Source organism: Helianthus annuus, chromosome 11 (genome assembly GCF_002127325.2).
Source record: "Helianthus annuus cultivar XRQ/B chromosome 11, HanXRQr2.0-SUNRISE, whole genome shotgun sequence".
In the NCBI taxonomy this organism is placed as follows: domain Eukaryota; kingdom Viridiplantae; phylum Streptophyta; class Magnoliopsida; order Asterales; family Asteraceae; genus Helianthus; species Helianthus annuus.
Genome location: NC_035443.2, coordinates 27,596,725 through 27,668,813, shown reverse-complemented (window position 1 = coordinate 27,668,813; position 72,089 = coordinate 27,596,725). Strand labels below are relative to the sequence as shown.

The 72,089-nt window shown below is 38.3% G+C and overlaps 1 protein-coding gene and 1 pseudogene across 1 annotated transcript; both read right to left on the bottom strand.

Moving 5' to 3' along the window:
• Positions 1 to 33,011: 33,011 nt before the first annotated feature.
• On the bottom strand, positions 33,012 to 33,836 carry LOC110887998 (annotated as a pseudogene).
• Positions 33,837 to 57,006: 23,170 nt separating this feature from the next.
• On the bottom strand, positions 57,007 to 59,459 carry LOC110889941 (bromodomain and WD repeat-containing protein 3-like). Its single transcript, XM_035979676.1, has 8 exons — positions 59,385 to 59,459; positions 59,091 to 59,157; positions 58,892 to 59,004; positions 58,553 to 58,792; positions 58,369 to 58,474; positions 58,239 to 58,279; positions 57,543 to 57,626; positions 57,007 to 57,174 (listed from the first exon to the last, which is right to left on the bottom strand). The coding sequence occupies exons 1-6, from the start codon at positions 59,392 to 59,394 to the stop codon at positions 58,255 to 58,257; spliced, it is 561 nt and encodes a 186-aa protein (XP_035835569.1). The 5' UTR covers positions 59,395 to 59,459; the 3' UTR covers positions 57,007 to 57,174; positions 57,543 to 57,626; positions 58,239 to 58,254.
• Positions 59,460 to 72,089: the final 12,630 nt, after the last annotated feature.

Below are 72,089 nucleotides of genomic sequence, written 5' to 3'. Positions count from 1 at the left end.
TAACATTACTAATAAATGAATTTTGAAAAAAAACATGGAACCGGTGTAATGTTGATTTCAAAAGGGTCTTCTTTTATTAGTGAAGTTTGATCGTTAGTTAACTTAACGCTTACCGTTTCGTCAATTTTGGTGTTAGTGTTTAACTCTTTTAAAAACTTAGCATGAGTGGGTACTAAACAATGATTTTCAAAAGAAGGTGACAAGAGATTACTTTTTTCAAAATTAGACTCTTCTTGAATTTTAACGTTATCGGCCTCACCTCTTTCGTTGTTTAACTCATGTGTCGGTTTTCACTTATTTGTTCTTCCATTTTTAACTCTTCAACTATCGTTTATTTATTTAATTCTTCTCTTGCACGGGACTCCTCTTCCCTTGCGCGAGATTCCTTTATGTATCGCTCGATAGTTTTCAACAAGCGGTGAAAGAGGATATCATGGTTCTTTTGCAACATAATGGAACATCATATTCGATTTGGAAAGCATTGCGTTCAAAGTTTCGAGGAAGTGAAGAAATGGTTAAAAGCAAAAAGTCACTTCTAAAGAAAGAGTTTGATCTTTTCCGTGGTTTAAAGAATGAGAGTACACGAGAGATTATTGAACGTTATTGTAATCTGCTTGCCAACATGAAAAGGTTGAGTATTGAGAAGAGCACTGATGAGTTGATAGAGAAACTTGCTGATGTGTTGCCCTATGAGACTTGGGGCACATACCTTATGATGCTTAGAAACAAGAAGGGCTTTAGCAATCTGACGCGCAGTAAGTTCATTGAAAAAATTGAAGCTCAGGAGATGGAACAACGGAAAGTTATCAGAATGAAAGATTTCGATGGTGAACAGGACATAGGGTTATATTATAAGGCTAGGGTAAATGAGAAGAAATCTTCAAATCTATCTCCGAAGGTTGAGACTGCCTATAGTGCCAAAAATTCATCTGGAAGTCCATCATCTGGGTCCAACAGCAAAACCAGTTTCACGTCATTTTCATCTTTTGATCCAAACATTTCTGCAGCTAAAAACGGAAGAAAATTACAGTGTAACATTGTGTTAAATCTTGAAAATAATCAAGATTATTCTGAGGAAGTTGCCAAAAACCAAATGACTTTGTTAGGAATGGTTTTGGAATCTTACACTTGTTTTGTTGCAGGTCGTATCGGGAATCCAATGTTAACCAAAGAAGATTACGACCAGATAGATGCTGAAGAGATGGAGCTGATGGACATAAAGTGGTGTCTGGCTAGTGTTTTACGGAGAGCTGAGAAATTCAAACAAATCACGGGGAGAGATGATCTTCGTGATGCGAATGTTTCTACTTTAGGTTTTGACAAATCTAAAGTCACTTGTTTTCGATGCAGGGAAAAAGGACACTTCAAGAGAGAGTGCACTAACCGAGAAGCAAGTGGAGCTCAAAATCCGTTCAACAACAACAATGATTACTATCGGAAAGCCATATATCAGCAAGTTGGTCAACAATCATCTCAACAACAAAAACATCAAGCTCAAACTGCACATGGAAGAGATGTAATTGAAGACACTGGAAAGAGGGCTTGTGTGAGTAGTTATGATTGTGGAAAAAGAAGGGATGGTAGTGCTTTGATAATTGATCAAGATGATGAGAGATTACCAGAGGGTTTTAGTTGGGCAAATTTCACTTTGGATGATTATATTCCTGATCAAACTACAGCTTACACTGCTTTTACGGCAAAGATTGTAGATGATAGTGATGATGATACGGAATATTGGGCAAGAAAATATAAAGAAGATATGAAGTTGCTTGCTGAAAGTGATAGTGAAGATGAAAAAGCCAAGAAGAAAAAGAAAAAGATCAAGACACCGGTGAGCAGTGATGATGAAGAGGTGCCGGTGGTGAGAAGACAAAAGGTGAAAGAAGTTCCAAAATTCAAAGTTGATGAAGAAGTTGATGCGAAAAAGATTCCGGTGAAGTGTGAAAACTGTGAAGCTGTAAAGAAGCAGAACAGCACTTTGATTTACAATTTGAACAGTTTGAAGGAGTCTTATGATGTGCTGAACAAAACGATATATCAATACAACCAAACGAGTGAAGAACAAGCCACAGCGATGAAGACACTTCAGGGAGCATTCATGACAAAGCAAAAAGTTGTAAACAATTACATTGAGAAATGTGCTGCTTTGGAACAAAAGCTTGAGCTTCAAAGAATAGAAACTGAAAGAGTTAATTGGTTGTTAAAAAGTTACTCATGTACTTCCTATATCATTGACAGGATTTATCCGACAGTTGAAAGTATGAAGGTATGGGAAGATGATGAGGTAACAGAAGAGAAAGCATCTGGAGTAGGTGCTGATGAAAAGATTGCTGATAAGAAGAAAAATGACAAGAAAAAAAACATTGAAAAGACATCATCTGGTAAGAAGAAAGGTGTCAGTTATAACAAGTGTCCACCTCCGCTGGAAAATGGATATTTGTCTAGATATCCTAATGATGAAAGAGTCAAAAAAGCCACAAATTTACAGTGGGAGTCAGAGTCATCAGTCAATCTACCAGAAAGTATTGATGTTGTGTTTACATCATCTGACACTGATCAACCGTCTCAATTGATGAAGAAAGTCGTGGATCATGTGTTAGAAAGTGATGATTTTGAAGAGTCTAAGTCTGAGTCCAGCATTCCATGTCAAACAGAAAAACAAGACAAACTAGTTTATGATAGAAAGTTTTTGTTGTCAAAATCTAATTTGAATGATGGATTGTTTAAAGTGGCTTACACTTTGAATGATTCTGCCAAATTATATTCTGATGATGAATTTCCAATAAGAGGTGTCAAAACTGAATTGATAAATACTCACAGAAATTAATATTTCTGAAATAAAAGGCTTGTGTCTTAATGAAAAACCAAGATATTACACCTCAAGAGTTCAACAGAGATTAAACAAGAAAAAGAATTACAGTTCTGGTTCAGATTTCCAAAAGAGATCAAACCATAACGGTAATTTCAAAAAGAAAGGTTTAGGGTTTATTCTTACAGAAAAACAGAAAAATGAAAAATATGTTCGTGATTTTAAATCCAAAATGTCATTTGTTTCATGTACATCAACTGATGAAGAAGAAAAGACAAACTTCTGTAAAGAATCAAACCGTGAGTTTCTGATGAAGAAGCAAGTTGAGTTGAAGAAGATAGCTGAGCAGAAGAGAGACTCGAGAACCTGTTTCAAGTGCAACAATGTTGGACATATTGCCAAAGATTGTTCTAAGGCGATACAATCAAAACAGGGAGTATCTCGTAAACTCAAAGAACAAGTGGTTGAGTTTGAACCACCAATTGATCAAACCAAACTGTTTAAAAATTCTATTTTTGAAATTGGTGAGAGTTCAAACAAGTTTTACAAGAAAAGAGCAAAATCTGACAACCAGAAATGGATTGTTAAGAAGGTTGGAGAAAGCTCTAGCGATGATTCTGATGGGTCAAAATCAGAGGAGCTATCTTCAGACGATGAAACTGATTCCACAAAGTCAGTTGAGCCAAAAGTTGTATCAAAATGTGAAGCTGATGTAAAAGATGAAAAATCAGTTCCGATTGTGAATGATGAGGAGTTTCCATTACTTCGGGCTGAGAATTATAAAAAGAAAATTGGTAAAGTTGAAATTTCTAACCAATTTTATCATGATGAACAGGAATTTGATGCTGAAAAGGTCTTTAACCCCAAGGTAAACACATCTTTGGCAAGATGATTGACCGAAAAGTCAAAGGGGTTAAGGAATTTTATGAGAAGAAAACAACGAAAGAAAAGGTTGAACCATCCCTGGTTTGTGACTGGGATGGTACATATTATGAACAATAAGTCTCAGGACTTGCCGGAGCTCCCAGGTTGGTAAGCGTGGAGCATGAATCGGCATCTTTCTCGAATTCATATTCGGTAATGTCAATCATACAAACGGTAAAAAGGTTTGTTTGTGCATTTCTTACAAGTGGTATTTGACGAGTTTATGTTTTACAAGTGATATAGAGGTTTCTGAACTGCAAATGGTAAATCAAGGACATTAATTTGTACTTTTATTTTCCTACATATGGTTGGAAGACAAGATGATGAACCATAACCCCGAACATTTGTTTGATAAACCTACAAGTGGTAATCTACAAGTGGTAAAATCAATCAAACTTATTTTCCGGAAAAACCATTTTGATTAAAACAAACTTAAGTGTTTTGAAATCTAAATGGGAAAATAGTTTGTTGATAGGGGGAGTTCTGATTGTTTATGCCTAGTGAATGGCGATTTGAGGTGATTTAATATCGGTTTTCATGTTTCTATACAGTTTGTTTTCATATTTTCGTTAATGTGTTTGCATTTTAGGGGGAGTAAGAAAAATTTCAGAAAATCCAAAAACATTAGAAAATTTGAAAAAGCCAAAAACATGATAAAATCAAAAATGAGTTTTGTTGTGAAAAAGAGGAAATGATAGTACATCAGTGGACTATCACAACATGCTAAAGAATTGGAAAGTTTAAAAATGATAAACAATCTTACTGCGGATGTGTCAGTAGATTTTCGCACATTTAGTAAATTGAAACGAGATATAAACCTAAATCAAACTTGCTTGATTCGTGGGTAACTATTCTTGAGTATATGGGTAACCCCCGAAATCTTGTTTGAAAGCTCCCGTATTCTGAGATACTAGGTCTTTATACTCAGTGATATCTGGGGTATTATCCCAGGACTTCTGCTGAATGGAAGTTCTGACCTAGTCCCCGGATAATGCTTTCTGCAAAATGCTTGAAACATAGCATCGCCCTCAGCAAGCTGATGAAACAATAAAATTGATAGTCGCTGCTGTTGTAATCAAAAGATCCTCTAAAGGGGACCCACCTAAAGTCGAAGCCGTCATCTCTCTGCGTATACGGAAGTATCGACCTGAGCTCTCACGGCCCTCGCACATTACCCCTTTACAGATATCATCTGTGGTATACTCACCTGTAAGACTGAATATTTGGGATCTGGATACAGGAGTATATTCAAGGGGAGTGATACACATTTAAGTTTACGTCTCTAAAACATTAATATCATATCTCGAATCGATTGAAATTTGTGTGAAAATTTAAGTGGACAAACATACTGACAATCTAGGTAAATTGTTTAGAACTGAGAATGTTTAAAGCTTAACGGTGATGGTGATATGTCTCATATACTGATATGATCCTCTTACACAAACTCACAAAAATATTGTCTGTAAATATTTCATTTCTGCACTTTATTTCTTTCAGAAAAATCCAAAAAGATTTTTGGTGTGTTTTAGTATAAATTTTTGAAAATACAAAAAGATTTTCGACAACTGATGTTGAAAAGCTGATTTTCAAAATTCGAAGTGCTAAACATGATGAACAATTGGTTTGGGTGATTGTGTTTTGGTTTGATAAGAAAAACGTCATAATTCCAAGTGGTTCATCAGTATCTGATTAACTTTTTTGGTTTGTGATAAGTGATGATCTTATACTTAAACGTTTATCATAAAACTTACGTTTGTGGTAGAGTTTTATGCAGGAAAAGTCAACATTTGAGGGGGAGCACATGTTGGACTCGATAAACTTAAAAGATGTCAAACTTCAAAGTGAGGGAGTCTGTTGATGATAAAAGAGAAAGAGATGAAGATAGAAGAGAGAGAAGCCCAAAGACTGATCAAGACTGAAGATGTGAAGACACAACAGAGTGGAGACTCGATGGACGACTCCGTCAACATCTGAGGGGGAGTCTGTTGGTGCATCTCATCTGTTGACTCCGTCTTGGATCGAGTCATTGTCATAGAGTGTTAGATCAGGGCATGAATTACGAGAAAATAGGATATTGTATGAGAGTTTAGAGGGAGATTCGCTCATATGTCATGTCAGGTTCACTTATAGTGCATGTTGATAGGTTCGCTTATGATGTTATGCTAGGTTCACTTATGTGACCAATTTAGGTTCGCTCATACGAACCTTAACCATTGGAGCGAACCTACATCACCTATAAATAGCCCTAAGAGCGAATCATTTGTAACGTTTGGTTGAAACTCATACCGAAGTGCTGCCGGATCGAGATTGGACTGTAAACTGTTAAATATCAATAGAAACAGGTGTATAAAGTGATTTGATAGTTGTTCCTACGTTGATTATTTGTTTTCCGCACCTATAATTGACGAAAACTCCTCTGAACGACTCAATCGGGTCAGAACACGGTCCTACATTAAGTGTTAACAAAACCAAGTATTTAATAGCAAACCACCTGTTAGCGCGAGCTATATTTTAGTTCACATCAAACATCCTAAGGTAATGAGGCCTCAAGTGAGGTCTCGAGTTACGTCTCGACTGAGTTTTGAGATCTCGAGTTAGTTATGAGGTCTCGAGTCGAAACCATGGTCTTGACTACTGTATTTTATGAGATCTCGAGTCGTAATGAGGACTCGAGTCGCAACCATGGTCTCGAGTTATGAAGATTGTGGTCTTGAGTCGCAACCTTATGGTCTCGAGACCTTTGTCTCGAGTTATAAAGATTTTAAGCCCCTATGATTTCGAGTCGAGACCTTATGGTCTCGAGTCGACATCTGTTGGTCTCGAGTTGTGAAGATTTAAGGACCTGATGATTTCGAGTCGAGACCTTATGGTCTCGAGTCGAGACCTTATGGTCTCGAGTCGAGACTGATGGTCTCGAGTCGAGACTGATGGTCTCGAGTCGTAATCTAATGGTCTCGAGCCCACTGTTAATAGCTGTTTATTGTGATAATAAATGAAAACTCGAAATTTTTGGGATTGTGGGATAATGTTTCCTGTTTTAATGCTGATCTAAACTTATCAAAGATTTCGAAAATAATAACTGATTATCTCTTTAACAGTTTTCGAAAATTTAGTAGATAAAATTTAGATCAAAACAGTAAAAACACCCACTAATCCAAATTATATGCCAAAACTTAAGGAATTTTCGAGTTTTACTTAGAACGAAAGATGAACCCTAAAAATAAAAAAAAACATAATTCTGGGTTCCGAAATCTAAATTTTAAGACTTTCATTAACAGATTTCGGATATTAAGGTTTGCCCATTATGGTCTCGAGTCAATTTATCAAATAATTCTTTTCCGAAAACAGGGATTTCGGCAACAAGGACTCGAAACAGCCGTGACATTTAAAAGCTTTAAAATTTATGTTTTCCAGATTTTTGATCCCAGAATAATGGATACGAAAACAGAACTGATTTATCAACATATGCTCTAATACCACATGTTGGATCAGTTCTGTTAAACATAAGGGAAAACATGTAAATAATACCTGTTACAGCAGACAGGCCAGCAGAGAATCCAGTCAGAGATGCAGCCATTGAGTTCGACATACTTATCAGGATGATCCGGTTCCTCCTTAGGGTGTAAAGTTATGATGGTGATGAAACCGAGACTAGGGAAGAATCGGTTGGGAGAGAGAGCCGAAATAGATGTTATGAGGGTTGTGTGAATTGTGTAATTGTCTAACCCTTAAACTCTCTAATGATCTCCTTATATATACACCCAAGAGGAAACCTAGTTAGTTAATAAGGGTAATACGGTCCATCAACAATTACCAACTAATTATTAATAGGTTATTATTATATTTTGATCTATATAATATAAATGATTATAAAGGCTACAAGATTAAATAATATAATGTTAATATATTTAATCTCACATCCATGACTGCCATGTAGCATAAGTTAAGAATACTTGGTGATACTCTGATACACAATTGTTGCCTTAGAACAAGTCGCAGGATGATCCAACACTGTCCCTACATTGTGGTCGTGGACTAAATCAATTACACTGGTTGAGGAATCACATAAATGCGTTGTTTCTTGTTCGGTTTATATATTCATTGATCCTGTTCCTATGATTTTGTGTGATTGATGATAAAACTGGGTTTTGGATTTTCAAAGAAATATAAAAAAAATGGTGAAATGATTGAACATATGTGTAGGTCCCTCTAGGAGGATGACGAACCTCAAACCTTGTTATACTAACCCACTAGCGAGTGCGGAATCCAAGCTAGCAAGCAAACCGGGATGAGACAAGTATCAACACAAACACACAAAGGTTCACCGATTAACACAACTTGTATTAATGCAAATGAAGGTTTCGATTACAAGCACAATGTTTACAAATCTAACTTGCAAACTCTCAAAGTGTGTGTGTGTTTCGGACAGAATGCTCTCAACTATCTCTCGGTATCTTTCTGTCTGTGCATCTGTCTAAACTCAAACATTGCATGGGTATTTATACCCAGCCTATGATGTCTGGTCCGAAGGATTCCGAAGGATCCGATAGATGGTCCGAAGGATCATCTATCGAAGACAAAGTATTCGAATGACCAGCATGGACCTCGAAAGATCACCTTTCGAGGTCTATCATTCGAACCATATCTTTCGATGAGGTCGAAGGATCCACAACATCCTTCGACCTCTTATCCTTCGACAGAACATCTTTCAACATTAATCAAAATGTTGTCCAAGTCAAACCGGGGGATGGTTGACTTGGTCAACTTACAACACTAATCAGGACATCGTTTACATACAGACCGAATACAGACAAAGTACAGACACAAGTGCATCAACAAACTCCCCCTTGGTTGTAGCTTTGTCTTTATCTTCTATAGCTGTAGACTCGTCTCGATGTCCTTTCAAGTCTTCAAAGTCGGAGGATCTTCAAAGTCTTCACGTCTTGAAATCAGAGAGTGTATCAACAAACTACCCGTATCATGTAGGAGGTGTGTTGACAAACTCCCCCTTAACATAAGCTCCCCCTTGAGTTATGCTCGTGAAAAGACTCTATCTTTATGAAGTGAGATCCTTGTGGTGTTGATGATGGCCAGCGGCAACTCGATCATCTTCATCTTTTGAGCGCCTTCTCGTCGTGTCTTCATTCCAAGGCTTGTCATCGACCATGTTCTCCAAGCCTTTAGAATCTGCACATGCAAGAAATCTAAACGCGTAATGAGAACAACTGCTTGGAATAGTATAAACAAATGACACACGAATGACCATGTCATAATCAAACACCGTCCGACAGTTTGAAAGTTTAATAAATTTGTCAATTTTAGTCTTTAACTTTCAGACATGCAAATTTTGACCGTTTATGAAGATTTAGTCATTTCGGTTTTCAGTCAGGTTTCAGGTAACGAAGATTCGAGCTCCAACATCGTACGATCGAAAATAAAGTAGAAAGAAAATATTTTTGGCTTTTATAAAGTTTATATTAAAACACGCCTAAAATCTTTTTGGTATTTTTGAAATTAAAAGACAACAATTTAAAATCCTTTGAGTGTTATCAAACGACATCACCGCTAATGTCGTGCTGATATGCACCAAACGACGAAACTGTTTAAAAGAAAACAATAAACGTTAAACAGTAAATAAATATATACAGACCATCTTTTTGCGAGTTTCGAGGGTAAGAGAATCATATCAGTGTACGGTCATGCCAAAACGCTCTTGTTGTTCAGTTAGTTAACATTAAGATAAGCATCCTATAACAATTATCGGTATTGTTGTCCACTTAAGCTCAACTTATCAGATGTAATCATGGTTAGAGGATACGTTAATGTATAATTTATACTTACCGACCGGTGTTCATCCACATCACGACATATTCCCGTATCAAGGTATGCACGAGGGTTGATCTTACCAGTGAGTATACCGATTATCATCTGTTTGACCGTATATGATGTGAGATTCTCACTTATTTTTGATTTGAAAACAAGCCCTATGTGATATAATCACTTATTGATGAGGAACTTGATTTTCGTATGCATGAGGGCACAGGAGCAAGTCCGTGAACAGGTCAGTACTTCCGTACAGCAGAGAGACGAACTTGACACCCGGATAAATGTGATATTTTTACCACTTATTTGTTTTGGACATGTGATTGTTTATCACTTATTGAGGTCGAATGCAATATGTATTATGTACACGTATGTATAGTATCATGGAAGAACTTAGACTTAGTCTATTTATAGAAGCAACCATGATACCCAGATGATAAGCAGCATAAAGACCGAATATCTCAGAACCTCGGCAATCTATCAAACGAAATTTCGGTACTAAGACCATATGCCAATGAATGGTTCCCACCTGGTCTTTAGTCGGTTTAAGATTTATATCACCCTGCACACTTTAAAATGATTGTGAGCCTACCGATACATCTTATATAGAGCTGCTTATCGTTTTTCATTTAAGGTTTAAAGAAGTTTGGATAGACCACTGATGTACTATCATTTTCTCTTTTGCTCGCCAGGAAACTCATTTTTGCTTTTCTATTGTTTTTGTGTTTTTGAAATTTTTCGATGTTTTTGGATTTTCCGATTTTTGGATTTACTCCCCCTAAAATCAACAAACTAAGATAAATTTAAAACACAAAGATATTTACAAAAATGATTTTCCGATGTTGGTTTACTCTTGCTTGACCTTAATGCCGTTTACCAATAATAAAAAGTCAAATCTTGATTTGTCAAAAGCTTTGGTAAATAAGTCGGCATGTTGGTCATCGGTGTGGACCTTAACAACATCGATTAGCCTTTTCTCAAAGCAATCACGTATGAAGTGATATTTGATTTCGATGTGTTTGGTCTTTGAATGCTGCACAGGATTTCTAGTGATATCTAAAGCAGCAGAATTATCAACGTAAATAGGAGTAGTTAGGAATTCAAAACCGTAGTCCCGCATTTGTTGTTGGATCCAAAGAACTTGGGAGCAACAACTTGAGGCAGCAATGTATTCAGCTTCACATGTTGATGTAGCGACACACGTCTGCTTCTTGCACTGCCATGTGACTAGGCGATTTCCTAAAAACTGACATCCAGCTGTTGTGGATTTACCGTCGATTTTGCATCCGCCAAAATCAGAATCACTGAAAGCTACCAATTCAAAGTTATTATCCCTAGGGTACCACAGACCGGTGTCAGGGTACGCCTTCAAATAACGAAAAATCCTTTTTACAGCTGCAAGATGTGAGGCCTTCGGGTTAACTTGATATCTGGCAAGCAGGCACGTTGGGTACATTATGTCTGGCCTTGATGCTGTGAGGTACATAAGAGATCCGATCATTGCGCGATAGTTTGAAGGGCTAACAGCTTCTCCCTTCAAGTCAGGAGTAATTCCGTGATTTGTTGGCAATGGGGTACCAATGGGCGTTGCATCTGACATCTGGAACCGGCTCAAGATGTCACCAACATATTTAGTCTGATGGATGAATATCCCAAACTCTGTTTGTTGTACTTGTAGGCCCAAGAAGAAAGTCATTTCCCCCATAGCACTCATCTCGAATTTATCCTGCATAATGCGCTCGAATTCCCTACACAAGACATCATTAGTAGAACCAAAAATAATATCATCAACGTATACCTGTACCAGAAGAAGATCTCCATCTTGTTCTTTGATGAAAAGAGTACAGTCGATAAGACCTCTACGAAATCCGTTCTCCAGCAGATAGTGTGATAAGGTTGCATACCAAGCTCGTGGTGCTTGATGAAGACCATAGAGAGCTTTGTTGAGTAACCAAACCCGATCGGGATGGATAGGATCTTCAAAACCTGGAGGCTGTTCGACGTACACCTCTTCTTCAACCACACCATGTAAGAATGCACTTTTCACGTCCATCTGATAAACCTTGAATCCTTTGAAGGATGCATAGGCTAGAAAGATTCGAATTGCTTCGAGACGTGCCACTGGTGCATAGACTTCGTTGTAGTCGATCCCTTCAATCTGACGAAAACCTTGAACGACTAAACGAGCTTTGTTTCGGATAACAACTCCGTGGTCATCCTTTTTGCATTTGAAAACCCAACGGGTACCAATCTTCTTGTATCCAGCAGGTTTCTCTACGAGTTTCCAGACACCCAGCTTCTGGAATTGTTGCAGTTCTTCCTGCATTGCTTCAACCCAAGCATTATCTTTCAAGGCTTCTTTCCACGTTCTTGGTTCTTCTTGTGAGACATAACACGCGAAGGACCAATCGTTTTGTTGCCCAGATTCTCGAATAGCTGCATACAAGCCTGCATTGTTGTTGTTTCGCAACATGTTTCTTGTTTGAACGCCACTTTGCACATTTCCAATGATGTTTTGTTGAGGATGGGTATTATGAATCCTTGCTTCTGGATTATCTGGAACTGGAACATTTATACCCAGGTTGTTCAGATTAAGATCAACAACCAAATCAAGACCCGGAATTGACGAAGAGGATGATGCAGTAGCCTCAGCTGTTCTATGGGCATCCACTGGAGGAGTACCCTCTGAAGTACCATGAACTGCTGTTGTAGGAGCTTCCTGATCTGCATCTAGAAATTCATCATCCTCTGAAGATTCGTTCAATTCGTTTGCATCATGAAAATCCTCATTGTTGAGAGTATTATTGTTCACCGAAGAAGATGGTTCTTGATTAACAAGAATTGGACGAACCACCGGTGAAACTGTTGCATTGTCACTCTCGAAAAACATCCTAGCCGCAGCATTTTCTTCAACGGCTTCAACATTGATCGAATTGAAGAAATCATCGTACTCAAACATCCAAGGTTGACCCGGATTTTTGACTGGCAAGGTGTGCCTTTGTACTCTGACCTCAGACCATTCCTCGACCCTTTTAGTCTCTAGATTCCAGACTCGTAAGTTAGGGGTGGCATACCCAAGAAAGTATCCATCAATTGCTTTTGCCCCAAACTTTCCATTAGGATCGATGATTGTGCATGGAGCTCCAAACGGTTCTAGATAAGACAGATCCGGTTTCCGTTTTTGAAGAAGCTCAAAGCAGGTCTTGTTGTGCCTTTTGACTGTAAGAACTCTGTTCAATGTGTAACATGCAGAGGCCACAGCTTCAGTCCAGAATGGAATGGGTAGCTGCGACTCTACCAACATTGTCCTAGCAGTCTCGATCAATGTGCGGTTCTTACGTTCAGCGACACCATTCTGTTGAGGAGTATAAGCTGCACTAAACTCATGAAGAATACCCTTTGAAGTGCAAAACTCCGTCATGGAATGATTTTTAAATTCAGTACCATTGTCGCTACGTATCCGCCTAACCTTCAACTTATACAAATTCTCAATCTGAATGTTCAAGTTTTTGATAATACCAAAGGTCTCACTCTGGTGTGCCATGAACGCTACCCAAGAAAATCTAGAATAATCATCTGTAATCACGAGGCAGTATTGATCACCCCGAATACTCTTGTGCTTGACAGGACCGAACAAATCCATGTGCAAACGTTCAAGAGGAACTGCCACCGTGTTGATCTTCTTTGTAGGGTGCTTCTTCTTCGTTTGCTTTCCTTTCTGGCACGAAACACAGACGTCTTGAAGATGGAAATTTTTAAGGGGAACACCATTCACCAATTCATTTGAAACCAAATGATTCATTTTGCGTAAGTGAATGTGACCCATTCGTCTGTGCCAAGAGATAGTGTCTTTTTCTGTGGCTTTTGAAACGAAACAAGTTGCTTGTGCAGACGTAGTAATAGCTTGGCTCATGTCAAGAACGTACAAATCATTTATCCTTGGAGCCGACAAGAGAATCCATTCTTTTGGGATTTTGAAGCCGGGTTTCAGCACATAACATCCATTAGCATCAAAGTGTACTGAGAATTGCTTGTCACAAATTTGAGAAACACTAAGAAGATTGTGATCAAGCTGCTGCACAAAGTTGATCTTGTCAAAACTGACAATCCCGTTGGATATCATTCCTTCACCCGTTATATATCCACCCTTATCTCCAGCAAAAGCAACATAACCTCCTCTAATAGATTTAACGTCGTAGAGAAGCTTCATGTCGCCTGTCATGTGCCTGGATGCCCCACTATCAACAATCCAATGACTACTGATAGTTCCTCCTGAAGCACCCTGCACATGAACTCAATCAATTAGTTGGAGATGGGGACCCAAGCCATTGTGGTCTTGGGTCTTCCATTTTCATCAATGACAATAACTTCTTGTCTTTGATGGTTGGTGAATTGTGATGATCCCCCGGATTGAGTAACCGATTTAGGTTTCCATGTCTGTTTTGTTTTACCAGTGTCTTTCTTTAAAATTTTAACTTCTTGATTGTTTGATGTTTTGAAATTTTCTGGTTTTACAGCAACAGATTGTTTTTGAACCACATCAGTTTTAATTGCTTTTTCAATCTTCTTGACCTGTTGACGTTTCTGTTTCTTTTCCTTTTCTTTTACAAGTCGGGGATCTTGTTTTGTGGAAACAGATGGCTTACGGTCAGTTTTGCCACGGGGATCATCAACCTTTTCTTTTAGCTTATGAAGATATGGACAATTACGAATAATATGTCCAATGGTTCCACATTCAAAACATGATCTTCGTTCAACAAACCTCGAAGAATCATGTGATCGTCTAGCCGATGATGTTGAACTTTGTGAACCCGAGGTACTAGGCTTTGAACTGCTTGGTTCATTTCTTTTCTCAATAATAGCCTTTTTGACAAAATCTAAGTTGGATTTATTTTCAAACGTTTCAATTTTGTCCGTTCCCGTCGATTTCACAAAGTTAACGTTTTTCTTCTTCTTTTGATTCGGCTTCTTTTCAGCTTGAGCCGATGTTTTACCTTTGGGTTTGGTGTGATTTTGCTGTTTTGGCATTGTTGGTGATTTCTTGTTTCCAAATTGCTTTCGGATTTCAGCTTTTGGGATAGGAGGACACTGTGTAACTGTAACTTTAGGTCCTGCCTTTCCCAAGAACTTACTCGTCGAATTCTCAAAGACTTTACTGATTAAGGATTGATTAACATTCTTAATAGGAAAATCTTTGTCAGAGTAAATTTTGTCATCACCAACAAGAGTGTACAGCAAATTCACACTCTCCGACTCTTTTGCAGACGAGGACTCGATGGCAACAGTCTTATCGGTTTGTACAGGGGGATCACATAGAATGTGATTCTCAAGAGGTATGTCCTCATTTTTGGCTACCGCATCAGACTTTGCTGGGACAGTATCATCAGATTCATCATCAGAAGAATCAGCATCCTCAATCACAACTGGAGGATCTTGATTCTGTTCAGCACTTATAAATGTATCTGCTGACACATCTGAATCTGAGGATACTTCCTTTTGGTATCCGAGTCCTGCAGCAAACTCCTTAACATCTAGAGGCACAGATGGCTCAAAGAACACTCTGTCCTCTTCATCAGGCATGGCATCATAATTATGTCTCACTGGTGGTGGACACTTCTTGTAGCCTATGCATGTGACATCTCTCTTTTCCTTCTGAACATCAATGATGTGATCTAACACATAGCTAGAGCTCAAATAACTGTCTAGCTTGAGTTGGATCGCATCACTTTCGGTTTTCACACAAGCCATCTCTTTTTGCATAATCTCAAGGCGAGATATATACAAATTAATATCAGTTTGTTTTCTTGAAACCATTTTAGTCAGTTCAGTTTTATCTTTCTTTAATGTTTCAATTACCGACTTAAATTCTTTTTCATGGTTTTCATAAAACATGTTGGCTTCTGTGCATTTGGAAAGATCCACAGTCAATTTCTGATTGTGGAGGAAAGTCACATCATACTTTTCTTGCAAAGCGTCATGCTTACTTTGCAAGTTACTCAAATTCTCATTCACAGTAGTATGTTTGTCTTGCAAGTCAAACAAACTGGCTTGTAAAGCATCATGTTTGCCTTGCAACTCAGACATACTTTTCTCCATTTCAGCACATCTAGCATGCAACCTAGTACATTCATCACAATTAACAGCAGTGGGTTCATCGACACATACCTGACTTGATGAACTGTCGACATTAGCCATAAAGGCTGAATGGAGAGAAGACGAAGTATAAGCAGCTTGATCCACCAGAATAGATCTTCTTTGAGTTTCTGCTGCAGCTTCTCCCAAGAGTTCATCAAGATCTGCATCGATTGCTGCATTCGATGTCTCACCCACATGATCGTCACCAGAATTGGATGATTCTTCATCAACACTTCTACTGTACCCAGAAGAGTCTTCATCTTCAGACGATTCACCACCACTGGCAGAAGATTCTCCACCACTGGTGTGAACTAGCTCCTTCACAATCTGAGCAAAACATGCTGTTCCATCGGGAGCATCACCACCCAACTGGATTGACCAGTCACAACCTTCATCTACCTGAACCGCAAGTGCCCGGTTGGTTTGGTTGTTGACGGGTACCATGGTACGATCATTGTTTCTGTTCTGCCGGTTGCCTTGGTTTCTGAAGGGGTTTTGATTCCCGTGCTGTGCTGGCTTTGTACATTCCCGTTTAAAGTGACCCCGTTCACCACAGTTGAAGCACTTTACAGCTTGCTTATCGAACCCATACTTGGTGTCTCGCTTACTTTCCAAGCTGGTTCTGCCAGTACTTTCCATCCAATCCTTTGCTCTTCTCACAGCACTAGCAAAGGCCCACTTGATATCCATCAAGTCCATCTCTTCTTTATCAATCTGCCTGTAATCTTCTTGTGTCAGATTAATGTTGCCAATCTGACCTTCAATTAACCCACAGTACGCACTCACTACAGTGTTAAGGAGCTCCATGTGTTCCTTAGCTACTTCCACACTGATTTTAGAGAAGCTTGACGTGTCGAGCTGTACTGTACCTGGCTTTGATTGTTGACTAGCAGATGATGTTCCTCCATAACATGCACGTTGTTGTTGAGCAGGAGGCGGAGGAGGAGGTGGTTGTATTGGATTTCCGTACATATCTGTGGTGGGAGGTGGCTTAACAGGAACTTGCACAGGGTTGCCATACATATCCGTGCTAGTAACAAACGCTGTTTGAAGTGGAGCATGTGGACCGGTTCTAGCAGACGAAGAATTGGAAGTTCCACAGTACATCTCTGGATTTTGCGCCACTGGAACTCTTTTTGCCTTTAATGTTTCCTCCTGATCCTTGTTTTCCAAAAGTTGCACGAATTCGTTGATATTAGTGGTTCTCAACACTCCGTTGTACTTCAGGATTTCCAAGAAACTACTCCATTGAGGAGGCAAAGCATCAGCAAACTTCTTCACAACTTCAGCTTGAGTTGTCACTACACTATAGTTATCCAATTCCGTAAGCAAATGATAAAATCGGCTTGTCATATCTCCCAAGGACTCCTTATCCATACAAGTGAAACCTTCGAATTCTTTCTTGAGAAGATCATGACGCATTTGACGTGTTGCTGCATTTCCCACTCCTCTGTTTTTCAATCCGTCCCACAACTTCTTTGTTGTCTTGAAGCTGACAAACTGATGGTAGATATCCTTACTCAACGCCTGAGTGAGAATGGCGTATGCCTTCTTTTCCAGATCATAGGTTTTCTTTTTATCTTCTGGAAGATCAGCAAACGTAGCAGAATCTGAAGCAGCAACCTCTATGGCTTGATCGAAATCTGTGGTGAAACGTATCCACAGTTCGGTATTTTGACCGAGAACATATGTTTTAAATCTCTCAACCCATCCTGGATATTCATTCAAATGCATCAACTTTGGAGGTCGATTCAAACTTCCTGTTTCACTTTCGCTTAGTAGAATACTTTGAATGCTCGGAGTTTGATTCGATACCAATGCCCATTGATTTCCCTGAGAAGATGTCGATACCGGCGACTCGGCCCATAAAGGAGATGACCTTGTATTCGTGTATTTTCCATCGTCTGGAGCCGGTGTACCCCACCATGAGGGAGTGACATTTGATCTTGTATATTCACCATTATCTGGAGCCGGATTCCACCAACTCGGATTCATGATTGATAAGCAAAATAAATACTAAGTGAGAATAATCCGAAAGATCACACAGCCGAAGGATCCTGGTCGAAAGATCTGAAATCACAGAAACTAGTTAACAATAAACTGACCACAATCGAAAGATCAACACTTGTTCGAAGGATCAACAGTACTCGAAAGATTACTGTTGAATCTCGAACAATGATGTCGAAAGATTCAAGAACTCGAAGGATTCCCTTTTGAAAGATCCTTATCTTTCGAGTTAAATCCCTATCTTTCGGACACTGTCTTTCGAATAGATTCCTTTATCGAAGGATATGTTTCAGACTTCGAAGGATGGGTCGAAGGATGATAGTCTTTCGAGCCTTCCTTGATCGAAAGATAGTCGAAAGATGATCTTTCGATGTCGAAAGATATCTTTCGAGAGAGTCTGACACACTGACGCTGATGTGACAGGTTGGTGAAAAAGGTGATGGGTAGGTAAGGTCAACTTTCGGCAAAGAGTATGGCAGGCTGACAACTTTCCCACCAACTAAGATTTTGAAAGATAATTTGCCCAAAAAGGAAACCTTATCCTAAAACCAGTCACCGGAGCTTTAACCGGAATTTTCGCCGGAAAACACAAAGTCACTTAAAAACAAGTTTTAAGTTACCCAACCCACTTATGAACACTCCCGGTAAGTTTAAAACACGTTTTCCAGTTTAAAAGTGTAGAAAAACCAACAAAAACGGGTGTTAAACCAAGTGTTCAAACACACACCAAGAACTTGAAAAACCCGGTTTTAAACAAGGTAAAGAGCCAAGCTCTGATACCACTTGTAGGTCCCTCTAGGAGGATGACGAACCTCAAACCTTGTTATACTAACCCACTAGCGAGTGCGGAATCCAAGCTAGCAAGCAAACCGGGATGAGACAAGTATCAACACAAACACACAAAGGTTCACCGATTAACACAACTTGTATTAATGCAAATGAAGGTTTCGGTTACAAGCACAATGTTTACAAATCTAACTTGCAAACTCTCAAAGTGTGTGTGTGTTTCGGACAGAATGCTCTCAACTATCTCTCGGTATCTTTCTGTCTGTGCATCTGTCTAAACTCAAACATTGCATGGGTATTTATACCCAGCCTATGATGTCTGGTCCGAAGGATTCCGAAGGATCCGATAGATGGTCCGAAGGATCATCTATCGAAGACAAAGTATTCGAATGACCAGCATGGACCTCGAAAGATCACCTTTCGAGGTCTATCATTCGAACCATATCTTTCGATGAGGTCGAAGGATCCACAACATCCTTCGACCTCTTATCCTTCGACAGAACATCTTTCAACATTAATCAAAATGTTGTCCAAGTCAAACCGGGGGATGGTTGACTTGGTCAACTTACAACACTAATCAGGACATCGTTTACATACAGACCGAATACAGACAAAGTACAGACACAAGTGCATCAACAATATGTATTCTTTTAAGATGTACAGAAGGCTTTTTTTTTTTTTTTTTTTGCATACTTGCCTTAAAAAGTTTAATTTCAGGGTGTACTTGAAAATGGACGAGAGATTGCAGTGAAGCGGCTAGCAGAAACATCACTCAAGGACTTCATGAGTTCAAGAATGAAGTCATCCTGATATCTAAACTACAGGATCGCAATCTTGTTAAACTCTTGGGTTGCTGCATCGAGAGAGTCGAAAAGATGTTGATTTATGAATACTTGCCAAACAAAGGCCTTGATTCTTTCATATTTGGTAAGTGGAATAACGTAAAAAGAAAACATAGAAAAGTATCAAATCAACAAAGACATAAACAAAAATTCGAACTATTGACAGATAAAACTCAAAGCACACTCCTTGGTTGGCGGACACGTTACCAAATTATCATTGGAATTGCTCGTGGGCTTCTTTATCTTCACCAGGATTCTCGACTCAGAATCATACATAGGGATCTTAAAGTCAACAATATTTTGCTTGACGCAGATATGAACCCGAAGATATCAAATTTTGGCACAGCTAGAAGTTTTGGAGGAAATCAGATAGAGGCACACACAAATAGAGTGGTTGGAACACGGTGAGAGTCATTTACCCTAACCACATTCAAATTTATTTACTGATGCACTTACATTTACTTTGATTCTTCACAGTGGTTACATGGCACCAGAGTATGCAGAAGATGGTACATTTTCGATAAAATCAGACATACATAGCTTTGGTGTATTGATACTGGAAATTGTGTGTGGAGAAAAAAATAGACGGTTTGTCCACGAAGAACATTGCAACAATCTTATCGGACATATAAGTTTGCCTTTTAGTTTTGAGAGGGCAAACTATTTAATATGGTAAATATTATCAGTATTTTTTTTTTTTGGGTAAACATCTTTGTTTTCAGCAATAAAAACTAACCAAATTACAAACTTTTTTATTGAAAACTTGTCAGAATGATGAGTGTAACTTCAAATCATGTCGGACTTTTTTTTTCACACACTGGTTAACTTAGAAGATTACCCAAAATGAGAACAACTTGATAGGTTGAGCTCAAATAGAAATGAGAACCAACAACAAAGTAAGAAGAAAGTTGGTTATTTTTTAATGCAATTTGTTCATTTCAAACAACATAAGAGACTTGTGTTCATTGTTGTTGACAGGCATGGGGACTCCAAAATGAAGGCAACTCCTTGCAATTAGTTGACAAGTGTCTTGGTGAATTAATTGATGTGCATCAAGTACTACGATCAATCCATGTTGGTTTGTTGTGTGCTCAGAATCACCCAGAAGATAGACCGACTATGACTTCTGTGATGATGATGCTCGAGAGTAAGGGCCCATTGCCTTCACCCAAAGAACCAGGATTTTACGTTGGAAAATTTACAGATGGATTTTATGAAGGTTTAAACGGAGAAAAGTCTATCAATGAACTAAGCATTACAATATTGAGTGATACGCAAAATGAAAGTTGAATGTATTAGAAGAAACTTCTTCTAGCTATAATCTTATTAAGCATTTTGGATTCATCAATATTCCTTGTATGTATTATTGTATAAATAATGTGAACTTTTGCTTATCTTGCTATCTGCTAGGATTCTAGGACCGGTATATATGATTATGATAAACACGTATTACAATAAGTTACTCATCTTCTCTTGGTTTTAACTATGTTTACATCGATTGTACACAACATCACTTCCATGTAGCTAGTATTTGATAAAACAGAAGAACGGAGCAAAAGGACTGTATTCCATCCATTCGACATTCCCAAATTTCCTTGTTGGTATAGTTGGTCCTCTAGTGGCGTGTGCTCAAGCTCAAGGTCGTTCGAGGTGTGCTCTGGTACTACCTTTTTTTTAAATTTTGGTCATCTTCCTTATCTTCACCCCCTCGATTCATAGAACAACCATGATTACATTACTCTTTATCTACACAAATACAGTTTATTAGTATGGAGATTCTAGTTTTCTATCAATAGTCTTGGATCAGTGCATTTCCAGAGAGCTAGTATTTAACAATTGTTTTTTGTTGTAATTGTGCAACGCATGTCCATCAGGCGTTCTATGAAATTCTAATGTTAATCCTGGATTAAAATTCAAAGTCGTTGTGTGATAGCAAGATTTCTAGAGAGAGAGAGAGATAACAGGTTGAGAGAGTTGTCTATGTCTTGGCTAACCTTCAGATTCTTGTCCCGGTTGTTTAAGTATGTTGGTGCACTTGTGTCTGTACTTTGTCTGTATTCGGTCTGTATATAAACGATGTCCTTGGTAGTCTGTAAGTTGACCAAGTCAACCATCCTCCGGATTGACTTGGCCAACAGTTGACATATGTTTAATATGTTAGTCTGTCTCGAAGGATAGGCCCGAAGGATAGACTCGAAGGATACTGTTGATCCTTCGAGATAGTCGATAGATATGGTTCGACTGTTAGACCTCGAAGGATCATCCTTCGAGGTCCCTACTCATCCTTCGAATGACTTGTCCTCGATAGATGATCCTTCGGACCATCTATCGGATCCTTCGAGATAGACAACCTGTGCTGGGTATATATATACCCATGCAGTGTAGTGTGAAAGATAGATGCACACAGACAAGAGATAGAGAGCTTGAGAGCATTCTGCTGGAAACACACACACACACTTGAGAGTTTACATCTTTGGTTTTGTAAACATTGTGCTTGTAACCGTAACCTTCATACGTATTAATACAGTGGTGTTAATCGGTGAAACCTTGTGTGTTTGTTTCTCTACTTGCTTCATCCCGGTTTGCCTACTAGCTTGGATTCCGCACTTGCTAGTGGGTTAGTATAACAAGGTTTAGGTTCGTAATCCTCCGTGAAAAGGGACCTACAAGTGGTATCAGAGCTTGGCTCTCTACCTTGTTTAAAACCGGTTTGTTCGAGTTCTTTGGTGTGTTTGGACACTTGGTTTAGCACTCGTTTTTGGTAGTTTCCTTGCATTTTGAAACTGAAAAACGGCTACTAAACCTATCGGGAGTGTTTGGGGTCGGTTTGGGTAACATAAAAATCGTTTTTGTGAAACTTTGAACTTTCCGGCCATACTTCCGGTTTGTCTCCGGTGACTGAACTTGAGGATAAGGTTGCCTATTTTGGTAAACTTTTTGAAAGTCAAATAGTTGGTGGAAAAGTTGGTGGCAGAACATCCTTTCTGCCGAAAGTTGGTACACCAACCTGTCACTTTTCTCACCAACCCATCAGTACTTTTGTCAGTGTGTCAGCCGTCGAAAGATAACTTTCGAGCTCGAAGGATCATCCTTCGATCAAGGAGATTCGAAAGATAACCATCCTTCGAACATCTTTCGAAGTCAGTGTGTTATCCATCGAGTCAAGGAATCTTTTCGATAGATACATCCTTCGAGTTACTGTTCATTACGAAAGATTAGGATCCTTCGTGTTAGGTGAATCTTTCAAGGTTATCTTTCGAGGTTATTGTTCGAGCCATCAACAGTGATCCTTCGAACACTGTTGATTCTTCAAACAATTGTCATCTTTCGAGGCCTGTGTTCGAAACATAAGGAGAATCTTTCGAAATCATCTTTCGAAAGATAAGGATCCTTCGTATAGACAATCTTTCGAAGTCAATCCTTCGAAGTCTTTGTTCGAAACTCAACAAGGATCTTTCGAACCTTGTTGATCATTCGAACAAGTATTGATCTTTCGAACAGGTTCATATCTGTTTTACACTTAACAGTTTGTGGTGTGTAGGTTTGGTATTTTTATTTGATCAAAATGAGCTGTACAAGTCCATGGGATTGGAGTTTGGACTCACGAAACAATCAAGAGTTAGTGACTGCTGCAGATTGGGCAAAGAGTATGGTTCCACAGCCATCAATTAGTCCAAGTCAATGGGCTTTGGTATCCAATCAAAGTCAAAGTCTTCATAACCTTCTGATTAGTGAAAGTGAAACTGGCAGCAACAATCGTCCACCTAAGTTGAACCACATGAACGATTTTCCATCATGGAAAAACCGTTTTCACACATATGTCCAAGGGCAAAGCACTGATCTTTGGACGTGTTTCATCAATGCGTTCAATACTAATCTTGAGACTGCTGCGTCAACTTCAGAAGGTTATGCAAATATGCTTGAAAATGACAAGAAGGCTTATGAATTGGAGAAAAAGGCCTTTGCCACACTTACTCAAGCACTCAACAAAGACATCTACCATCAGTTCTCTTATTGCAAGACCACGAAAGCATTGTGGGATGCCTTAGTTGCTAGAGGAGAAGGCAATGCAGCTGCTCGAAAATCTCGGCATGATTTGTTGAAGAAAGAGTTTGAATCTTTTCAGTTTTTGGAAAACGAGACTCTGAATGATATGATCACACGTTTCTATCATTTGATTAGTGAGATGTGTGCTTATGGAGTTGTCGCTACTCAACAAGAAATGGTGAGTAGATTTGCTGACGCCTTACCTCCAAAGTGGAGTTCCTTCATTGAATTGTTGAAGCATACTGGAACTCTAGATCAAGTCAACATCTATGAGTTCATTCAAAAGCTGGAACATAAAAATGATGAAGAGATTAGGAAAGCAAGGCGTGCTCCAGCTCCTCAGAATACGGAAATGTATCTTCCAGGATTCGATGTTTTGGCAAGATCCGCTGCAGCTCAGCAACAGCAACCTAAGCTGCAGACTGCATTTGTGTCCAATACAAGTTCAAGTTCCTTTCCGTTTCCTCAGTCAACAGCTGCTCCACCACAACCTCAATTCGATCCGAGGTCTTACATTCCTGTTCCAACACAGCCACAACCACAACCTCAACAACAACAACAGCAAGCTCACTATACAAGCAATCCTCAACCTCAGCCTCAAAGTCATCACACAATCCGAGTCGACAACTCAAATCTTTCACACCTTAGTATTGAAGTTGCTAAGGAACATATGGAGATTATCAACACCATGGTCAGTGCATACTGTGGTTTGGTAGCTGGTCAGCTTGGAAACATCAACATGACCAATGAAGATTATGATCAGATCGACAAGGAAGAAATGGAGTTGATGGATATTAAATGGGCTTTTGCTAGTGCGGTTAGAAGGGCAAAAGATTTCATGGCACGAACTGGAAGAACTTCGTTGGAAGGAAAGAAAAACACGAAGTATGGGTTTGATATTAATGCCGTCACGTGCTTTAACTGTGGCGAGAAAGGGCACTTTAAACGGGAGTGCACTCGACCAACAAAACACGGCAATCACAACCCTTTCAGAAACCAGACGAATGTGAATGCCCAACAAGAAAACCGTGAACGGAGGATGGTGGCAGTGAACAACAATCAGGGACAGCCTGGAACTACCAATCACAATCGGGCTTTGGCTGTTCAAGCTGATGAAGGATGTGACTGGTCAGTGCAGTTTGGTGAAGGAGATCAGGGAAGTGGAACTGCATTGTATGCTAAGGTCATCGAGCAGGTTCAAAAAGAAGAATCTTCTGGAAGCGATGACAGTTCTGGTTATTCTGGCAGTTCGGATGAAGAAGGCTCTGTTTCTGGGGATAATCACTCAGAGCCTGATGTGAATGAAGAAGGAGATGATGATGTTCAGGAGCTACTAAATGAAGCTGATGAGCTTAAATGTCAGAAATCAATTCTGATTAGGAAGGCTGATACTGCATCAAAGGAAATGGAAAAGCTATTCTCTGAAGATGGAGCTTTTTCTTTTCAAACTGCCTTTATGGCAAACGGCTCAGCCTCTACTAGTCAGGTAACTTCTGAACCCCCTGCTCCTAGTATTTGTAAATCATGTGCAGAGATGAAGCTTGAATCAGAAAAGCTTCATAGTCATAATCAGAGTTTGGTTATTGAACTATCGAAATGCAAAGAGGCGAATATGGCTTTAACTCGGAACGAAAAAGATTTTAAGGAAGTAATTGAAACTTTAAAGAAAAATGTTTCCGAAGTTAATAAAGTAGTTTACCACAAGCAGGTAAGTATAAATGAATATATTAACACTGTGGAAGAAACTAAGAAGCAATTAGCCATTGCCCAATGCGAACATGATGCGATCAAACAGAAATTGGATAGCTATTCTAACTCCCGATTTGTGCTTGATCACATCATCGATGTTCAACAACTAAAGGGAAATCAGAAAGGCATAGGGTATAACAAATGTCCGCCCCCTTTGATGAACAACTATACCAAGATGCCTGATGAGGAAGAAATTCCTCGGTATGAACCCAGTGTGCCTCTTGATGTTGAGGAGTTTACCACTGGCCTTGGGTTCAAACCAGACAATTCTTCAAACACAGCCTCTAACGAACAAGAAGCTTCACCATCCATGAAGCAAAGTCCTCCAATTATCGAGGACTATGAGACATCGGATGATGAATCAGAAGTGGCTGTAAGTGATCAGGATAAATCACTTAGCAAGATGAAAGGAGTAGATATTCCACGAGAGAATCACATCCTTTGTGATCCTGATACTCCTGAGGTTCCATCTGTTGAGAAGCAAGTGATTGATCCTGTCAAGGTTGATAAGAAAGATGTGTCTACTGTTAAAAGCAGTAATGTGTTGTACACTTTGGTTGGAGATAATAAAATCTACTCAGATCATGTTTTTCCAATTAAAAATGTAAATAAATCTTTGATTGATAAAGTCTTTGAAGACAATACAAACAAATTTTTGGGAAAAACACTTCCGGGAATTGTGGTAACACAATGTGATCCAATTCCTAAGGCTGAGATTAGGAAACAGTTTGGTAATCAAAAATCTCCAACCACTCAACAACCGACTGCTTCTAAGGGTAAACAACAACAACGAGCTCCAAAGCCAAAGGCTAAGGTTGAATCAAAAGGAGCTCGTTACGTGAAGAAAGGAAAAGATGTTAAGTTTGTAGCATCAAGAGGTACAGATAAAATTGAGACTTTTGAAAACAAATCAAACACTGATTTTGTACAACAAGTCAAAATTTTGAAACGTAACAGTGATAACAATTACACCCAACACACAAACGGGTGTGATGAAAGAGCAAGTACCTCAGGTTCTACAAGTTCAACATCTGGTAGTCGATCAAGTTCTCCTAAGTCTGTTGAAAGGAGAACTTGTTTCAAATGTGGAGAAATTGGGCATATTATCAGAAATTGCCCAAATGCTCCAAAGAAGAAATTTGTTGAGAAAACTCCACCTGAAACAGTTCACCCTCAACGTCGGTCAGTTTCACCTAAACAAGATAAACGAACTGTAAAAGAACAAGAAACTAAACAACGACGTAAGAACATTAAAACTGTTGAAAAAGCCTTAAAATCTGAAGTCAAAATAGTACAAAAGGAACCAAGTGTGTCACAACCTGTAAAACCAGAATCTTCAGAAACTGGTAGGCACAGACAAACTTGGTTACCTAAGTCGGGTGACAATTCAGGGGGAGCAGTTGTTCTTGAAAACCATCAAGAGATAGAGCTTACGTATCGTGATGCCAAGGGACGACCCAAGACCACTAAGGCTTGGGTCCCCATTCTCAACTGATGTTTTAATTGACATGTGCAGGATGTTCTAGGAGGAACTATTAATAGTCATTGGATTGTTGATAGTGGAGCATCCAGGCACATGACTGGCGACTTACGGCTCCTGTATGACGTGAGAAATATCAGAGGAGGGTATGTTGCTTTTGCAGGTGATAAAGGAGGGTACATCACTGGAGAAGGAAGTATCTCCAATGGTATCGTGTGCTTTAATAAGATCAATTATGTGAAGCAAATTGATCACAATCTTCTCAGTGTGTCGCAAATCTGCGATAAAAAGTTCTCAGTGATTTTTGATGACGCTGGCTGCTATGTGCTGAAACCTGGATTCAAAATTCCACAAGAATGGATTCTCTTATCGGCTCCGAGAGTTAATGATCTTTATATTCTCGACATGAGCCAGGCGATTACAACATCTGCACAAGTTACTTGTTTTGTCTCAAAAGCCACAGAAAAGGAGTCTATATCTTGGCACAGAAGAATGGGACACATTCACTTGAGAAAGATGAACCATTTGGTGAAAAATAATCTTGTGAATGGTGTGCCTGTAAGAAGTTTTCATTTGCAAGATATCTGTGTCTCATGCCAAAAGGGGAAGCAAACGAAGAAGTCTCACCCTTTGAAGAAAATCAACACTGTCAGCATGCCTCTCGAACGTCTTCATATGGACCTTTTTGGACCTATGAAGCACAAGACAACGTTTGGTGATGCTTATTGTTTAGTAGTTACTGATGACTACTCTAGATTTTCTTGGGTATCTTTTATGGCACACAAAAGTGAAACTCCTGGCATCCTCAAGGATCTTCTTACAATGTTAGAAAATCTCTATACGTTGAAAGTGAAAAGGATCCGAAGATGCTGCTCATTATAATGACTCTTCTGAAGATGATGAATATCATGATGCAGCCGAAGGATCTTCAGCTCCAGCTGCTCCTGTTCAAGGTGCTTCTGTAGATACACCTCATACGCAGAATGTAGATACTGCTGAAGGGAATGCATCCACCTCTACCCACATTCCAGGTGTGGAGTTGGTTGTTGATCTTAATCTGAATAATTTGGGTATCAATGCTCGTGTGCCAGATAATCCTGAAATGAGGATTCACGATACCCATCCCCAGCAGAATATCATAGGAGATGTCCATCGCGGTGTGCAGACGCGTAATCAGCTGAGAAACAACCGGAATGCTGGTTTGTATTCAGCTATAAGAGAATCTGGCCAACAAAATGACTGGTCCTTCGCGTGTTACGTGTCACAAGAAGAACCAAAGTCGTGGAAAGAAGCATTGAAAGATAGTGCCTGGGTTGAAGCCATGCAGGAAGAATTACAGCAATTTCACAAGCTTGGTGTTTGGAAGCTTGTTGAAAAGCCTGAGAACTACAAGAAGATTGGCACTCGTTGGGTCTTCAAATGCAAGAAAGACGACCGTGGAGTAGTTATTCGAAACAAAGCTCGTTTAGTCGTTCAAGGTTTTCGTCAGATTGAAGGGATCGACTACAACGAAGTCTATGCACCTGTTGCACGTCTGGAAGCTATTCGGATCTTTCTGGCCTATGCCTCATTTAAAGGATTCAAGGTTTACCAGATGGACGTCAAAAGTGCATTTCTACATGGTGTGGTTGAAGAAGAGGTATATGTCGAACAGCCTCCAGGTTTTGAAGATCCTGTCCATCCCGATCGGGTTTGGTTGCTCAACAAAGCTCTCTATGGTCTTCATCAAGCGCCACGAGCTTGGTATGCAACCTTATCTACATATCTGCTGGAGAACGGTTTTCGAAGAGGTCTTATCGATTGTACTCTCTTCATCAAAGAACAAGATGGAGATCTTCTTCTGGTACAGGTTTATGTTGATGATATTATTTTTGGTTCTACTAATGATGTTTTGTGTAGGAATTTCGAGCGCATCATGCAGGATAAGTTCGAGATGAGTGCTATGGGGGAAATGAATTTCTTCTTGGGCCTACAAGTGCAACAAACGGAGTCTGGGATATTCATCCATCAGACTAAATATGTTGGAGACATCTTGAGCCGGTTCCAGATGTCCGATGCAACGCCCATTGGTACCCCACTGCCAACTAATCACGGAATTACTCCTGACTTGAAGGGTGAACCTGTTAGCCCTTCATACTATCGCGCGATGATCGGATCCCTTATGTACCTCACAGCATCAAGGCCAGATATAATGTACCCAACGTGCCTGCTTGCCAGATATCAAGTCAACCCGAAAGCCTCACATCTTGCAGCTGTCAAAAGGATTTTTCGTTATTTGAAGGCTTACCCCGACACTGGTCTGTGGTATCCTAGGGATAACAACTTTGACTTGGTCGCATTCAGTGATTCTGATTTTGGCGGATGTAAAATCGACGGTAAATCCACAACGGCTGGATGTCAGTTCTTAGGAAATCGCCTAGTCACATGGCAGTGCAAGAAGCAAACGTGTGTCGCTACATCAACATGCGAAGCTGAATACATTGCTGCCTCAAGTTGTTGTTCACAAGTTCTCTGGATCCAACAACAATTGCGGGACTACGGTTTTGAATTCCTAACTACTCCTATATACGTTGATAATTCTGCTGCTTTAGATATCACTAAAAATCCTGTGCAGCATTCAAAGACCAAACACATCGAAATCAAATATCACTTCATACGTGATTGCTTTGAGAAAAGGCTAATCGATGTTGTTAAGGTCCACACCGATGACCAACGTGCCGACTTATTTACCAAAGCTTTTGACAAATCTAGATTTGACTTCTTATTATTGGTAAATGGCATTAAGGTCAAGCAAGAGTAAACCAACATCGGAAAATTATTTTTGTAAATATCTTTGTGTGTTTTTAAATTTATCTTAGTTTGTTGATTTTAGGGGGAGTAAATCCAAAAATCTGAAAATCCAAAAACATCGAAAAAATTTCAAAAACACAAAAACAATAGAAAATCAAAAATGAGTTTCCTGGAGAGCAAAAGAGAAAATGATAGTACATCAGTGGTCTATCCAAACCTCTTTAAACCTTAAATGAAAAACGATAAGCAGCTCTATATAAGATGTATCGGTAGGCTCACAATCATTTTAAAGTGTGCAGGGTGATATAAATCTTAATCGACTGAAGACCAGGTGGGAACCATTCATTGGCATATGGTCTTAGTACCGAAATTTCGTTTGATAGATTGCCGAGGTTCTGAGATATTCGGTCTTTATGCTGCTTATCATCTGGGTATCATGGTTGCTTCTATAAATAGACTAAGTCTAAGATCTTCCATGATACTATACATACGTGTACATATTACATACTGCATTCGACCTCAATAAGTGATAAACAATCACATGTCCAAACAAATAAGTGATAAAATATCACAGTTATCCGGGTGTCAAGTTCGTCTCTCTGCTGTACGGAAGTACTGACCTGTTCACGGACTTGCACCTGTGCCCTCATGCATATGAAATTCAAGTTCCTCATCAATAAGTGATTATATCACAAAGGGCTTGTTTTCAAATCAAAATAAGTGAGTATCTCACAATTTATACGGTCAAACAGATGATAATCGGTATACTCACCGGTAAGATGAACTCTCGTGCATACCTTGATACGGGAATGTGTCGTGATGTGGATGAACACCGGTCGGTAAGTATAAATCATACCTTAACGTATCCTCTAAACATGATTACATCTGATAAGTTGAGCTTAAGTGGACAACAATACCGATAATTGTTATAGGATGCTTATCTTAATATTAACTAACTGAACAACAAGAGTGTTTTGGCATGACCGTACACTGATATGATTCTCTTACCCTCGAAACTCGCAAAAAGAATGTTTGTATATATTTATTTATTTACTGCTTAACTCTTATTGTTTGCTTTTAAAACAGTTTCGTCGTTTGGTGCATATCAGCACGACATTAGCGGTGATGTCGTTTGATAACACTCAAAGGATTTTAAATTGTTGTCTTTTACTTTCAAAAATACCAAAAAGATTTTAGGTGTGTTTTAACATAAACTTTATAAAAGCCAAAAAGATTTTATTTCTGCTTTATTTTCGATCGTACGATGTTGGAGCTCAAGTCTTCGTTACCTGGAACCTGACTGAAAAACCGAACTGACTAAATCTTCATAAACGGTCGAAATTTGCATGGTTTTGAAAGTTAAAGACTGAAATTGACAAATTTATTAAACTTTCAAACTGTCGGACGGTGTTTGATTGTGATATGGTCATTCGTGTGTTATTTGCTTATACTCTGTTCCAAGCAGTTGTTCTCATTACGCGTTTAGATTTCTTGCATGTGCAGATTCTGAAGGCTAGGAGAACATGGTCGATGACAAGCTTTGGAATAAATACACGATGAGAAGGCGCTCAAATGATGAAGATGATCGAGTTGCCGCTGGCCATCATCAACACCACAAGGATCTCACTTCATAAAGATAAAGTCTTTTCACGAGCATAACTCCAGGGGGAGCTTATGTTAAGGGGGAGTTTGTCAACACACTTCCTACATGATACGGGTAGTTTGTTGATACACTCTCTGCTTTCAAGACGTGAAGACTTTGAAGATCCTCCGACATTGAAGACTTGAAAGGACATCAGAGTTTTGGTAACTCGAAGACCAAAGACCGTCGAAGTTCGAGACGCGTCCGCAACTATAGAAGATAAAGACAAAGCTACAGCCAAGGGGGAGTTTGTTGGTGCACTTGTGTCTGTACTTTGTCTGTATTCGGTCTGTATATAAACGATGTCCTTGGTAGTCTGTAAGTTGACCAAGTCAACCATCCTCCGGATTGACTTGGCCAACAGTTGACATATGTTTAATATGTTAGTCTGTCTCGAAGGATAGGCCCGAAGGATAGACTCGAAGGATACTGTTGATCCTTCGAGATAGTCGATAGATATGGTTCGACTGTTAGACCTCGAAGGATCATCCTTCGAGGTCCCTGCTCATCCTTTGAATGACTTGTCCTCGATAGATGATCCTTCGGACCATCTATCGGATCCTTCGAGATAGACAACCTGTGCTGGGTATATATATACCCATGCAGTGTAGTGTGAAAGATAGATGCACACAGACAAGAGATAGAGAGCTTGAGAGCATTCTGCTGGAAACACACACACACACTTGAGAGTTTACATCTTTGGTTTTGTAAACATTGTGCTTGTAACCGTAACCTTCATACGTATTAATACAGTGGTGTTAATCGGTGAAACCTTGTGTGTTTGTTTCTCTACTTGCTTCATCCCGGTTTGCCTACTAGCTTGGATTCCGCACTTGCTAGTGGGTTAGTATAACAAGGTTTAGGTTCGTAATCCTCCGTGAAAAGGGAAGTACTGACCTGTTCACTGACCTGACCTGTATTAACCAGATAGTTGGGTGCAATGTTACATTATCTACCTTCTATATTTCTCATTTACAAAAGACCCCTCTACTATTTATTAATTATATATCAACTAGAAATTATACCCGCGCTTCGCGATGAGATAACCTTTTTTTAAAGTTGCGTGTTCCGGGTGGTTGTTATAAAATTTAAACGTAGAAAAAAGGCATTTAACAACTATATATTTGAAAAGCACAAAAATGTATGTCATTGTAAAAGTGTATGCATTGAATACCCAAAAATAAATTCATAGGAAGGCGTTTATCATTTAATTTGACCTGACTGGTTTCAAAAAAAAAAAAATTTATGTCAAAACGTAAACCAACTAAAAACATACATAAAAATAAGCACGGAAACATATTATATTTGATTTGACATATTTTCAAATAAAATTTACGCGAAACATAAATCAACTTACCGACACGTACATAAAAATAAGCACGTAAGAAAATAGTGTTTTATTTAAGTTAAAGAATGGTACGGCACGCGGCGGTGTCGAAACGTATAGTGGCTCAGATTTATACCGTCTAATGAAAATGTATTAAATTTTGACCCAACTCGTTTCGGAACAAAATTTACGTCAAAACGTAGAACAACTGAAAACTTAATGTATCCAAGCAGACTCATTTCCGGGGAAAAAATAAAATTTATTTCAAAACATAACTTGAATTCATATCACATGTAACTAAATCTAAACACATAAAACTTGATTACAAAATTATTTAGAAAGTTAAAGGGTTGTCAGTTTCAATGCTAAAAGTTGAGAAAACAAAAAAAATATATTTAAATGTAAATCAACTTAAGTTTATATCGACATGTATATAAAAATAAAGACGTAAAACTTGATTAAAAAGTATTTAGAAAGTTGAAGGGTTGTAAGAGTAATGCTGAAAATTAAAGGTTAAAATTAAAAAAAAAAACAAACAAAACCACAAAAAGACAAAAAAAAATCATGTTGAAATGTAAATCAACTTAAGTTTATATCTACACGTAAATAAAAATAAAGACGTAAAACTCGATTAAAAAGTATTTAAAAAGTTAAGGGTTTGTAAGAGTTAATGCTGAAAACTAAAGGTTAAAATAAAAAAAAAAAAAAAAAAAAAAAAACCTCCCAATTCATCCAACTTGCAAATGTATATATGTATAATATCCCCCTCTTGTTGAAATCCTTGACCGCAAGGATAACATCAGATGATAAAATCTGAAGACCTTGCTCGGGTTCATCAATTTCATAATGAATGCTAAAAAATCTTTTATCAACTGTTCCTTTTGTTTCCTTTCCGTACCATGAACCCATTTGAAATTACCGAGCCAGTTATAGATGTGGTCATGAGTTCAGCCATATACTAAGCAACTTAATCCCACCGTCATGAAGACGAGGAATGCCAACTTCAAGAGTTTTCATCCAATCCATTAGAAAACACTGACATATGCTTCTGCTACGAAAAACACACACTATATCTACAACTCCAAGAGCTTGTCGAACTGATTCCTTTTTAAGAAGTGTTTCTATGTTTGACAAATCATCGCGCAAGCTTCCAATTATTATAATATCATAATAATTGATCGTGCCAGGACCGCAATAGAGATTACTGAACTGAAAATTACAACGCATATGAGACTGTTCCATCAGTGCCACGCGGCTTTATTGCAAATTCACACAATGGTCGATCAAGTTGATGCATTTATGTCAGGACACCTTAATATCCCCATCTCCAACGCATAATCTGTATAAGCTTTGTAATTAATTAGTGGATAAGTGAGCACAGTTCCATTGGCAAACCCCTTTAAGTTTATGTGCATTCTTTCCTTAACTTTGTTTCCTTGGCGAACCAGAGCAGCAAAAGCAGGAACGGCCAGCATATATACAGTTGTATAAACATCATTGTTGGTTCAGGCCCCACACTCAAAAACACTCACGTAAGTATGTATATGAAAGTAACTTTGCATAAAGTAAATGGAAATGAAAATCACTGTATTCAATAAACAAATGGTACAATTAAAAGACCTACTGCTACTCCCGATTTATAATTAAAAGAACAAATAGAAACATGCATAATAGACCACGTACTCCTGCTTTGGACCAACAAACTCGGTCTAACACTTAGACCATTTCTTCATTAACTCGTTAACTGATTAAAAACCCATTTAGACCCAATCTGTTGCTGACTCGAATCCATAGCTTCGACTGGTTTCCTACTACCCGACTTTGACCCGACCCATCAAGATTAACCCAACATTGTCTACAAGTTCAGGATGCTCAATGCTTATAAAAAGTCAAATATGTCATCACTGACACCCTATTCATCATGGCGAATGTCTCTTTTATCAGAGCTGTAGGTAAATTTACATACAGTAGATTTGATGCCTTGTCCCACCCATACTCGTTCCAGACAAGAGCTAAGTTCTCTCCAATTTTGAATGGACCTTTCATAGAAAAAACAAGCTCACTACTACCACCCGGTCCCTGTTTAACCTGATAACAACCACTACTAGAAAACTACTAGTATTCCCACGTTAATTTCCGTGGGAAATCCGTGGGTAACTGCCTTTACCCACGGATTTCCCACGAAAATGGTCTATGGGAATTCTGCTCGCGGGTACTTTTTTCCTGAAGCATTTCCTACGGATTTTCCTACTCTTTTCCCACACAAATGTTTCGTTAGAATTCTCCTACTTATTTCTCACGGAATTAATTTCCTTAACTTTCCGACGCATTTCCCACGGAATATTTATTTTTTAATATTTTGTGTTTAAATCAATTATATTTGTTTTTATTATATATATTTTATATATTTTAATTTTCTTACACAATTCCTACGGAAATTTATTTTCTTTCTACACAATTCCAACGGAATGTATTCGTTTTTCCTACATAGTTCCTACGAACGAAAATAGACCGTATTAAGGCCTGTATGGATTCCTACGACTTTTCTACGGAACTATTACATTTATTATTTTCCTACAGATATATGACGAATTTTTAAAAGGAAACGTATTTGGTAGGAATTGCGTCAGTATTTTCCTACACATTTTCTATATATATATATATATATATACATAGAGTGGGGATCCTACGGAAAGTGTGTTTTTCCTAAAAAGTGTAAAAAGTCATAAAACACAATAATTTCGGGCATAAAACACACCTAAAACTCACAAATAATAGAATGAATATTACTAAAACACCATATTCAAACTCTAATAGTCCATAAAAACTTCAAACACACCATCGTAGAACTATGAATATAAAACACACAATGCTAAACAACATAAAAACTTATCATGTCTTCAGTTACAATTTTGACAACATTGACATTTATAGAATCGTACACAACCTCCATATAGAATCTTCAGTTACAAAATCATATCATATATTTCATAATCTTTTTTAACAAACATCCATCACTTACAGTTATATCTTTTTTTCTTTAACGACATGTCATGTATTATATTGATGGAAAAAAGGTCCACAAAGACATAAGCAACATTTCTGTTTATTGGAAAAATCTAAACATGAAAACCGTACACATGTGTACTTATCTGCTATTACCGTTGTACACAAGTGTACTTGCATTTTTACATCACAAGTACTCATGTGTACCTACTTTAATTAAATTTAATACACAGCACACACATTACGTACATTAACAACCTGTCAAGTACTTTGACAAACCAGAAAACCATACTTATACGCAATAAACTTTTATTCCACTGTTTCAAAAAGTAACAAAATACCAAACCATCAAACTGTACTGAGTATGTCAATCACCACATTTGCGTTAAATAACTACATTCCAAAAATTAAAACCAAAAAACGTTAACTATTGTCAACCAATATAGACGTACTAAAAACGACCTATTCCGTTCGCTTTTTCATGTTCAGCTGCTTCATCCAATACGCGTCTGCGGTGCTTGTTGGCCTCTGAAGTAACTAGCTTTATTGCGTACTTTTTCCTCAAACGTGTCAACGTCGCCTTCTTCTCCTTATGGGATAGTGGGAAGCCACTATCCCACTTATCGGCAGTTATCCCGAATCACGTCTCCATATGCCTCATGACAAACACTCCGCAATCCACGGTGTTGTTGACTGTCTTCCATTCAAACCCCAACCTTACCACGTCCGCAATCTCAATTTCTGCACTCTTAGGATGATCCATCATCTTCAAATACTTACAGAAAATGTCTTTCTGAAACCAAAACATCATGTAATAACCAGTTACAATGTGTTCACTAACAGCTGAACTAGTTTTTGTATTTAAATGATACATACCACTTTGTAAGGCGTTGTCTTTTGGAAGAAGTTGTCGTCGTTGATCAGGTGAATGGGGCTTTCGCGAGCGTCCATGTTGTCAATTACCGTTATTGCGTTTCTTTCCATATCAAAGCACACCAAGTGAAAATGGTCGTGCTCAAGTATAGGAAAGCATACGACGCAATACTCGGACAAACTCGTTAACGATTCTTTTTGGTCAACAACCAAGAACGTGGCACTTTTGAATTTCTCAACACGCCCAGCATCCCCGTGCTTCCCATTCCATAAGATATCCTCGTCCTGAACGCACAAATAACAACCAACTCACATTTGAATAATCGGCCACGCAAACTTTACCATAATCTTCACAATTATAATACAAAGTATCACTTACAAAACAATTTGTATGGCCGAACAATCGCGGCTTTGTTCCTTTTACTTTATCAGCATGCCCGAACATATTTGATCCGCTGATTCGATCCTTTTCCTCATAGTTGAGCATTGACGCAAAGCAATTTATTACTCCATCATTGATCCACCTACTTGGTTGTAAATCTATCATTTGAAAATGGTACAACCCAACGCCGCTTTCAGTTTTGAATACCAATTTTCTCCAAAAGAAGACAGTATGATTAATAATGTGTTCAGTTATCCGTATGTCCCGCAAAGAACAAGCATACAAGTACATATGTAACAAAGCACATACACATGAGTACACAGCTTTAATCTTGCAATCTAAAGAATAAATTTAAACATTTTTTACCACTAATACAACTACCGAGTACACATCACATTTCAACCTTACCCCAAATTGTAGGTCCCTGTTTCGCGAAGGATTACGAACCTAAACCTTGTTATACAAACCTACTAGCGAGTGCGGAATCCAAGCTAGCAAGCAAACCGAGTTAGTAGCAAGTAGAGAAACAAACACACAAAGATTCACCGATTAACACTAGTCGTATTAATGCAAATGAAGGTTCGGTTACAAGCTCAATGTTTACAGAAGTGTTCTATAAACTCTCTAAGTGTGTGTGTGAGTTCTGGGCAGAATGCTCTCTAAGCTTCTATCTCTCGGGTGTGTGAAAATGGCAGAACCCTAGAACTCTCAACACATGCATGGGTATATATACCCAGCTCAGCAGGTCTGCTCGAAGGATTCGACAGATGGTCCGAAGGATCATCTGTCGACCACATGTTACACGAAAGATCAGCGTGGACCTCGAAGGATCATCCTTCGAGGTCTAATGGTCGAACCATGGTCGAACCATATCTTTCGATCACCTCGAAGGATCAGGTGTATCCTTCGAGGCTATCCTTCGATCAGAACATCTTTCAACTGTTGTCCAAGTCAAACCGGAGGATGGTTGACTTGGTCAACTTACAATACAAATCAGGACATCGTTTATATCAGACCGAATACAGACAAAGTACAGACACAAGTGCACCAACAAACTCCCCCTTGGCTGTAGCTTTGTCTTTGATCTCTAAGCTTTGTCTTGTTCTTCTAAAAGTGTAGACTTGTCTGGAACTTCGACAGTCTTTGGTCTTCAGGTCTTCAAGACTCTGATGTCCTATCATGTCTTCAATGCCGGAGGATCTTCAAAGTCTTCACGTCTTGAAAGTAGAGAGTGTATCAACAAACTACCCGTATCATGTAGGAAGTGTGTTGACAAACTCCCCCTTAACATAAGCTCCCCCTTGAGTTATGCTCGTGAAAAGACTTTATCTTTATGAAGTGAGATCCTTGTGGTGTTGATGATGGCCAGCGGCAACTCGATCATCTTCATCTTTTGAGCGCCTTCTCGTCGTGTCTTCATTCCAAGGCTTGTCATCGACCATGTTCTCCTAGCCTTTAGAATCTGCACATGCAAGAAATCTAAACGCGTAATGAGAACAACTGCTTGGAATAGTATAAACAAATGACACACGAGTGACCATGTCAAAATCAAACACCGTCCGACAGTTTGAAAGTTTAATAAATTTATCAATTTTAAATTCTAACTTTCAAAATCTGCAAATTTTGACCGTTTATGAAGATTTAGTCAGTTCGGTTTTCAGTCAGGTTTCAGGTAACGAAGACTTGAGCTCCAACATCGTACGATCGAAAATAAAGCAGAAATAAAATCTTTTTGGCTTTTATAAAGTTTATATTAAAACACGCCTAAAATCTTTTTGGTATTTTTGAAATTAAAAGATAACAATTTAAAATCCTTTGAGTGTTATCAAACGACATCACCGCTAATGTCGTGCTGATATGCACCAAACGACGAAACTGTTTAAAAGAAATAATAAAAGTTAAACAGTAAATAAATAAATATATACAAACATTCTTTTTGCGAGTTTCGAGGGTAAGAGAATCATATCAGTGTACGGTCATGCCAAAACACTCTTGTTGTTCAGTTAGTTAACATTAAGATAAGCATCCTATAACAATTATCGGTATTGTTGTCCACTTAAGCTCAACTTATCAGATGTAATCATGGCGAGGGGATACGTTAAGGTATGATTTATACTTACCGACCGGTGTTCATCCACATCACGACACATTCCCGTATCAAGGTATGCACGAGTGTTCATCTTACCGGTGAGTATACCGATTATCATCTGTTTGACCGTATAAATTGTGAGATACTCACTTATTTTGATTTGAAAACAAGTCCTATGTGATATAATCACTTATTGATGAGGAACTTGATTTTCGTATGCATGAGGGCACAGGTGCAAGTCCGTGAACAGGTCAGTACTTCCGTACAGCAGAGAGACGAACTTGACACCCGGAAAAATGTGATATTTTATCACTTATTTGATTTGGACATGTGATTGTTTATCACTTATTGAGGTCGAATGCAATATGCAATATGTACACGTATGTATAGTATCATGGAAGATCTAGACTTGCGTCCCCGTTATTTTTCGGTAAAAGATACAACCATGATACCCAGATGATAAGCAGCATAAAGACCGAATATCTCAGAACCTCGGCAATCTATCAAACGAAATTTCGGTACTAAGACCATATGCCAATGAATGGTTCCCACCTGGTCTTCAGTCGATTAAGATTTATATCACCCTGCACACTTTAAAATGATTGTGAGCCTACCGATACATCTTATATAGAGCTGCTTATCGTTTTTCATTTAAGGTTTAAAGAGGTTTGGATAGACCACTGATGTACTATCATTTTCTCTTTTGCTCGCCAGGAAACTCATTTTTGTTTTTCTATTGTTTTTGTGTTTTTGAATTTTTCGATGTTTTTGGATTTTCCGATTTTTGGATTTACTCCCCCTAAAATCAACAAACTAAGATAAATTTAAAAACACAAAGGTATTTACAAAAATGATTTTCCGATGTTGGTTTTACTCTTGCTTGACCTTAATGCCGTTTACCAATAATAAAAAGTCAAATCTTGATTTGTCAAATGCTTTGGTAAATAAGTCGGCACGTTGGTCATCGGTGTGGACCTTAACAACATCGATTAGCCTTTTCTCAAAGCAATCACGTATGAAGTGATATTTGATTTCGATGTGTTTGGTCTTTGAATGCTGCACAGGATTTCTAGTGATATCTAAAGCAGCAGAATTATCAACGTAAATAGGAGTAGTTAGGAATTCAAAACCGTAGTCCCGCATTTGTTGTTGGATCCAAAGAACTTGGGAGCAACAACTTGAAGCAGCAATGTATTCAGCTTCGCAGGTTGATGTAGCTACACACGTCTGCTTCTTGCACTGCCATGTGACTAGGCGATTTCCTAAGAACTGACATCCAGCCGTTGTGGATTTGCCGTCGATTTTGCATCCGCCAAAATCAGAATCACTGAAAGCTACCAATTCAAAGTTATTATCCCTAGGGTACCACAGACCAGTGTCAGGGTACGCCTTCAAATAACGAAAAATCCTTTTAACAGCAGCAAGATGTGAGGCCTTCGGGTTAACTTGATATCTAGCAAGCAGGCACGTTGGGTACATTATGTCTGGCCTTGATGCTGTGAGATACATGAGAGATCCGATCATGGCGCGATAGATAGAAGGGCTAACAGCTTCTCCCTTCAAGTCTGGAGTAATTCCGTGATTAGTTGGCAATGGGGTACCAATGGGCGTTGCATCAGACATCTGGAACCGGCTCAAGATGTCACCAACATATTTAGTCTGATGGATGAATATCCCAGACTCCGTTTGTTGTACTTGTAGGCCCAAGAAGAAGGTCATTTCCCCCATAGCACTCATCTCGAATTTATCCTGCATAATGCGCTCGAATTCCCTACACAAGACATCATTAGTAGAACCAAAAATAATGTCATCAACGTATACCTGTACTAGAAGAAGATCTCCATCTTGTTCCTTGATGAAAAGAGTACAGTCGATAAGACCTCTACGAAAACCGTTCTCCAGCAGATAGTGAGATAAGGTTGCATACCAAGCTCGTGGTGCTTGATGAAGACCATAAAGAGCTTTGTTGAGCAACCAAACCCGATCGGGATGGATAGGATCTTCAAAACCTGGAGGCTGTTCGACGTACACCTCTTCTTCAACCACACCATGTAAAAATGCACTTTTCACGTCCATCTGATAAACCTTGAATCCTTTGAAGGACGCATAGGCTAGAAAGATTCGAATGGCTTCGAGACGTGCAACAGGTGCATAGACTTCGTTGTAGTCGATCCCTTCAATCTGACGAAAACCCTGAACGACTAAACGAGCTTTGTTTCGGATAACAACTCCGCGGTCATCCTTTTTGCATTTGAAAACCCAACGGGTACCAATCTTCTTGTATCCAGCAGGTTTTTCTACTAATTTCCAGACACCCAGCTTCTGGAATTGTTGCAGTTCTTCCTGCATTGCTTCAACCCAAGCATTATCTTTCAAGGCTTCTTTCCACGTTCTTGGTTCTTCTTGTGAGACATAACACGCGAAGGACCAGTCGTTTTGTTGTCCGGATTCTCGAATGGCTGCATACAAGCCTGCATTGTTGTTGTTTCGCAACATGTTTCTTGTTTGTACGCCACTTTGCACATTTCCAATGATGTTTTGTTGAGGATGGGTATTATGAATCCTTGTTTCTGGATTATCTGGAACTGGAACATTTATACCCAGGTTGTTAAGATTAAGATCAACAACCAATTCAAGACCCGGAATTGACGAAGAGGATGATGCAGTAGCCTCAGCTGTTCTATGAGCATCTACTGGAGGAGTACCCTCTGAAGTACCATGAACTGCTGTTGTAGGAGCTTCTTGATCTGCATCTAGAAATTCATCATCCTCTGAAGATTCGTTCAATTCGTTTGCATCATGAAAATCCTCATTGTTGAGAGTATTGTTGTTCACCGAAGACGATGGTTCTTGATTCACAAGAATTGGACGAACCACCGGTGAGACTGTTGCATTGTCACTCTCGAAAAACATCCTAGCCGCAGCATTTTCTTCAGCGGCTTCAACATTGATCGAATTGAAGAAGTCATCGTACTCAAACATCCAAGGTTGACCCGGATTTTTGACTGGCAAGGTGTGCCTTTGTACTCTGACCTCAGACCATTCTTCAACCCTTTTAGTCTCTAGATTCCAGACTCGTAAGTTAGGGGTGGCATACCCAAGAAAGTATCCATCAATTGCTCTTGCCCCAAACTTTCCATTAGGATCGATGATTGTGCATGGAGCTCCAAACGGTTCGAGATAAGACAAATCTGGTTTCCGTTTTTGAAGAAGCTCAAAGCAGGTCTTGTTGTGTCTTTTGACTGTAAGGACTCTGTTCAATGTGTAACATGCAGAGGCCACAGCTTCAGTCCAGAATGGAATGGGTAACTGTGACTCTACCAACATTGTCCTAGCAGTCTCGATCAATGTGCGGTTCTTACGTTCAGCGACACCATTCTGTTGAGGAGTATAAGCTGCACTAAACTCATGAAGAATACCTTTTGAAGTGCAGAACTCCATCATGGAATGATTCTTAAATTCAGTACCATTGTCGCTACGTATCCGCCTAACCTTCAACTTATACAAATTCTCAATCTGAATGATCAAGTTTTTGATAATGCCAAAGGTTTCACTCTTGTGTGCCATGAACGCAACCCAAGAAAATCTTGAATAATCATCAGTAACCACGAGGCAGTATTGATCACCCCGAATACTCTTGTGCTTGACAGGACCGAACAAATCCATGTGCAAACGTTCAAGAGGAACTGCCACTGTGTTGATCTTCTTTGTAGGGTGCTTCTTCTTTGTTTGCTTTCCTTTCTGGCACGAAACACAGATGTCTTGAAGATGGAAATTTTTGAGGGGAACACCATTCACCAATTCATTTGAAACCAAATGATTCATTTTGCGTAAGTGAATGTGACCCATTCGTCTGTGCCAAGAGATAGTGTCTTTTTCTGTGGCTTTGGAAACGAAACAAGTTGCTTGTGCAGACGTAGTAATAGCCTGGCTCATGTCAAGGACGTACAAATCATTTATCCTTGGAGCCGACAAGAGAATCCATTCTTTTGGAATTTTGAAGCCGGGTTTCAGCACATAACATCCATTAGCATCAAAGTGGACTGAAAATTTCTTGTCACAAATTTGAGAAACACTAAGAAGATTGTGATCAAGTTGTTGCACAAAATTGATCTTGTCAAAGCTGACAATCCCGTTAGATATCATTCCTTCACCCGTTATGTATCCACCTTTATCTCCAGCAAAAGCAACATAACCTCCTCTAATAGATTTAACGTCGTAGAGAAGCTTCATGTCGCCTGTCATGTGCCTGGATGCCCCACTATCAACAATCCAATGACTACTGATAGTTCCTCCTGAAGCACCCTGCACATGAACTCAAATGAATTAGTTGGAGATGGGGACCCAAGCCATTGTGGTCTTGGGTCTTCCATTTTCATCAATGACAATAACTTCTTGTCTTTGATGGTTGGTGAATTGTGATGGTCCCCCTGATTCAACAACCGTTTTTGGTTTCCAAGTCTGTTTGGTTTCACCAGTGTTTTTCTTTAAAATTTTAACTTCTTGATGATTTGAAGTTTTAGAATTTTCTGGTTTTACAACAACAGATTGTTTATGAACCACATCGGTTTTAATCGCTTTTTCAATTTTCTTGACCTGTTGCCGTTTCTGTTTCTTTTCCCTTTCTTTTACAAGTCGGGGATCTTGTTTTGTGGAAACAGATGGCTTACGGTCAGTCTTACCACGGGGATCATCAACCTTTCCTTTCTGCTTATGAAGATATGGGCAGTTTCTAATAATGTGCCCAATGGTTCCACACTCAAAACATGATCTTCGTTCTACAAACCCCGAAGAATCATGTGATCGTCTAGCCGATGATGTTGAACTTTGTGAACCCGAGGTACTAGGTTTTGAACTACTTGGTTCATTTCTTTTCTCGACAATAGCTTTCTTGACAAAATCTAAGTTAGATTGATTTTCAAACTTTTCAATTTTGTCTGTTCCCGTCGATTTCACAAAGTTAACATTCTTCTTCTTCTTTTGATTCGGCTTCTTTTGCACTGGAGCCGGTACTTTACCTTTGGGTTTGGTGTGATTTTGCTGAGTTGGCACTGTTGGCAATTTCTTGTTGCCAAATTGCTTTCGAACTTCAGCCTTTGGGATTGGAGGACACTGTGTGACTGTAACTTTAGGTCCTGCCTTTCCCAAGAACTTACTTGTCGAATTCTCAAAGACTTTGCAGATTAAGGATTGATTAACATTCTTAATGGGAAAATCTTTGTCTGAGTAAATTTTATCATCACCAACTAGAGTGTACAGCAAATTCACACTCTCCGGCTCTCCTGCAGATGAGGACTCAGTTGCAACAGTCTTAGCGGGTTTGACAGGGGGATCACATAGAATGTGATTCTCAAGAGGTATGTCCTCATTTTTGACTACCGCATCAGACTTTGCTGGGACAGTATCATCAGATTCATCATCAGACGAATCAGCATCCTCAATCACAACTGGAGGATCTTGATTCTGTTCAGCACTCACAAATGTATCTGCTGACACATCTGAATCTGAGGATACTTCCTTTTGGTATCCGAGTCCTGCAGCAAACTCCTTAACATCTAGAGGCACAGTAGGTTCAAAGAAAACCCTGTCCTCTTCATCAGGCATGGCATCATAATTATGTCTCACTGGTGGTGGACACTTCTTGTAGCCAATGCATGTGACATCTCTCTTTTCCTTCTGAACGTCAATGATGTGATCTAACACATAGCTAGAACTCAAATAACTGTCTAGCTTGAGTTGGATCGCATCACTTTCGGTTTTCACACAAGCCATCTCTTTTTGCATACTCTCAAGGCGAGATATATACAAATTAATATCAGTTTGTTTTCTTGAAACCATTTTAGTCAGTTCAGTTTTATCCTTCTTTAATGTTTCAATTACTGACTTAAATTCTTTTTCATGGTTTTCATAAAACATGTTGGCTTCTGTGCATTTAGAGAGATCCACAGTCAACTTCTGATTGTGGAGAAAGGTCACATCATATTTTTCTTGCAAAGCGTCATGCTTACTTTGCAAGTCACTCAAATTCTCATTCACAGTAGTATGTTTGTCTTGCAAGTCAAACAAACTAGCTTGTAAAGCATCATGTTTGCCTTGCAACTCAGACATACTTTTCTCAAGATCAGCACATCTAGCATGCAACCTAGCACATTCATCACAATTAACAGCAGTGGGTTCATCGACACATACCTGACTTGATGAACCGTCGACATTAGCCATAAAGGCTGAATGGAGAGAAGACGAAGAGTAAGCAGCTTGATCCACCAGAATAGATCTTCTTTGAGTTTCTGCTACAGCTTCCCCCAAGAGTTCATCAATGTCAATATCATCCGAAACATTAGATGTCTCACCCACATGATCATCACCAGAGTTGGATGATTCTTCATCAACACTCCTGCTGTATCCAGAGGAGTCTTCATCTTCAGACGATTCATCACCACTGGCAGAAGATTCTCCACCATTGGTGTGAACCAGCTCCTTCACAATCTGAGCAAAACATGCTGTTCCATCAGGAGCATCACCACCCAACTGGATTGACCAGTCACAACCTTCATCCACCTGAACTGCAAGTGCTCGGTTGGTTTGGTTGTTGACAGGCACCAATGTACGATCATTGTTTCTGTTCTGCTGGTTGCCTTGGTTCCTGAAGGGGTTTTGATTCCCGTGCTGGGCTGGCTTTGTACATTCCCGTTTAAAGTGGCCCCGTTCACCACAGTTGAAGCACTTAACAGCTTGCTTATCGAACCCATACTTGGTGTCTCGCTTACTTTCCAAGCTGGTTCTTCCAGTACTTTCCATCCAATCCTTTGCTCTTCTCACAGCACTCGCAAAGGCCCACTTGATGTCCATCAAGTCCATCTCCTCCTTATCAATCTGCCTGTAATCTTCTTGTGTCAGATTAATGTTTCCAATCTGACCTTCTATCAACCCACAGTACGCGCTCACTACAGTGTTAAGCAGCTCCATGTGTTCCTTAGCTACTTCTACACTGATTCTAGAGAAGCTTGACGTGTCGAGCTGTACTGTACTTGACTTTGATTGTTGACCTGCAGCAGATGATGTTCCTCCATAACATGCATATTGAGGTTGTTGAGCAGGAGGAGGATGAGGTGGTTGTATTGGATTTCCATACAGATCTGTGGTTGGAGGCGGCTTTACAGGAACTTGCACTGGATTGCCATACATATCCGTGCTTGTGACAAACGCCGTTTGAAGTGGAGCATGTGATCCAGCTTTTGCAGATGAAGTAGTGGAGGTGCCATAATACATCTCTGGATTCTGTGGCACTGCAACTCTCTTTGCCTTCAACGTTTCTTCCTGATCCTTGTTCTCCAGAAGCTGCACGAAATCGTTGATATTGGTAGTTCTCAACGTTCCGTTGTACTTCAAGATTTCCAGGAAGTTGTTCCATTGAGGAGGCAATGCATCGGCAAACTTCTTTACCACCTCTGTTGGAGTCGTTGTGACTTCAAAGTTGGTCAGCTCAGTAAGTAGGTGATAGAAACGGCTTGTCATATCTCCTAAGGACTCCTTATCCATACATGTGAAGCCATCAAATTCTTTCTTCAGTAGATCTCGTCGTAGTTGACGTGTGGCTTCATTACCTACTCCTCTTGTCTTCAAGGCATCCCACAGCTTCTTCGTAGTCTTGAAACTGACGAACTGATGATAAATATCCTTGCTCAGTGCTTGAGTAAGAATAGCGTATGCTTTCTTTTCTAAGTCATACGTCTTCTTTTGATCATCAGGAAGATCGGCAAATGTAGCTGTCGAAGAAGCAGCAACCTCGATAGTTTGATCGAATTCCGTAATGAACCGTAACCACAACTCTGTATTTTGACCAAGAATGTATGTATGGAAACGATCAACCCATCCTGGATATTCATGAAGATGCATCAACTTTGGAGGCCTGTTCAAACTTCCGGTTTCACTTTCGCTTAGAAGAAGACTTTGAATACTCGGAGTTTGATTTGAAACAAACGCCCATTGACCAGCTGGAGTGGCATTTGTTTGTGAGGATGTAGATACCGGAGATTCGGCCCATGATGGAGATTGACTAGTATTCATGTATTTTCCACTGTCTGGAGCCGGACTTCCCCACCAACTCGGATTCATGATAGATAAGCAAAATAAATGCTAAGTAAGAATGATCCGAAAGATACACAGCCGAAGGATCCTGGTTGAAGGATCTGAAATCACAGAAACTTGTTAGCAATAAACTGACCACAGTCGAAAGATCGATTTATTGTTCGAAGGATCAACAGTATTCGAAAGATTACTGTTGACTCTCGAACAATGACTTCGAAGGATTCAAGAGCTCGAAGGATTCCTTTTTGAAAGATCCTTATCTTTCGAGTTAACTCTTTATCTTTCGAATAACAGATCTCGAAAGATTCACCAATACGAAGGATCCTAATCTTTCGGACACTAATCTTTCGAAAAGATTCCTCTGTCGAAGGATATGTTTCAGACTTCGAAGGATGGGTCGAAGGATATAAATCTTTCGAGCCCTCCTTGATCGAAAGATATCGAAGGATGATCTTTCGATGTCGAAAGATATCTTTCGAGAGCTCTGACACAATCTGATCTGATGTGAAAGGTTGGTGAAAAGGTGACAGGGGTTGGTGAAGTTGCTTTCGGCAGAAAGGATGTTTCTGCACAACTTTCCACCAAACTTTTTGACTTTCAAAAATTATACCCAAAAAGGCAAAACCTTATCCTCAAGTTCAGTCACTGGAAACACACCGGAATACCACCGGAAAACACAAGGTTTTCTAAAAACCAATTTTTATGTTACCCAACCCAACCTGACCACTCCCGGTTAGTTTAGACACGTTTTTACTCAAAGAAAATGCAAGAAACTTAGTAAAAACAGGTGCAAAACCAAGTGTTTCAACACACCAAAACTTGTAAAAAACCCGGTTTTAAACAAGGTTAAGAGCCTTAGCTCTGATACCACTTGTAGGTCCCTGTTTCGCGAAGGATTACGAACCTAAACCTTGTTATACAAACCTACTAGCGAGTGCGGAATCCAAGCTAGCAAGCAAACCGAGTTAGTAGCAAGTAGAGAAACAAACACACAAAGATTCACCGATTAACACTAGTCGTATTAATGCAAATGAAGGTTCGGTTACAAGCTCAATGTTTACAGAAGTGTTCTATAAACTCTCTAAGTGTGTGTGTGAGTTCTGGGCAGAATGCTCTCTAAGCTTCTATCTCTCGGGTGTGTGAAAATGGCAGAACCCTAGAACTCTCAACACATGCATGGGTATATATACCCAGCTCAGCAGGTCTGCTCGAAGGATTCGACAGATGGTCCGAAGGATCATCTGTCGACCACATGTTACACGAAAGATCAGCGTGGACCTCGAAGGATCATCCTTCGAGGTCTAATGGTCGAACCATGGTCGAACCATATCTTTCGATCACCTCGAAGGATCAGGTGTATCCTTCGAGGCTATCCTTCGATCAGAACATCTTTCAACTGTTGTCCAAGTCAAACCGGAGGATGGTTGACTTGGTCAACTTACAATACAAATCAGGACATCGTTTATATCAGACCGAATACAGACAAAGTACAGACACAAGTGCACCAACACAAATCTTACATTTTGGGTAAATTATATACAACTCTGAGTTTTTTGAAAGTCAAAAAAATGCACCAGGTCACAGACCTTTATAGCCATTCATGGTGTACACATGTGTAACTCTTATGTGTGTATTTTAGTACACATGTGTATAATGTACAAACTATATCGTACACATGTGTACACCATAGTTCCAGACATGTTCTTCAACATAAATTGATTGTTAGTATATTTCGTGGAATATACCAGCTTATACACGTGTGTACATTGACTAATCATGCAGTTTTCGAAAAGGAAAATGATCCTTACGCATTCATCCTCGCAACCTAGTTCAGTTCCGTTTCAACCGCATTTCTTTTCCCTGTCTTTTGCTTTGGTTGGGCGACCCTAACATACAACAAAAATTATAAATACTAACATAACATATGAAAAAATTAACAATAATTCCAGATTAAAAGTACACATACTCAGTGTCGCTCGCGCAACTTGACAAATATCTCCATAAAACCCTCTCGTTTTGGTCCAACCAGGAGTCGATATTCACGGATCTGTTCATGAACGGAGACTGCCCATATTTCGAAATCTTTTTCTTCCGCTTTCCCATCCCTTTAGACTCCTCGACTTCCACCTCCTTTTCTATTACAAACTTTTTACTCAACATAATAAACCAACAAAACAGAAATTATCATATTACAACTATGTACACCGGTGTACATCTCGAATTAAACAACATACACATGTGTACTGATCGTTTCAACATACACATGAACCAACATTCCTACAATCTTTATAAAACAACAACAAAAACAAACATTCAAGACCTATTTCGAATTAACAGATTAACCCGAACTTTTTACATAAGATTTGTAACTAAACAAACTTCATACCAGAACATTCAAGCCCTAATTCTGATTGGTGTTCTTAGTTCATTAATAAAAGTAACTCAACATGCAACTACTTTCTAAAGCAATTAAAGAATAGGATTTTCAATGTGTACCTTTGACTCTTGGAGAAGAAGCTTTTTTTCCGGCGATTGACAATCTTCCGGCGCCGATGACCGTTTTTTCTCTTGTCGCCGTTGAGTATAGAGAGAGAGGGGGATTTAGATTATAATGGGGATATGATATTTTATTAAAGATATAGGGGATATTTCAGTAACAAAATAATAGGAAATCTTGGGATTTGATATTTTATTACGGAAATAATCTAGCAATCTATATTAAATGACTAATTAATCTATTTACAATTTTACCCTTTTGCTTTTAATAAAACAATAAAAACTAGCCTATTAATTACAATTATGCCACTAATTTAAATTATCAAGATCATATTAATCAACGGTCCAGATACGTTCACGCAGTTCACACCAGGGATGTTGTTCACGCTGGAACCTCACCCTATATATATATATATATATATATATATGTCTTAAAAATAACATATATTTGTATTCCAAAAAAAATTATCCATTCCGTGAGTAATCTGTCGGAATTTCCAACACACTTCCTGCGGAATTAGTTTAGAAAAAACATATATTTTTATTAAATAATAAATCTTTATATTTTAATATCATTAGTTTTATTTATTATAAATATTTTTTTATGATAAATTGGATTTCTACGCATTTCCTACTAATGATTAAAATGAAAACAAATTTCGTAGGAATTACGTCAGTATTTTCCTACACATTTCCTACAGATATATAAATGTGTTTTAAAAATAACGTATATGTGTATTACAAAAAAAAATATTATCCATTCCGTGAGTAATCTGTCGGAATTTCCAACACATCCTACGGAATCAATTTAGAAATAACATATATTTTTATTAAATAATAAAATTTATATTTTAATATCATTAATTTTGTTTATTATGACAACTTTTTTTACAATAAATTGGATTCCTACGCATTTCCTACTAAGCGTTCAAATAAAAACGAATTCCGTCGAAATTCCGTTGAAAATTTCCGACACATTTCTTACGCATACCGATTACTACGAATTTCCGACTAATATTTAAAATGAAAACGAATTCCGTCGGAAATCCGTGGGAAATTTCTGACACTTTTCCTACGGATAACAATTTGTGGCTTTTTTGTCGCTTTTTTTGTCACAAAACTAAGACCCTTTCTTGTTTGTCGGAATTTCGTGGGAAAAGTGTCGGTATTTTCGTTCGTAGGAAATGTGTAGGAAATTTTGGTAGGAATAGTAGTAGTTTTCTAGTAGTGAACGGGGAATGTTCGTTGTTCCTTTCCATGTCACAAAAAAATAGTAAAACTCTGTTTTATGTAAATTTTCTAACTTCGGTCAGTAGAAACATAAAACTGATGAGATAGTAAGATCACCCAAGTTCATAATCCTATTAATGTAATATCTTGTAGCATAATGCTGGGCAATCCGTATATTCGAGTATATGCTATGCTGTTGGCCCCAATTGATCTTTGATCTCTAGAACATGAATCGAACTTGGATATAAACTAAATATCTGAATACATGAATGCTTTACAACTGGACATGAAACCCTAGTTATACTAAACTAAAATGTGCGGTTGTAGAGACTTGTCTTTTTACGAATGGTTGTGTCGTTGATCTTGTGGATGTGATTAAACATGAAGAGGCATGTCCCTTTCTTCTTTCCTTGCTGCCGTCGATCCAAAGGGTGCGACCCAAGGGACACATTGATTCCCTTGGGGTGTTGGTTGTCTAAGTTCTGTTTTGTCATCTTTGGTCCTCGAACTTCATAACTACCTTCTAAAATACTTTATACTAAATACTAATTAACCCTTGAACTTAAGGATATGTAGGGATTAGTAACTTAATATGCTAGTACTAGTAGTCTAGTAGGCATAAACTTTAACCCAACATGAGTATATATATTAAAATTATCATCAATGACCTATTTACAAATCATTCACCAATATCTATAAAAATAAAAACATTAAAAACATCTTCCATGATCATCAACCTACATTTTTGTCACATCTATCCTACTCAAAACACACAAGCCCATTAAAAATATCAGCTTTGTATCGTAAGAGTTCCATCAAGAGTTTTCACACCCCTTTCTAAGGCGGAAGCACGAGGTGTGATCCTGAAAGGTTCTCATTGCATACAATAGGTGAACATACTACATGAATGTAAAACAACTCCACAATGCCATTGATAGTTAATATCCAAAACAAAAGTTAAGTTTAAAGTTTACATCACACTTAAGATAATTGTTTGAAAAGTCAACAACTTCATTTCAAGAACAAATATCAAGGTTTTGTTCATTATATCTCCATAACGAAGCGGGATATAACGAGCAATGTTGGGTCAAATTAGAGAATGATGTTATCAATTATGGCGACCTTATTAGCAGTATTATTGTTCGTATGATGTAGCGAGTTTATTTTATATAGTTTATATTTTTCAGCGTCTTTATGTGGTTTTCCAAGCAAGGGGCGGCTTGCTTGGAGGACAAGGCTCAGGGGCTATATATAGAGTACTACACCTCACTTGGAGGGTGTGTATTTTGTGAGCCACCACCCCGGGGGAGCTCACCCAGGGTGGATCATTATCTTTGTATCTTTTTTATCAAATCAATGAAACTTTCTTTGCTACAATCATTAAAGTTTCAATCTTTCTTGTTTATTATCGATTTTCAATCTTTCTTGTTTATTATCGATTGTTATTGGCTCGAATCACCTGTCTGTCTCAGTATTTTTCACCGAACCAAGACTGAAACCGGATCGTTTCGGACCTATCATTTGGTATCAGTGCCTCGGTGGCTCGTTTCAGTTTCGGTTTTGATCGGAGCTTTACCAGAAAACCCGCCGGTGACGTAAAAGAAAGAGAAAGAAAGAAGAGAGAGACAAAGAAAGTTTCTCGGTTGTTTGGTTCCAGCGCCTTTATTTGTGTTTTGTTTAATCCAGCAATAATTTTTTGTTTGTTGATTCACGAAACACACAAGTGTGTGTGTTCTCTTTGAAAAAGAAACAGAGAAAGAAATAACAAATGGGAAAGATAATAAAGATGGTGTTCATTGGATTTGAGTAAATGATGTTTAACGTCTTTATATTTATTGGATTTGTTTGTTTGCTGGTTAGTTTATTGTGGTTGGAGGTGTAGGGTGGTGACCGATGACGTTGCAGCGGTAAGAGATAACGGAGATGTGGTCGTAGTTGAGGTTTACCGGTGACGTTTATGAATGTCGGATACGACAATAGAGGTTAACAATGAAGATAATACTTCAGCGGTAAATCATTTACCGTAAATGCTGGTGGTGGTACAAGCTCACTCCGGTGGTTATCGTCGATGAGGTAACTTTTACTTTCCTAAACAAACCTCTTACTTTCGGCCACTGTAGAGAACAACGAAGTTGACAGTGATGGGTTAAGCAGTGGGGTCTATTAATGTTGTTTGTTCGGATTGTTGATGGTTATAAAGATGGTGGTGGCTTGTAGTTGTTACAATGGTGATGTCAGGTTCCGATGTAGTTTTTTTTTTTTTTTTTTTTTTTTTTTTTTTTTTTGAACGGCAAATTTGGATCACTGACGGACTACTGAAATATCATCGTGCCACCAGCAGAACCACCCGATCATATCCATCTCCACTAGGCAATAATGCCTATACACCAATTCAGGAGGAAACCCAATAAATCTAGGAAAACCCCCTTTGTGGGAATCGAACCCATAACCTGATGGTCATAAGCCTTATCCCACCACTAAGATACCACTAGGCTATAATGCCATGGGTGGTTCCGATGTAGTTGTTTACTAGCCAAAGGTGGTTTGTGGCTGAATACGGTGCAAGTTATTAGCCAGGGATTTTAAAGGTGTCGGAATTCGTTTTGTTCATCGGAGATGTTGTTTTCCGGAGATGGTGGCTGACTTTGGATGTTGTCGGCTAGGGTTTGGTGGAACACGTTTTTCATGGGCTAGGGCTAGGGAGATGATGCGCCAATGATTAGGTTGGGCATTGAATTATGGGCTTATTTGTCTTACTCTAAATATTGGTTGGACATTTCAATTGAAAGTTGCAGCCATGTCACTTTCTCAGCAAAATGAGATTTAATCAGGTGACGATTATTATTATTATTTTTTTGGCTTCATTGATGGGCTGCGATGTTATATTTTGGCTGGGAATTTAATTATTCAAATGTATGTTCAAATGGCCCACAAGTTTGCCGTTGGGTTTGTTACTTGTTGGATGGGTTATGGTGTGAAAGTTTTAGTGTGTCAACACAATAATGGGCCGGTAATTATTAAACATCTAGGGGCCAAGTGAATCGACGGATCGATTGTGAATGGTGGCCTAGCTTTATTTTTTTGTTGGGATAATAGGGTTTTTACTATGTGTTGCTTTTTAAGTGTTTGGTCATTTGAGATATTTATTTGGTTTTGGTGGGCCGGGAGTACAAGATTATTTTACGGGCCAGCGACTTTGGTGGGTTTTGTGTTTTTGTCACCAAATAAATTATTGGCGATTTTAGCGTTGGATCGGGAGCTAAATGCAATCTGACAGAATTGAAGATTCTCATGATGAAGCTAGTTATTTAATTTTTATCATTGGAGTTCGAACCCTATCATATGCCTATTACAATTGTATCTTCAAAAGTAAGATAAGGAGCTTTGATCGACAAGATATAGGAGGGTCTACATTTGCGGGGGAAAACGACAATGAAGATTTTGGGTATTTAGCCGATTTGTGAAGATTCGAAGACGATGTCAGACATACTTATGAAGATCATTTGAAGAATTGATAGCGTCATTCTGGGGGGAATATTGTTGGGTCAAATTAGAGAATGATGTTATCAATTATGGCGACCTTATTAGCGGTATTATTGTTCGTATGATGTAGCGAGTTTATTTTATATAGTTTATATTTTTCAGCGTCTTTAGGTGGTTTTCCATGCAAGGGGCGGCTTGCTTGGAGGACAAGGCTCAGGGGCTATATATAAAGTACTACACCTCACTTGGAGGGTGTGTATTTTGTGAGCCACCACCCCAGGGGAGCTCACCCGGGGTGGATGATTATCTTTGTATCTCTTTTATCAAATCAATGAAACTTTCTTTGGTACAATCATTAAAGTTTCAATCTTTCTTGTTTATTATCGATTGTTATTGGCTCGAATCACCCGTCTCAGTATTTTTCACCGAACCAAGACTGAAACCGGATCGTTTCGGACCTATCAAGCAAATCCAACAAAAGTGGCATTGGAGCCTCGACACATTACAACTAGAAACACAAACGACATTCTTGAGCAAGAGACCTCGACACATCCACTTAGTTCCCTGAAATACATGTAAGTTTTGAAAATCGTCAACAAAAGTTGGTGTGAATTCATGGAGTTTTCGTATAGAATGTTTGTATACTTGTATGAAAACATGGCATGTAATTTGTAAAACATATCTGTAAACTGTGTTATGCAAATGTAAGGAATACGAGATCACTAATGTTTTGCGAGGACATTAACATATGTCACAACATAGTAAGCATCCAAACAATAGGCATTTTTCTGTCAATTTACGACTTGATACACAAAACCGCTCTAGGTAGAATGTGGCCCGGAGTGTGGCTGCCTGAAACCCATTAGATCTAACCTTTTGTTCCGCAGTCTAGGTATATAGTTGATTAATGGTGCTTATGTCACCCTATTCATCACATGATCTATGTGTCATTCCTTAGTTTTGTGTTCTACATACCATAGTACATGTATTTTCTCCAAGTTTAGAAAACAAGTAAAAGTTTAAAAGTGGGGACATGAACTTACAGTTTTGCGTATCTTAGGTCGTAAACTTCACCAGGTTTGTCTCGTAAGCGTCGTAACCTATACGTGTTCTATGTACGTTACTCACTAGACTTGTAACACACGGAGTACAAGTCACCATATCAGGTTTATGTATTTGTTCTGTGTATGTTCATCATGTGCGAGGGTCGTGCCCTTGTTTGTCAGGTCTCGCTCGTTCGTCGTGTTCTTGTATTCAGAATTTGTATTGTCCTTTCGTAAATATATATTTTACTTCCAAAAATATATATTTGTTTATGTGATCGAAGAAGATCAATAAGTGTTAAAAATAAACTATTTCTAACTTATTCAAAATATGTTACTTATATTATTTTTTGAAAATAAATATAAGTATTTTGTTAAATAATATTGCCAATATTTTTTTGTGCAAGTATACTTAGGAAAGTATATTTGTATTTTTATGTAAATACTTGTGTATTTTACATTATTTGCCAAAAATCAATACTTTGATTTTTAATACTTTCCGGAATTATATTTCTTAAAAATAATATATTTTTATGACTTGTGTGAAATATATATATTTTGTTATCTTGTAAAATATATATATTTATTCTTATTATTTTCCGATTTTTGTATCATTCTCATTACTTGGTAAAAGATATATATATATATATATATATATATATATATATATATATATATATATATATATATATATATACATATATATATATATATATATACTAGCCGTTTACCCGCGCGATGCGGCGGCAACGATAATTTAGAACGGTCATTAACGATGGTGGTATTTAACGACGCAACACTCTTTTTCTATTAGTCTATCAATTCTCTCACGATATATTATATAATCTTTCGGTTTGTTTTCTTATTTGTAGCACCGGTGTGGGCTATCATGCTTTCCGGATCTTAATTAAATAGAAAATATCAGTTATAAACATTTTAATTAAAAAAATAAATAAAAAGATATCAGTCATACACATAGTAATTTAAGAATAACAATTTACCGATATACATATATATTGCGATGAGATCCAATGTTAAGTATTACATATCCCCATTACCTCATCTACATGATTTGATTACCATTCAAACACCATTAAAATAGTGGTAATAACCTATCATGCAAAATACAATTTTGGTGATAGTGACATGTACTTCTCTACCACGTTTGAACAGAAAAAGTATCCTTCACCTTCATAAAATAATTAAAGTTTTTAATGTTCCTGAATACACGGGTGTGATGATTAATTCTTTATTAGATCTAACGGCGCTGACCCGCCAACACTTTTTCCAATGTTTTAAAAACCGGTTTTCCAATCGTACCGGGTTAGACTCAGAAGTGGTTCAACCGGTTGAATCGAGTTGTACTTGGCGGTTCAACCGGGTTGACTAATTACTCTATAAATCCATAAAATACAATTTCAACTTAAAAAATAATCGAAAACTACATCATTCTATAATAAAAAAACATTACAAAAGTTAATCCACAATATAAATAATCCAAAAATTCACTGTTGGTACCTTTTTGGACGCTAGATTTTATCAAGAAGATAAATCTTTGGGCCCATAAAAGATGATTAGGCCAAATTTTAACCTTTGACAAAGTATCAGTATACCCGTTTAAACCGGTGTAACCCAAATTTCCGGAAGTACAACTTCTTTATCGTCCTCTCAATTTACCAGTATGATTCATGCCGGCCAAGCTTCCAATATCCGGTTTAACCGGCCGTTGTAAACTGATTCAACCGACTGATGTAAACCGGTTTTTAAAACATTGACTTTTTTCTCCATCTTTTTTAAATTTTCAATAATTACCATATTAGATATGATAACAAAAACCATGTTACCAAATAACATTATAATTATAATTCTTAAAAATAGGTTATTTAGCATGTTAAAAGCATCTAAATACCCGGTTAATGTTTCTGATCTCAACTTCAGTCATCAACCACCAATAAGAAGAACCAACAGAACTCTTATATTATTTATTCTTTTACATGGTCTACATTTGTGCCAGGACAACATCAAAAATCATGTTATCTATCAAAACATCATACTATAGAAACTTGTACTAACCTTGACCTGCATTAGATCATACTGCAAAACATCAGCAGGGTCTGTTTGGCCTGTCAACATACACAGTCATACCTCAATAAGCAAATCCATAATTATGTATCAATAATAAACATACATGCTGGGTTTTAAAAAGGGCTCAGGTGCGCTTAAGCGTGAGGCGCAAAAAGGCTCACACCTTGGGGCTTTTTCGCTCAGCGCCTAGAGTAATTACAAGAAGCCCCAAAAAAGCGTGCTTTTTGGGGATTTTTCTGTGCTTTTTTGGCCTGAGGCGCGCGCCTCTTGTTCCCAAGGCGTTTTTATGCATCTTACTGTTGTACCTTGGGTTTTTTTTTTTGCGCTTCGCGTCTTAGTTTTAGACCTCGTCGCTTTTATGCGTCTCTTACTTTTTAAAACCAAGCATACATGCATATTCCTTTACCTTCATTGGAGTGACAGCTACAAGATATAGATAGGGGCTGGATGAAAGCGCTTTTATCCACTGTATTAGCAAGTTCTTCGCATAGTGCCACTTCTGCCAAAAAAAAAATTCTTAAGTGCTTTATGCATACCAACATTTCTACAAGTACTTTTTTCTTGAGAAACTTGTTACCCTTTTGGATTCAACTTGTGAAAGCCCACAAGCTCCAACTGTCGACTGATGGAGCGCAAAGTTATTTCCCATTTTCAAGTTAGATGGACTGCGAAGGGAGAATATGGCCAATGTTCTGCAGCCGGCTAACGCAGTGTGTTCTTCTGCCAATGTTCTGCAGCCGGCTAACGCTGCGGTAAGCTGCTGCACTTCTACCTTATTGGGAAGCAAGTACAGTACCCTGTGTTCAACACAAGAAGTTAAAATGTTGTATTGTATTTACTCAATTGCATTCCAAATGAAATGTGTAATAAATAGCATACATCGCCAAAATTTGTGGGTCATCTGATGAACAGAGCCTAGTCTAGGAATAAAGGCAATTGTCGTAACTGCTCCTGTGTGTCCACGCAATATTGAAATTGGAAGTCCATCAGCTATTCGCCACTGTACCCACCACAGATATTTCAGTTGACCAAAGTCAAACTTTCAAACAAGTTTAAATATGGCAAATGATATACTTACAACTCGAATAATGCAGAAGCAACAAATAAATTGTTGAAGCTCACATCAAGGTCTGTAATGTCACCCTATTGAAACGTATATTGATAATAAGTTACTCAGATGAGTTAACAAATTAAAGGGTGAAAATGTGATTTTGTATGGTAGTTGAGCTCACATCGTGTCCGCGACAGCTGGCCAAGCATAGAGCAGTTTCCGTCGAACAATTTTCACAAGGTCATCCGAACCAGTAATAACATATCTCCCTAATCGGTCAAATATTGCTGGAAAAAAAATATTCAACTTTGTGCATATAGATTTCAAAAGTCAAATATATTAGAGGAAGTATATATAACATTTACCGCAATAGACAGCATTCCGATGGCCTCTAAGTTTCTTAAGGTTTTCCATCTTTTGAAACATGGTGGATGGTTTGACAATGGCATAAGAAGCGGCCCGAATAGTCGGTGCGCGATGATGCCTAGAAAACCCTCCACCGATTTCCCTTAGGCCCAGCCCACGCACCTGATCAGCTAACATATGAGGCCATCGCATGAACCCTGGTGGCCATCTCACTTCATTCTCTCCCTTTTTCACATCATCTGCAATACGTAGGGCCAACAAACACCTTAAAATCTATTTCTATTTCAAACTTTTTAAAGTATGGATATAATATTCATAATGTATTCATGATCAAATACCACTCAGAAGTGAAAAGGAGCCGGTTCCCAACAGCGTAGGAACATCAGCAGCATTCAAAGGAGTGTGGCCCTGTGATGAAGAATCATCAGTCTCATAGTAACAAGTTGATGCACTGCATTATTATATTAAAATCCCAATTTATTATTAAATTCAACGACTAAAATGTGATTAGTTATACAATATTGAACCCAAACTTACTTGAATCTAACAGGAGAAAATACTCCAATCCGAGCAACAATTGTCAAAAAACCGGCAAGCACAATCACTGGAACAAACAAGCGCCCATCGCAAATCTCCGTTAAAACCTAGAAGCACAACAATCAGTCCGGTTCCCAATTAAATCTCCGTTAAAACCCAGAAGCACACATATCTCATGTGTAACATGAAATCAAAAGAGATCATGCCAGAGTCACCCGGATACATTCAATACGGTAACGACTCACTTATAAGACATCAAAATTATGTGGAGCCTGAAGGGTCAGCAGGACTTACTGTTAACCATACTAAGCCATTATATCCAGTTTGTGGGAAGGATTTCCAGCCAACCATCTAAACGCATCCCCTAATAAAACAACACTTGCTTCACTTGTAATTATAAATCAAACATTGGCATCTAGAAACCACAGTAAACTGTTTAAATAAAGGTTAAAAACCGCATCTCAAACATAATCTACGTTATCTGGTGCAAACTTCAACTTGCTTTAAGTATGGTCAGAGAAGTCATCTTCACTTTTACCCTCCAAATACGGAGGTCGACTAAACATGGATTTGATTCTTTCAAAAAAACATAAATAAATCAACTGAAATTCATAATATATTTACAATAATTATCAAATAATCAAATATCAATCAACTAAAATGCAAAGTACCTAGGGTGAGGGTCAATAGAGATATGAAATTACCAAGCCTTATGTCATCGTCTTCCACCCACAACCAATATCTTTGAGGAACCCAACACATATCTGAAAGTATTATACAGATCCGACTCAAATAACAAACAAAAAAGGTAGATCGACTCAAATAACAAACAAAATAGGTAGACATGGTTGTTACCTTTTTTGATAGCGATGGCAGTCCAGCACATCGGAACCCTAATCGTCTCACCGGAAGCCATTATCTCGGCTCGGATTCCGACTGGAATCTTTGAAGAAACGTGACACATTCCTTAAACCATGACCTACAAAAAAAAGAAGAACCATCTCACAACACAAACAAATGTAAGTGAAATCCATTGAATGAATGAGAAATAGTGTTCAGAATCAAAACACGGTGTCACTTACCCTTGACGAAGGTAGCAATAACGCTAAAAAAAATCCCTAAATCGGGATTGAGAGGTAAGAATCCCTGGTGAAATTTTCATGGATCTAGTGAAATTGTCTTGATGAGAGGGGGCAGATAAGGTTTCGAGGAGAGGGAGGTAGAATAGGGGGATTGGTTTCGAGGAGAGAGAGAGAGATTGAATGTTCTGAAATGAAAATAAGGGGGTGTTTTGAAATTTGAATTCCCGCTCAAGGGAAATCCCGCCCAAAATTTTGTTGCTTTATCAGATTCAACATTTGTGCTATTGTTGGTTGTACAATATGCTTTAAAGACCTGTAAAGTGGCAAATGACCATTCTTGCCCTTCCTATATGCTTATTAAAGTAGTATAGATATATATATATATATATGTCCAAAAATTGTCCATATACCCCTTTCATGGGTTATTTTGTATGATTATTCTTAGGTATTTGTTATGTATTTTTATGTGTATTTTGTTGATGATACTCCTTGGGAGTATTTAGTGTATTTTTATGTTCCTAATACACTACTACATACAATTAGAGGTGTACAAATCGGTTATTTTGGAAAACCGGTTACGGTTAATAACCGGTTCGGTTATTTCAGCAAAAAAAAAAACCGGTTTTTTACTAACCGGTTACGGTTAATAACCGGTTTTAAATGGGAAAGATTGTAACCGGTCCTAACCGGTTGTAACCGGTTTTTAAAAAAACCGGTTTTTGAGTCGATTATTAACCGGTGTGTGTGAAACCGGTTAAAAAAACCGGTTAACAGTAACCGAATAAAAAAACCGGAAAAAAAACCGGTTGTGCAGAAAGCTGCAGTAAATTCACAGCATGTTTTTTTTTTCATTTTTTCAGCTATTTGGGCTGTTTTTTTCAGCTAAATGCAGTTTTTTTTATAAAAAAATTAACAATAAACTCATAAAAAGTTAAACACATAATAATATCATTAGTCTTGGAACAAACGGTTACATAACAATGAAATACGAACGATAAACATAACAAACGAAATGCGTAAACTTAAACTATTAATCCGCAAGAACGTCCACTAATATATATATATATTTTTTTAGTGGAACTACAATACTAAAATATATCTTGAGAAGCGTCGTTTAATCTTCTTCGGCCGAACCCGAACTCGAACTATTGCGTAGGAATTCATCTAATTCGGCTTCTTCGTCGGTCATTGGGGTTGTCAATTCGGCTTCGACCTCGTCCTCGTAAACTTCTCCTCGTAATCTAATTCTTCCTCGAGTGAACGTTTGTCTTGAACTCTCTCCGCCGCATCCAAGTAGTCTTTTAAGCAAATCGACATCTCAACCGCCTTAGGTGTTAGTCGAGTCCTCCTTATCGAAATCACCCTACCACTAATAGAAAAAGCACTTTCCGAAGCTACCGTGGAAGCTTGGACCGTTAGTAAATCTCGGGCCATTGTGGCTAAGATCGGAAATTGATTTTCGTTACTTTTCCACCAAGCCAACAAATCAAAATTTTTAAACTCTTGTGAACTCATCATTTGTAGAAAGTTCGACCCACCATACCGACCGAGTTCACTACTACTAGTGTTACCACGATGCATTTGACTCGACTCATCGTACAATTGGTTATAAACATACAAATCGGTATCTTCCATTTGACTTGAACCTTCACCGAAAGCGGCGTTTCTCATTGCCGCGTGAATGTGTGACGCGGTTGAACCATATTTTGTTACATAAACATCAAACAATTTTGAAAGTTGATCGTTGAAACGAGCTTTTGCGACTTCACCAAAGTTTGGTTCTTGAGTGGTGTTTAAATTCAATTGGTGTGTAATTTTTTCAATCAAAGACCCGGCTCCAAAAATATTAAAACAAGGGTTTAGAGCGGCGGCACAAGTGAAAACCGCCGGTAGTTCTTTAAAATATTTTCTTAATTTTTCCTTCATTGTATCCGCCATGTCACAATATGGTCTACCTCTAACCGACAACTCGTTTACTTTCAAACACATTTTAAACAAATTGGGAAGAACCAATGAACTTGTTGGATAATAAACCCCCGATAAAGTCTTTGTTGATGTTTTGAAAACTTGAAGCACTTGTGTAACATTTTCAATAGTTTCCCAACCCGACGGGTGGTAAGCCGAACACTTTCCACGACTAGCCAAAAGGTTATGAAATTCTATTAAACTTTCTTTTTGCAAAATAGCTTTTTCAAACATAATGCAAGTCGAGTTCCACCTAGGAGCAACGTCCCAATTGGGTCCTAAGCATATTCGACCCGCTTCCTTACAAGTTTTAATATATTTTGCATGTCTTTGAGTGTTACTAAATATACTTCGTAACATTCTTTTGAAAGCTTCTTTTTGTGTTTCAATAACCTTTAAACCGTCTTGAACGGCCAAATTTATGATGTGTGCAACGCATCGGCTATGGAAAAAAGTACCCTCACAAATCGGATTGTATTTTAATTTTAAACGCATAACCGCGCTCGTGTTGTTTGAGGCGTTATCAAAAGATATTGAAAAAACTTTATTTTCCAATTTGTATGTTGTAATACATTTATCGATTACTTTATATATAGCTTCACCGGTGTGAGGGTAATCGAATAATTTAAACAAAATCGTGCGTTTCATCATTTGCCACGTCGCCGGTTCAATCCAATGGGCGGTGACACAAATATACGAATCGGGTGAACCGTGCGGTGCGGACCAAACGTCGCTAGTCAAGTTAACACCGGTTTCTAATTTTTCAAAATAAGAAATTAATTCTAGTTTAGCTTTTTTCCACAATTTTAAACAATCCCTCCTAAGAGTAGCACGACTTACATGGGTGTATCGTGGTTGGAGAGTTCGTTGAACCATCTTTGTATAGCGTTGGTTGTCGAAGTGGTTGAATGGCAAACTTTCTTGGATTACAAACTTCGCCATTTCATCCCTAACCATATTGAAATTGTAGTTGAAAATATTAGCGGCATCACTTGCCATGGAAGCTTGACCACTAACGTGTTGTTGTTTCAACGCCTTGCAAAACGGTTTTTCGATGTGTTGCTTCAACGTGGAGTTTGCGGTTTCGGCGTAAAAACCTAGACAATGATGACAACGCGCTTTTCTTTTACCGTTTGCCATCTCGCACAAATCAAAATGTGACCAAACCTCGGGGTTGCGTTTCGTTGGAACAACACGAATCACCGTTTCGTTTGTAGACTCGCCAACATTGACCGAATCATGGGCACTAGACGTTGCCATAGCGTTTTGAGAGTTATCGAACAAGAATGAGGGACTTTTTTAGAGTTTTTGAAGATTCTCAAGTGTTGTGAATGAAATCTAAACACCCACAACCCTTTTATACAAGTTGGAGATGAGTTATAGGCAAAAAAAAGCCAAAAAAAACGGCTAGAATTAGTCCCAAACGGTCATATGACCGTTAGTAAAGCTGGGCGTTTTTAATCGGTTAAAACCGGTTTTTTTAACCGGTTTTTTTCTAGCTGTTAGCGGTTAACCGGTTATTAACCGGTTTTTTTGATTATTCGATTAATAAACCGGTTTTTTTAAAAACCGGTTATACCCCCGAACCCGTCCAGAAAAATTGTAACCGATCCATAACCGGTCAAACCGGTTGTAACCGAACCGGTTATAAAAAAAACCGGTTTTGAAAAAAACCGGTTCCGGTTTTTTTACCGGTTTCGATTGCGTAATCAGTTTTTTTGTACACCTCTACATACAATACACATAATATACACTTAGCACAAAATTTGGTGATCACTAAATATATATATTTTTCCTAAAAATATACATACTTAATATTGATTTTAACTTAAAGAAATCCTTACTTCTTAGCTTGTAATTTTGTACAAAAATTAGGAAACCTTGATAAATATTTTTAGGTGAATATTTGGTGAATAAGTTTCACCAAAACTTATATTTTTCTAAGTGTCAAAATTTTATAAAAAATTTGACATAGTTTCCCTTAAAACTGGAGGTCCCCCATGTTTTCAAAACATGTGTTTATTTTCTTTTCATCACCAAAAACAATTTCCAACAATTTCACAAGTAACATACACTAATTTTATCATGTAAAACCTTATGATGAACTTGATTTTTGTTAAAAATGTGTAGTCTTTTAGATCTACATTTTACATACAAGGGTCTTTCAAAAACAAGTGTTCTTGTAAATTTTAAACAAACTTTTTCTGAAACTTTAACTTACTAACTAAACCTTCCATGAGTTTTAGGATTTCAAAGTCTTGAAAAACATGTTTTAAAACTATCCTTATGCTCATTTAAAAGATCTTCATGTTTAAAATCTTGTTTCATCATGGATCTTCCAAGATCCATGCTTAACATACTTGAATCTTTCATAAATAAGCTTCTTGATGAACTTTTTACAAACTTTTCATGGAGTTTAATTTCAAAAGTTAACTTTACATAAACTTAGTTACTTCAAGAACACAAGATTATGCTTTAAAAATCATTTCTCATGTTTACATAAAGGTTTCACAAGTTCACCTTCAAGTTTAACCATGGTTCTTTCAAGATCCATGATTAAACTTGTTAGATCTAAGCTTCTAACAAGCTTTAACATGATAGATCTAAACATAAACACAAGATTCAACAACAACTTCATCACAAACATCAAAATCTCTAAAATCACTTGTTTTTCTTTGATTGTTAGATCTTCATATCTTCATCCTTTAAAGTTTAGTTTCTTAGATGGTGTGACTTGTACATAACACTAACATGAAGTAAAATAGAGTTTAGCATGCTTACTACTAGCTCTATTGGCTAGGGAAGTGGCACAAAGAAGATGAAGATGAAAAATGAAGGAAATGAGAGGTTAATAGCTCCTCCAAGTGGTCCTAGAACTTCTAGCACCTCAAGCCTTCTTAGATAACCATCTTACACCTTAGTATAGCCTTAGATTGCCTTGTATGATGAAGAAAATGGTGGATGTGTAGTATGGTGATGGTGGCCGTAGGTTATGGGAGGAGAAGGAGAAAGAATATGAAGTTTGAAGGTTTGAAATGATCTTGTTTATGCATCTTTAGGTGCTTTATAATATCTTTCCAACAACCCTTTAACCAAGAGTTAACATGTTTAGTATCTAGCTTACATGGAGATTATTATATTCAAAAGTGGGGGTGGGCCCTTTGGGGCCGGTTACACATAAGGGGGGGGGGGGTAAAATGAAAAACTTTAGAAGTTGTGGGTGGAAAGTGTAAACTAGAAGGTTTATGTAATATTACGTGTGTTTATGTGTTTTTATGATTTTTAAGGTGTTTTATCACCTATACTAGCTTGATAACATAAAAACAATGCTTCTAGTCTAGTTTTGATGTTTTGGGTAGTGTCCGGTTATTCGTTCGGTTAACGGTTCGTTAAAGTGCTAAATTGCGCAGTTTTACTAGGCATGAAGCACCTTTTGTGACAGTTTTAATTCCCGACGCTTTACAAGTTATTCTAGACACTAACACAACAACTCGGCATAGTATTTTGGTGTTTAAATGTTGGATTATTGCTGATTTATGCTGAATTCTTCAGAATTCAGCATTTTAAGTGACTTTCAGGTGTCTTTTAGTGCTTATATTAGCTTCCAGAAAGTGTATATGTTAACCCTTGTATCCACACTTGGGTTTTTAATGTATTTTTAATGCTGGGTGATGCGTGTCAGTGTGTATATGTTTTATGTATATAGTTTAAGCCCTTTTTACACTTTTTAGCCAAGTTTTAAATTTATAAACACGATATTCACTAACACTAAACACACATATGGGCAAGTGCACCCATCGTGGACGTAGTATAGTGTTGGTAAGATACCGAGGTTGTCCAAGGACACAAGAGCTTTTAGTACCGGTTTATCCTCAACGTCTAATCAAATCAAAATGTTAGAAAAAGGTTTTAAAACTAGTAAAATAAAACTAACTAAAATGCTGAAAATAAAATAAAAGTAAAAACAGATAGACAAGATGAATCACTTGGATCCGACTCGTGTGTAGTGTAACCTATGATTATTTTCGCACTTTTGCACTTGTTTAAGAGATTGTCTTAGTTATTGTAGTAGGCCCCTCTTTTAAAGGTGACGTTACCCTCAACCCAGTAGTTTGAGTCAGCAAGGATACAATCCAAAAGGGTCGAATTATTGAAAGATAATTAATTAAGTTATTAATGCATAATGTGGTAGGCCCCTCTTTTGAAGGCGACGTTACCCTCGGCTAAGTAGTCCGAGTCAGCAGGAATACAGTCTTAAGTAGCCGGGTTAAAGTTTTAATAGTAATTTAACTTATGAGGGGATCAAAGAGTTTGGACCCCCACCATCCAATACCGGTGGGTATTGAAGGAGGTCCTACTAAATTTGATCCAAGTCCTTTGCAGGATCTATACACTGAACAATGGCAAGACTCTTACCAAACCGTTCCCTTAACCCCCGACCAGGTAGCCAACATACCTCCATATAGACCGTGGAGATATGAATGGTGAAAATCTTTTATTTTATATAGACAGTAAAATAATGCCAAGACACCACGGACAAACAATAAGGAAGAATCACCTTCAACATAAGAAACTAGTTATTAAAGTCATTAATACAAAACCAATTAAAAAGTGCAAAAGATTAAAAATAAAAAGTATTACACTAAACACTTGTCTTCACCAAGTGATGTAAGAGATTTAGACAAACATGGCCTTTGATTGTCAAGAACTCTAACGATCAATCTTGGATCCCAAGACGACTCACACACTCTATGATGGACAATGGATGATGGTGGTGGATGATGGTGTTGTGATGGTGATGGGTGGTGGGTGAAGTGTGAGAGAGGTGGTGTGCCAAGGGATAAGTTGCAAGTGAACCAAGCACTCCTATTTATAGGTTGAACAGAAGCTCGGGCACGGCCCCGTGTCCGTTGGGCATGGCCCCGTGTCCATCCTTCTCTCTTTCTTCATTAGTTGTAGTTTGTCTGCATTAATTGACCACGCCCCCGTGTCCGCTGAGCACGACCCCGTGTGCAGAAACATATCTGTACTATCAAGATTTGCCTGGATTTCACGAATCTTATAGTTGACCACGGCCCCGTGTCCGCTGAGCACGGCCCCGTGGTGGACGATGGAAGCTTCTACAACTTTGTCTTTTCTGCTGACACTTGGGCACGCCCCTGTGCTCACTGAGCACGGGGCGTGTTCAGCCTTCTGTTCTCTTGTTTTGCTTGGGAAGATGTTGTGAGGGGGTCGGGCGTGCCACGTTTGTTCCTTTTCTTGTATTTGTGTTAGATTTAGCTGCCTTTTTGCTTCTTTTGTTTATTTGAGCTCATTTAATCCTAAAAATACAAAAGGAAGACAAAAACACACTTTTTCCAACATTAGTACTAAAAAAGGGTTAGTTTTATGCCACAATTGATGTAATTTATATGTTGCATTTTGTGCACATCAAATACCCCCACACGTGAATCTTTGGTTGTCCTCAAGCAAAACTCTTTATAATGTGGCTTTACACTCCCAAATGGAATGGGTAGAAGAGAAGGTTTTGGGCTTGTCATAGAGTGTCGGGATTTCCAAGATTCGTTATTGAGTTTTATTTTTATTTATTTACAATCCTATTCGTCATGATTTATTAAAAACGTTTCATAAGATAAATTACTTATTAAGGCATAACATGCCCTTTTAAAATTCTATTTATATACAAGTTCACATACCTCACGGGGGATCACTCAACACTCGGCCGAAGGTGTAATTTTAGTGAATCACTCGAGAGCGGCATGGAACATACTCCTACCATATGTTTGCCAAGCAATCAATCCTCATCCTTTTTAACTATATAGCTTTGTAAATATCAAGAGGACTTTTGGGTGAAAGGGTTAGGCTTGGGTTAAAGGTAGGTGGTTGGGTTAGTGGTTAGTAAAAAGGGCTAAAAGCGTAAAAAGCGTCGGTTGTCGTGAATCCTCTTTTTTTTGACATTTATTCAAACTAAGCATATTCAAACAAGATTTTTTTCAGGAACTTGTTTGGTTATTGCAAAATTCTCTCTCGCTTTTTTTTTTTGTTTCTCTTTTTTTTTTTTTTGATAAGGAATGTCACATGAAAAACCGAGCCTTTTACTAAAATAAAGGGTTTAAAATGAAAAAGGGTTTTGGTGGGTAAAAGGGTGTTTATTTTGTGGGTTAAGAAATGAAAATGTTTAGGCTCAAAGGGGTTAACTAGGGGAATTTTGGGTAGGTGGTAAAAAAAAAAGAAAAATAATGGTGTTGAAAGAAAAAGGGTTAGTCCTAATGCCTCCATCATTTACTTACTTGAGTTTAAGTTGGTAAGGACCGGGAATGTATCGTCATGGCAAGTTCTAGAGTCGTAAGAAACCAAGCGGCTATTCATACAAGAAACGAAAAATGAGCATTTAGTTGAAAGATATGTATTTGTATGCTCAATAAAGGCTCAAAACTCACTTTTGTGGGAATGAGTTTTTATGTGATCAAGTATATATAATCAAATTTTAACTAGGTTTGTCATGCCGTTTCATAAATTTCTTATGTTGGTTCTTTTTATCACGACGCTATCGGTTGTAAATTTGTAAAAATATAACCTTTTTAGAACTTGTAATTCCCAAATTAAACCAAGACAAGTAAAAAAAAAAGTTTTTGAAAAAAATTTGGGGTGATTATTGGTTCCAATAGAGTTTTGTGTAAGGCTTGTAATTAGGACTTGCAAAATTCAAGGTTTTAGCATCCCCCCACACTTAAATTACATATTGTCCTCAATATGTCCCAAAAATAAGTTTTTCGGTTGATTAAAATGTGTAAAAGTGGGTTAAAAACAAGATTTTATGTTACTGGGTAGCTGAACATGGGGTGGTGTTGGCTGAGCACGGCCCCGTGGTCAGACTACCAGTATCAAATTTAAACAGAAGGCTGGGCACGGGGGCGTGTTCAGTGAGCACGGCCCCGTGTCCAGTTACCTGAACTGGTATTTTCTGCAGAACCTCGGGCACGGGGCGTGTTGGGGTGAGCACGACCCCGTGCTGAACTTGCTGTAATGAAGAAAAATTGTCAGGAGACTCTGTTTTTGTGCATGGATTGTTGGTTCAAGCTTCTCTTAGTATCCTTCACCATCCCGAGTGTGTTTTATTCCTGAAAATTAAAACTAAACTAGAAAATATAAAAGTTAATCTACATTAAACTAAGGATAGTTCCGCGGAATGCCTCCGTGGTGCGCCACGTTTATAAGGGTCCTTGGCTAGACCCACCTTATCGGGTGGTTCTGGCTCATCTTCAATTAGGGGGTCGTCATTGCCGATTGGATATTTCATTGATCGCTCAAGATCGACACTTTTTTTAAATGCCCCTAATTGAATGGATAGATTATTGTACTTCCGGTTTTTCAAAGCTTCGTGGGTTTTTACAAAAGGTCGTCCCAACACTAGAGGAGCGTCATCGAGGATGACAAAGTCAGTTGGGATTACCATTTGATTTGTTTGGACCAAGACATCCTCAACTACACCGAGTGACTTTATTACTTTCCGATTAGATAGAAAAATGGGTATTTGATGTGGAGAAAAATCACTAATACTTAATTTTTCGAAAATGTAGTTGGGCATTATGTTAACACAAAGATCTTTATCAATTGTAACATTACTAATAAATGAATTTTGAAAAAAAACATGGAACCGGTGTAATGTTGATTTCAAAAGGGTCTTCTTTTATTAGTGAAGTTTGATCGTTAGTTAACTTAACGCTTACCGTTTCGTCAATTTTAGTGTTAGTGTTTAACTCTTTTAAAAACTTAGCATGAGTGGGTACTAAACAATGATTTTCAAAAGAAGGTGACAAGAGATTACTTTTTTCAAAATTAGACTCTTCTTGAATTTTAACGTTATCGGCCTCACCTCTTTCGTTGTTTAACTCATGTGTCGGTTTTCACTTATTTGTTCTTCCATTTTTAACTCTTCAACTATCGTTTATTTATTTAATTCTTCTCTTGCGCGGGACTCTTCTTCCCTTGCGCGAGATTCCTTTATGTATCGCTCGATAGAGAAAGGATCGGGATCCTCAAAGCTTGAATCCGGTTGTTCGATCCTTGGCTCCTCATAGTACTCATATGAAGTAGATGGTTCATACCATTGTTCCTCATTGTAAGTATATGACGGATAAGGGTCGTAATTTTGTTCTTCATAGGACTCATAAGAGGTGGGTTGTTCACGCCATGGTTCCTCATAATAAGAATATGAAGGTGGTGGCTCATATCTTGGTTCCTCAAAGTATAAGTATGAAGGCTCATACCTTGGTTCATCAAAATATGAGTATGAGGGAGAAGGTTCATACCTTTGGTCTTCATAGGATGTGTATGAAGTTGATGGCTCGTACCTGGGCTCCTCATAGTAGTTGTGTGAAGTGGATAGTTGAGATGAGTTGTAATATTGAACCGAGCGCGGGTTACCATAATTAGTGCAATAATCTCTCCTATAATCATCCTCCTCATAGGTGTAGTTGTAGCCTCCTGAGTATTGATCCATAAGAATCACTCAGCAGACCACAACAGAGTCTCGGGACCAGAAAACATAAATTAAAACGGGAACAAAGGCTGGACACGGCCCCGTGTTCAGTGGACACGGCCCGTGTTCAGGGTCTGTATCTGGGCGTTTAATTAAAAGTTACTGGTCTTGTTGAGCACGGGGGCGTGTTCAGCGAGCACGGCCCCGTGTTCAGACTCTGTATCTGGGTGTTTTATGAAAAATATGCAGCACGGCCTCGTGTTCAATGAACACGGCCCCGTGTTCAGGCTACTGTAAATGCAAAACTAAACTAAAATGCAGAAAAATGTGCGCGCGTTTTGAAAAAGTTTTGAAAACTGATTAGGCCGTCGATTTTAAGCTTTCTTAAAATCCTTGTGTCCCCGGCAACGGCGCCAAAAACTTGATGCGTGTCAGTGTGTATATGTTTTAGGTATATATTTTAAGCCCTTTTTACAATTTTTTAGCGAAGTTATAAATTTATAAACACGATATTCACTAACACTAAACACACATATGGGCAAGTGCACCCATCGTGGACGTAGTATAGTGTTGGTAAGATACCGAGGTCGTCCAAGGACACAAGAGCTTTTAGTACCGGTTTATCCTCAACGTCTAATCAAATCAAAATGTTGGAAAAAGGTTTTAAAACTAGAAAAATAAAACTAACTAAAATGCTGAAAATAAAATAAAAGTAAAAACAGATAGACAAGATGAATCACTTGGATCCGACTCGTGTGTAGTGTAAACTTTGATTATTTTCGCACTTTTGCATTTGTTTAAGAGATTATCTTAGTTATTGTAGTATGCCCCTCTTTTGAAGGTGACGTTACCCTCAACCCAGTAGTTTGAGTCAGCAAGGATACAATCCTAAAGGGTCGGATTATTGAAAGATAATTAATTAAGTTATTAATGCATAATGTGGTAGGCCCCTCTTTTGAAGGCGACATTACCCTCGGCTAAGTAGTCTGAGTCAGCAGGGATACAGTCCTAAGTAGCCGGGTTAAAGTTTTAATAGTAGTTTAACTTATGAGGGGATCAAAGAATTTGAACCCCCGCCATCCAATACCGGTGGGTATTGAAGGAGGTCCTACTAAATTTGACCCATGTCTTTTGCAGGATCTATACTCTTACCAAACCGTTCCCTTAACCCCCGACCAGGTAGCCAACATACCTTCATATAGAGCGTGGAGATATGAATGGTGAAAATCTTTTATTTTATATAGACAGTAAAATAATGACAAGACACCACGGACAAACAATAAGGAAGAATCACCTTCAACATAAGAAACTAGTTATTAAAGTCATTAATACAAAACCAATTAAAAAGTGCAAAAAATTAAAAATAAAAAGTATTACACTAAACACTTGTCTTCACCAAGTGATGTAAGAGACTTAGGCAAACATGACCTTTGATCATGGTTGCAAAAGTCGCTAGGCGCTCCCTAGTCG

What these genes read in the sequence shown, in the direction of transcription:
- LOC110889941 (XM_035979676.1), bottom strand. An exon ending in CTCCTTTTCACTTCTGAGTG is followed by an intron (nt 58,793 to 58,891) that starts GTATTTGATCAT and finishes TACGTATTGCAG; the next exon opens with ATGATGTGAAAAAGGGAGAG. An exon ending in TCGGAATGCTGTCTATTGCG is followed by an intron (nt 58,475 to 58,552) that starts GTAAATGTTATA and finishes TTTTTTTTCCAG; the next exon opens with CAATATTTGACCGATTAGGG.